Source organism: Arachis ipaensis, chromosome B6 (assembly GCF_059453495.1).
Source record: "Arachis ipaensis isolate K30076 ecotype BB chromosome B6, ASM5945349v1, whole genome shotgun sequence".
Taxonomy (NCBI): Eukaryota; Viridiplantae; Streptophyta; class Magnoliopsida; order Fabales; family Fabaceae; genus Arachis; species Arachis ipaensis.
This window is the reverse complement of record NC_142441.1, coordinates 141668747-141731057: the sequence shown is the minus strand read 5'-3', so window position 1 is coordinate 141731057 and position 62311 is coordinate 141668747. Positions and strand designations below refer to the sequence as shown.

General features: G+C 33.2%; 2 protein-coding genes and 1 long non-coding RNA gene across 6 annotated transcripts; all 3 read right to left on the bottom strand.

Moving 5' to 3' along the window:
• Nucleotides 1–16867: 16867 nt before the first annotated feature.
• Nucleotides 16868–29767, bottom strand: LOC107605257 (glutamate synthase [NADH], amyloplastic). Of its 4 annotated transcripts, XM_016307066.3 has the most exons (22): nucleotides 28959–29767; nucleotides 28740–28859; nucleotides 26764–26868; nucleotides 26346–26498; nucleotides 26042–26142; nucleotides 25845–25941; nucleotides 25268–25377; nucleotides 24827–24930; nucleotides 24535–24714; nucleotides 24095–24438; nucleotides 23940–24010; nucleotides 23393–23862; nucleotides 22428–23297; nucleotides 21938–22092; nucleotides 21489–21650; nucleotides 19815–21392; nucleotides 19243–19449; nucleotides 18869–19137; nucleotides 18444–18749; nucleotides 18034–18301; nucleotides 17593–17850; nucleotides 16868–17483 (listed from the first exon to the last, which is right to left on the bottom strand). In XM_016307066.3, exons 1-22 carry the CDS (start codon nucleotides 29325–29327, stop codon nucleotides 17187–17189), a joined length of 6594 nt encoding a protein of 2197 aa, XP_016162552.1. In that variant the 5' UTR covers nucleotides 29328–29767; the 3' UTR covers nucleotides 16868–17186. The 4 variants fall into 4 exon arrangements, with proteins under 4 accessions (XP_016162552.1, XP_088346242.1, XP_088346241.1 ...); XM_088490116.1 differs by lacking the exons at nucleotides 26042–26142; nucleotides 26346–26498; nucleotides 26764–26868; nucleotides 28740–28859; nucleotides 28959–29767 and adding an exon at nucleotides 25723–25783 and having other exon boundaries at nucleotides 25867–25936; XM_088490115.1 differs by lacking the exons at nucleotides 25845–25941; nucleotides 26042–26142; nucleotides 26346–26498; ... (1 more) ...; nucleotides 28740–28859; nucleotides 28959–29767 and adding an exon at nucleotides 25640–25792.
• A 23483-nt stretch (nucleotides 29768–53250) lies between these two features.
• LOC107648483 (uncharacterized) lies at nucleotides 53251–53885 on the bottom strand. The gene is made up of 2 exons (XR_001621945.3): nucleotides 53785–53885; nucleotides 53251–53655 (listed from the first exon to the last, which is right to left on the bottom strand). It is a non-coding gene; the product is annotated as an uncharacterized LOC107648483 (long non-coding RNA).
• Nucleotides 53886–59552: 5667 nt separating this feature from the next.
• On the bottom strand, nucleotides 59553–61889 carry LOC107648484 (histone-lysine N-methyltransferase ATX5). Its single transcript, XM_088491904.1, has 6 exons — nucleotides 61743–61889; nucleotides 60970–61652; nucleotides 60723–60827; nucleotides 60480–60544; nucleotides 60089–60302; nucleotides 59553–59781 (listed from the first exon to the last, which is right to left on the bottom strand). Exons 2-6 carry the CDS (start codon nucleotides 61135–61137, stop codon nucleotides 59587–59589), a joined length of 747 nt encoding a protein of 248 aa, XP_088348030.1. The 5' UTR covers nucleotides 61138–61652; nucleotides 61743–61889; the 3' UTR covers nucleotides 59553–59586.
• Nucleotides 61890–62311: the final 422 nt, after the last annotated feature.

Genomic DNA, 62311 nt, shown 5'->3' with positions numbered 1-62311 from the left:
TGATTATTAGTGTTACATTGTCCTATCAAGTTATGTTTTTGGGATGAGTGGTTTCAGGACATGGTATTAGAGTTCTAGATCCGGAATGTCAAGAGTTTGAACCTTGGTGAACTAAAAATTAACTTTTTATAACATGAGATGTTTATTATTCCTGGTATTCGGATGTTTATTCTGGATAGTATAGGTGATATTCATTTTATTCATAAACCAAAGATTTAGCCCATCCCTAGCACTACTCATATTCTTCTTACCAGGAGGATGGAATACTCCAATTTTTTTTCGATAATGGAAAGTTAATAATTAAAAGATGTCAGATAATAATTTAATTAAAATTATTAAATTATTTAATAATTTTTAATTATTAATTTTTTGAATTTTCATTCTTGAAAACAGATAATCTGCCTGGAGAATAATTAAGAAAGAGTGAAAATATATTTATTGAATCTACTCTTTTTTTTATAATTATTTAATGACACAGATAATTATTTAAAGGTAAAAACTCAGGTAAAGTCGACTTCACGCGAAGTTGATATCTGAAAGCCGTTAAATGAATTATTTATTTAACGGCTTTCAGATATCAACTTCGCGTGAAGTCGACTGCACCTGAGTTTCCACCTTATTTAAATCTACTTTATTATACTATCTACTCTTTTTTTTTTAATCTTAATCATATCAATAGACAATAATTATCTGTGTCATTTTGTTAATATATTTATTGGTCTCTTAGGTGTAATTTTCAAATTGTTGTGGTTGAGATTGATCAAATTCTGAGACCCGAAAGTATGTTTATTGTTCGAGACACTGCTAAAGTAATTAATGAGCTTGAGAGCATGGTGAAGTTTATGAATTAGGAGGTTGTATGACTTATACTAAAAAAATGAGGGCTTTTTAGGTGTTCGAAAGTCTACGTAACGGCCTACAGAGGTTGTAACGCTCGAATATGTTGTTTGATTGATAGAATGGATAGGTGAATTTTGAATTATGGCTTAGAAAAATTCTTGTGTAATTGTATTTTAACATTTATCTATGTATCATAGTAGTTAGACATTCATGTATTTAGCTTTTTTCTTTTTTTTTTTTTCATTTGGTTATTGATTTCGATCTCCATTTAGAGGTTGGTATATTTTGTTATAAGATGGTGATATAGATAAAGAAATTTCATCAAATTCTTGAAAATATAGAGGTCCTCGCCTTAGAAGTCAAATAATTAAGATTCTGGACTGTTATATAATAAAGTAGATAGTATTTATGTAATTGAATATTTCTAAAGGAACAATAGATTGGAAACATAGACGAAAAAAGTTAGAAGAATTAATATTATTAGTATAGAAATTGAAAAAAATTATTAAATTATACAATTTAAAAATAAGGCCATTTAAATTTATAGTTAAATTTTTTAATTTATATTTATAATCCAAACTTATCAATAGTTTATAATATGATTTCACAAGTTATAAAATGTGATATTAGTCATTGTTATATATATGAAAAATATGACTCATTTAATATTTAAATATTTTATTTTTTATTAATATTATTATAATAAGATACATGTAATTTTATGAGAATGATATAATGTGGACTTTGGTTATCTAAGAATTGACTAAGTGGCTGGTATAATTCCACGTTACGAACCGACGAATGCTAGCAATTAGAATGATAAAAAAAAAATAGCCAAATAGATGTTCGTAGAGATTAATCGCGATTTGGGACTTAATAGAGATATGTTAAATGTTCATGGGTGGGATTGTGGGAATCTATCCATATGAAATGGATGGGGACGGGGACATAGTTACCCTCTCCATAAGACCTGTTAAAACAACGCGAATATAAAATTACCGATTTTTTCTAATATATATATATATATATATATATATATATATATATATATATATATATATATATATATATATATATATATATTTGAATTTAGTAACCTTAATTCTTGCCTCTAATTCAAACACTTTTTTTTAGACACATCTTTAGTCTTGATTTTGCATCTCTCTCTAACTCACTTTCTCTGTCTCTTAAATTTGTCACTATACCGCTCAATTTCGTTCCAAAAAATTATGTTATGTAATTTGTTGAAAGATATTTTATATTTTTTTTGAAATGTTATTTATTATAATGAATATATTATGAATTGTGTTGAATTATATTGAATTAATTATTTTATGATTATTATATTATGATTTTTTTTTATTTAAAAGAAAATTAAAAAATATCTATAAATAACTGTGGATATCTGCATTTCTTAAGGGGATAATTAAAGAGGGACTTGCGACGAAAATGGAGAGGGGAGGAGGGTATTTTTTTTAAATAGAAGCAAAGGATAGGAATGAAAGTCTGCCGCGTCCACACGAGCATCTATTACTATCTCTAACTAACAACTGAAATTCAATTTGAGTCGATTTGAGATGGGACACGTGGACTTCATCTGCATTGAGTCCCAAGATAATGAACATAATTCGGATTTAGAATTCAGACAATGGACCTAGGTTGATCTTGCTCACTTGAGTTAATATTTTGAGTTATTGTTGCAAAACATACTATACTATTAAACATTATTACATTTAATATATATAAAAGTTAGATATGCTTACAAGAAAATTTTTAATTAAACTAAAAAATTTTAATTATATTTTTTCTCTTTTAGTCTAAATATTATTTACTAACGCAATAAAATAAATAATAATAATAATAATAATAATAATAATAATAATAATAATAATAATAATAATTACTCACATAATAATTAAAATGACATCGTAATATATACATGATACTATATATATTAAAGATGATTATATATAAAAAATTTTTATTTTTAATAAAGTTAGTTTATGTGTAAATTAACTAATTTTTATAACATATGGTTTATTACATAATTTTTCTCTATTTATATCATTAATATACGAAATAAACAACTTAAGTTAGGACAATAAATATAATATAAATATCCACTTATTTATTAATATTAAAAAAATATATAAATAGTAGAAATATAATTTTTTTTGGTAGAAAAATAATAATAAAGATTATTAATTAAGTTAATTAAGTAATAAAAAAAAATTATGAATAATTTTTTAAATAATAATAGAAGAATAAGACCACTATTTTTACATAGTACAATGTTTATAAAAAAAATTGGATAATAAATCAATTCTCAATAAATTATACATTAATTCTATCAAATAAATAAATAAATTATATATTAATTCTGTCAAAAAATAAATAAATTATACATTAGATATTATTATTTGTGTACTAATATATATATTATCAATTGATGAGTTTGGAAAACTCTAAATTAAAAATGTGATGACCAAACATTATTAATAGTATTAATTTGATTAATTGCAAAAATATTAATATGTTGATTAAATTAATTTTTGCAATGCAGATTTTAATTGGGCCGAAAATAAAATTCTGGTGCAAGCCTCATTATACTCAGCCTTGAATTAATGCAAGAATACATGATGAGTATGGCTGAATTGATTTGGGCCAAAATGAAAGAAAATTGGCAAGCCCAAATGTGTTACTTATAGCTCAGTCTTGAAACAAATGTTTAAATTAATTTGGCTGAAGCACGTTGGGCCAGAATGAGTCTTAATGCTACAAGCCCATGATTGGTTCTCATGCATGATCCGAAACCAATTCATCAGGAAAGCAAATATTATCATTTGCCTTATATCTTCCAACGGATCTCAATTCTAACCATGTGATGAATTTCAAAATTCATTCAATTATCATTTATTGCATGGGAACTATGAGAGAGAAATTGACAAATTGATTTGATGGTGATTATTAATACTACACGCTACTTCACCTAAGGGAAGTAAAAGCAACTCACTTTAATTAATTTATTCAAACACACTTGATTGCTTTTATTCATATTTTCTTCTCTCTCATCTCTTTCCTTCTCTTCTTCGGTCCTTACACAACAAACCATGGAGACTTTGAGCTATCAAAGAGAAGGGAAGGCAAGCTACAAGACCATCTCAATGATGGCAAGAAAACATAAAAAATGTAGTGGCTGAGATTCTTATCACTTGTAGTAAGATTCTGTGATGAGATCTTAACTTCTCCATACCAAAAATGGATGAAGAAGATTCAGCCAGCAAGGAAGAGATTCTTGGAGGCATGGCTTATCTTCGATTCTGCTCAACCACCACAGGAAGTAGCTAGAGTGGCGAAGTGATGGAATAGGCAGAGATTGGAGCAGATGAAGCCATCATCATCATGAAGCATCAAGGGCCAAAAATCCATCTTGGAGAGCAAGTCAAGGATGGAGCGCTCGGATTGATGAAGGGTGATGACCAAGGAAGGACTAGAGGTAATTGCATGTTGGGTTTTGCATGGTTATCTCTTCTCTCTCTCTGTGGCCGAACCGGATCTATTTCTTGGAGAAGAAGAAGTTGGCTTGGTTTTTGGCTTCAAAAGTGGAGGCTTCCCTCTTCTATAAAAAGGGAGAATAGCCACTGTTTGGAGCAAGGAGAAAGTTTGAGAGTGCAAGGCACATAATTCTCAGAGCTACCTGAGCTAATAGTTTTTCCTTCTCCTTCAATGTATTCTGTTTAGTATTTTTCTGTTTAATTTTGTCATGTCTTGAGTCTCATGGAAAAAGGCAAATAGTGAGGTTTGTATGAAAAAGCCATAGAGCGGAAAAAGGCAGAGAGTGCAAAATTAAAAGAAAAAGCCATAAATGTCCTTAGAGTTCCTTTGTTCATCTATGTTGTGTTTCATGATTCTGTGGGAATCCCCTTGTAAGTTGGGTTAGCACTTTACAGATTGTAATCAGGAAGATTATAGTGAAATTCCATCATGTTTGTGATGGAGACTGGATGTAGGCTGCACTGCACTTAGCAACTGAACCAGGATATATCTGGGTGTAATTTTCTCTCTTCTCTACTCCCTTTCTGTTTCTGCTGCACAGGAGCTAAAACCGAAAATATCTCGTGTCAAGTGACGAGACAAAAAGAAAAGTCTCGTGGCTGGGGACGAGACAAAAGAAAAAGTCTCGTAGCTAGTCACGAGATAAAAAGACAAAAAGTTTCCAAAGTTGGTTTCAAAGATCAGTAAGTATTTTCAAGCAAAAAGGGGGCTAAGATTCAACCCCCCTTCTCTTAGCCACTGATAACCATCAATTGGTATCAGAGCTTGGTCTCAAAGAGATCAAGCTTTGCAGCTTGGAGTAAAGATCATCATGGCAGAAAACAGTGGCTCAAATGTGGTGTCCTACATACAATAGGACCGAAGGACAATCAAGCAACAGACCTCCCCTTTTCAATGGGAAAAATTATACCTATTGGAAGGAGAGGATGAAGATATTTGTACAAGCAGTGGATTACAGACTTTGGAAGATCATCCTGGAAGGGCCTCAATATCCAACTATTACAAGTGCCGAAGGAGTTGTTTCTCTTAAACCTGAAGCAAGTTGGACGGATGAAGATAGAAAAAAGGTGGAATCTCAACCAAAAGGTCATTAGAGATGTTACATATTGATCTTTTTGGACTAACAAGAACTCAAAGTTTAGGAGGTAAACACTATGGTCTTGTGGTGGTAGATGATTACTCTAGATTTTGTTGGGTACTTTTCCTTGCTCATAAAAATGATGCTTTTCATACCTTCTCCACTCTTTGCAAGAAAATTCAAAATGAAAAGGATTTAAATATTGCCCATTTAAGAAGTGATCACGGAAGAGAATTTGAAAACCAAGATTTTGAAAAATTCTGTGATGACTTAGGAATTTCTCATAACTTTCCATGTCCTAAAACCCCCCAACAAAATGGGGTGGTTGAAAGAAGGAATAGGAGCCTTCAAGAGATGACTAGGGCTATGCTTTGTGAAAATGAGATTCCTAAATTTTTATGGGCTGAAGCTGTGAATACAGCTTGTTACATTTTGAATAGGATAATCATTAGAAAAGGGTTGAAGAAAACCCCTTATGAGCTATGGAAAGGAACCCATCCAAATCTTAAGTACTTTCATGTTTTTGGATGCAAATGCTTTGTACTTAATAATAAAGAAAACCTTGAAAAATTTGATCCAAAATCTTATGAAGGAATGTTTGTTGGATATTCCACCACAAGCAAGGCCTATAGAGTTTATCTCAAGGAACATAGAACTATAGAGGAATCCATACATATTACTTTTTGTGATTCTAACTTAATTCCCAGTGCTGTGATAGATAATGATTCAGATGGTGAAGAGGCTGGAACAAGTGAAGAAAATCCCAAATCTGCTCAAAACGAAGAATCTGCCAGTCCAGTTTTTCTCTCGTCAGATTGGAGGAGATATTTTCATTTTATCTCCTGAGCAGACACGAGAAACTGAAACAGTGAGACCACCAGAAACTCATCAAAGCTCAACACCACTTCGGAAGCCTAGAGAATGGAAGTCTATGAGGGGTTATCCTCATGACTTCATAATTGGTGATCCCTCTCAAGGAGTAACAACAAGATCCTCCGCCAAAAGGCAATCCGAACCAAGAAATTTTGCTCTCTTGTCTCAAATGGAGTCCAACAATGTCAAACAAGCTCTTGAAGATCCATCTTGGGTCAAAGAAATGCAAGAAGAGCTTGCTCAATTCGACAAGAATGAGGTTTGGACACTAGTACCTCATCCGGATGGTAAGAAAGCTACAGGTACTAAGTGGATGTTTAAAAATAAACTTGGTGAGGATGGACAAGTTGTTCGTAACAAGGCTAGATTAGTGGCCCAAGGTTATGATCAAAAAGAGGGTATAGATTTTAATGAGTCTTTTGCTCCGGTAGCTAGAATGGAAGCAATTAGGTTGCTTCTTGCCTATGCTGCCCATAAAGGTTTCAAAATGTTTCAAATGGATGTTAAATATGTTTTCCTTAATGGCTTTATTGATAGAGAAGTGTATGTGGCTCAACCCCCCGGTTTTGAACATAAAGATTTCCCAAATCATGTTTTCAAACTATCTAAGGCTCTTTATGGTCTTAGACAAGCTTCAAGAGCTTGGTATGAAAGGCTTAGTGCCTTCTTGTTGGAAAATCAATTTCAAAGGGGTACCACCGACACTACTTTATTTATTAAAGTATCTAATGATGATATACTCCTTGTTCAAGTTTATGTTGATGACATTGTTTTTGGATCGGCCAATGTATCCTTGTGTGAAGAGTTTGGAAAACTTATGACTAGTGAGTTTGAAATGAGTTTAATGGGAGAGCTAACTTTCTTTCTTGGCCTCCAAATCAAACAAACTCCTAGTGGTACTTTTATTCACCAAGGAAAGTATGCAAAAGAACTTATAAAAAAGTTTGGCCTAGAAAATTCCAAACCAATGGGTACACCAATGCATCCTAACACAAAACTTGAAAATGATGATGATGGTCAAGATGTGGATGAAACAAGGTATAGAGGAATGATAGGTTCACTTATGTACCTTACCTCCTCTAGATTGGATATTGTCCAAAGTGTGGGTGTATGCTCAAGGTTTCAATCTCACCCAAAAGAATCCCATCTAACGGTTGTTAAACGCATCATTAGATACATTAAGGGGACTTGTAATTTTGGATTATGGTATCCTAAATCTGATGATTTTTGTGCAGTAGGGTTTTGTGATGCAGATTATGCGGGAGATAGAGTGGATAAACGGAGCACATCCGGCATGTGTTGCTTCCTTGGAAGCTCACTCAACATGTGGTCAAGCAAGAAGCAAGCCACAATGGCTTTATCCACGGCTGAAGCAGAATACATTTCCGTATCTGCTTGTTGCTCTCAATTAATTTAGTTAAAAACACAATTGGAATATTACAAATTAAAAATCAATAGTATACCCTTATTTTGTGATAATATGAGTGCTATAAATATTTCTAAAAATCCTGTTCTGCACTCAAGAACCAAGCACATTGAGATAAAATATCATTTTATTAGAGAGCATGTGCAAAAGGGTATTATTGATATTCAATTTGTAGAATCTGAAGACCAAATTGCTGATATTTTTACAAAACCCCTCTGTGAAGACAGATTCTGCACCTTGAGAAAAAGTTTGGGAATGTTTGATTTAAGTTCTATTGATAACTTATGAATATTTGACTCTGTTCAGTTTTATCTCGTAGGTTTGGACGAGATAAAAATAAGGGCATGTTAGAAGAGCTATAATCAAGGGGGAGGCAACGCCAAATTCAATTTTCATGGGTCCCACAAAAAATTTCTTGACCCCACCATGACAGTTTTGTTAGTTCCTCATTTTTGTTTGAAAAATAAATTCACAAAATCTCTTGGTGTCTTATCAAATCTTGTTGGAAGAAGCATGTTGTCAAATCAAATCTTTCCTTCCAACTAATCCCTTGATTCAAGGAAACTCCCTTTTCAGTTTTTGAAACCTCCTTGGTTAATAACCGCGCCCTTAATGGTTAATAACTCCCTCCACTATCTCTTTCCAATCAAGCATTTAATGCCCCTCTAACCTCCCTCCACTCACCTCACCCTTTGGCCACCTCTCTCTCTCCAACTTCCATCACCATTCATCTTCCTCATAATGAAAAAGAAAACAGCACCAAGGAAGAGTGAAAGAATTTGTCTCTCTCAAAAGCCTTCCACTCCCCAAACACATACACACATACACATTCACTCCACTTCTTCATCTTCTCCTTCACCTCCCACCAAGAAAACCGAATCCATGAGGCGCAAGGTTATAGCCCAGAAATCATCTGGAAGGAGAAAAAGTGACAAGAACAAGGAACCAAGCATGGAGGAAGAGGAAGAGGAATCGCATACATCACCTCCTCCATCACCATTGAAGAAGTCCACCCCTCATGCGTTTGGGAAAAGCTCTCAGAAAACCAAAGGTTTCGTGCTTCATGAAACCCGTGAACCCGCAAACCTTGGCTCAATGGATTTCAAGAACAAATTTCATAAGCCACATTCTCACTTTGATCCCTCAAGGTTTTCTACATGTGCTTTCTATGAATTCCACAAAGAGATTTTGGAAAAGAGGCATCTGTGCCCCTCCTACTTGGTGAATCTCGAGTCTCTGGCCTCCAAAGGAATCAATCTACAAGCCCTATTTGATAGTCTCAAATGGTCACCATTGCTCCTTATTCACAAAATGGTTTACCCAGGGTTGGTGAGACAGTTTTATGCGAATCTGAGATTTATTGATGGCAGCCTTCACTCCTACGTGAAACGTGTGCATATCACTCTGAATACTGAGACCATTGCTTCTGCCCTTGGTTACATTGATGAAGGGCCGAAGGTTTACATGAGTGATAAATGGGATTCACACGTTGGGGTTGCATACAAGCAAGTTCTTCATCAAATCTGTGAAAATCTGTCTGGACTGGACGGAACCATTCCTACTCACAAGGCTTTGGGACCAACCAACTCCCTGCTGCACCGCATCATAACTCACATTCTCACCCCACAGAGTGGCTCTCATAACAGGGTAACCGTAACTGATTGTCTCATTATATTTGCTCTCATTACTTCATCTTCCATTTCATTTAGTTATCTCATGATTAGACATATGTGGGAGTCTGTAAAGAGTACAAAAAAGGCTAATTTACCTTATGGAATATTTCTCACGTGCATCTTTGAGTACTTTAAGGTAGATTTAACAAATGAGGATGTAGAGAACAAAGTCTCTATGATCAAAGGAGGCGGGGCTGTTAAAAGGGGAAAGAAATCTATGGCTTCTGATGATGACTTTGAGAGCCGGCCAGAATCCTCAAAGGCGACCGATTCCCTAAGAGACATTCTCACAGAATTCTCAAACATGTCCGATCTCATGGTTCAATTTCACAAATCTGCTCGCAAACTTGCATATGAAAATGAGTCGGCTTGGAAGAAATGCCAAGAAAGGGTCGGTCTAATGCTTGAAAGCCTTGATGATAAAGTTGGTAGTGAAGTAGGGGTTGAGAGATCTGACTTTAATCTTTCTGATGATTAAACTTATGTTTACTGTTTGATATTGGCACATTTAGGCTCAATTTGATACTTTGTTTTGGCTTGTTTCTATTGGAACAATAACTCTGTGATACTTTGTAGACACTTTTTAGTTATATTTTGCATATTATGCTTCCATGTTATATCTTCTTGCAGGTGCCCCTTTGATGACAAAAGGGGGAGAAAGTGCTGAAAATTGAAATGAAAAACAGGGGGATGAACAAGGAAAACAGGGGATGAAATTTTCGTTTGAAAATTCATGATCACCCTTGTTAAAATGATACATGTTGATAATATTTGATTTGATTCACTGTGATTACTGCTGCTGAAAATGCATTTGGCATTTGGTTTATGATGATGTTTGACAATGCATTTGTTTTGATTATATAAATGCCTAGTTGTTGAGTTATCTTGATGAATATGCATGCCTGTATTAAAATAAGAATATTTTGATTCATCTTGGTAAACATGCTGACTTGATAACTTATTTTTGGCAGTTCCTTTAAACTTTGATATGTATATGCTACCATGTTTGATGTGATCATGTGTGTTTCAAAAATATTTTCCTAACCATAATCATATTGCTCTGATATCTTGATTGGAAAATATTTGAAAATCTTTTGAACAATTTTTGTACTAAATTGATATGTATAATAGTTGAGCAGAAAATCAGTTTATGATATCAAATGAATTTTGATTATCATCCAATTTTGCTCATAAATCAAGCATTTAGCATCATGTAATGAATATGCTAAATAACATTGTTATTTGAAGCTTGATTAAAATGTTACAGGTTAGTGCTTCCCTTGGTAAAAATGGCATATATTAAGGGGGAGTCTTGTGATAATTGGAAAGGGGGAGAAATTCAAATCTTCAAAGGGAGTACTCTATACTCTAACTCTTAAATTTCTTTCCATTTTAATTTTAATAATGTTTATCATCAAGGGGGAGATTGATGAGTTTGGAAAACTCTAAATTAAAAATGTGATGACCAAACATTATTAATAGTATTAATTTGATTAATTGCAAAAATATTAATATGTTGATTAAATTAATTTTTGCAATGCAGATTTTAATTGGGCCGAAAATAAAATTCTGGTGCAAGCCTCATTATACTCAGCCTTAAATTAATGCAAGAATACATGATGAGTATGGCTGAATTGATTTGGGCCAAAATGAAAGAAAATTGGCAAGCCCAAATGTGTTACTTATAGCTCAGTCTTGAAACAAATGTTTAAATTAATTTGGCTGAAGCACGTTGGGCCAGAATGAGTCTTAATGCTACAAGCCCATGATTGGTTCTCATGCATGATCCGAAACCAATTCATCAGGAAAGCAAATGTTATCATTTGCCTTATATCTTCCAACGGATCTCAATTCTAACCATGTGATGGATTTCAAAATTCATTCAATTATCATTTGTTGCATGGGAACTATGAGAGAGAAATTGACAAATTGATTTGATGGTGATTATCAATACTACACGCTACTCCACCTAAGGGAAGTAAAAGCAACTCACTTTAATTAATTTATTCAAACACACTTGATTGCTTTTATTCATATTTTCTTCTCTCTCATCTCTTTCCTTCTCTTCTTCGGTCCTTACACAGCAAACCATGGAGACTTTGAGCTATCAAAGAGAAGGGAAGGCAAGCTACAAGACCATCTCAATGATGGCAAGAAAATATAAAAAATGTAGTGGCTGAGATTCTTATCACTTGTAGTAAGATTCTGTGATGAGATCTTAGCTTCTCCATACCAAAAATGGATGAAGAAGATTCGGCCAGCAAGGAAGAGATTCTTGGAGGCATGGCTTATCTTCGATTCTGCTCAACCACCACAGGAAGTAGCTAGAGTGGCGAAGTGATGGAAGAGGCAGAGATTGGAGCAGATGAAGCCATCATCATCATGAAGCATCAAGGGTCAGAAATCCATCTTGGAGAGCAAGCCAAGGATGGAGCGCTCGGATTGATGAAGGGTGATGACCAAGGTGTTAGTGTTGCAAGTGTGAGGAGTGTTGAAGTTAGTCCCACATCAAAGAAAGCATGGAAAAGTGAGGAGTTTATAAGATGAGAGACCCATTAACTTGACACCTTAAGGTTTTTGAGTTGGATGTGGTGTCTTCTCATCTTATGTTCTCTCACTTGATTCCTCCCCGAATTCTCCCCAGTTGTCAAGAGCTCCCCACGGTTGGCCCAACAAGTGGTATCAGAGCCGATGGTTTAATCGGTCTAGTTTTAAGGAGTATTCAAGGTGAAGCATCGAAAGTCTTCCCGGCAAAGGTGGTCCGGGCGGCGTGTCCCGCGGTGTTTTGCGGCGGTGTGATGGACGAATACTCGTGGTGGTGGAGGAGCTAGAAAGAGGGGGAGTTGATGCTTGATGTGGAGGCTCACACTTGAGGGGGAGATTGTTAGTGTTGCAAGTGTGAGGAGTGTTGAAGTTAGTCCCACATCAAAGAAAGCATGGAAAAGTGAGGAGTTTATAAGATGAGAGACCCATTAACTTGACACCTTAAGGTTTTTGAGTTGGATGTGGTGTCTTCTCATCTTATGTTCTCTCACTTGATTCCTCTCCGAATTCTCCCCAGTTGTCAAGAGCTCCCCACGGTTGGCCCAACACAAGGAAGGACTAGAGGTAATTGCATGTTGGGTTTTGCATGGTTATCTCTTCTCTCTCTGTGTGGCTGAACCGGATCTGTTTCTTGGAGAAGAAGAAATTGGCTTGGTTTTTGGCTTCAAAAGTGGAGGCTTCCCTCTTCTATAAAAAGAGAGAACAGCCACTGTTTGGAGCAAGGAGAAAGTTTGAGAGTGCAAGACACAGAATTCTCAGAGCTACCTGAGCTAACAGTTTTCTCTTCTCCTTCAATGTATTCTGTTTAGTATTTTTCTGTTTAATTTTTTCATATCTTGAGTCTCATGAAAAAAGGCAAACAATGAGGTTTGTATGAAAAAGCCATAGAGCGGAAAAAGGCAGAGAGTGCAAAATTAAAAGAAAAAGCCATAGATGTCCTTAGAGTTCCTTTGTTCATCTATGTTGTGTTTCATGATTCTGTGGGAATCCCCTTGTAAGTTGGGTTAGCACTTTACAGATTGTAATCAGAAAGATTATAGTGAAATTCCATTATGTTTGTGATGGAGACTGGATGTAGGCTGCACTGCACTTAGCAGCTGAACCAGGATATATCTGGGTGTAATTTTCTCTCTTCTCTACTCCATTTCTGTTTCTGCTGCACAGGAGCTAAAACCGAAAATATCTCGTGTCAAGTGACGAGACAAAAAGAAAAGTCTCGTGGCTGGGGACGAGACAAAAGAAAAAGTCTCGTAGCTAGTTACGAGATAAAAAGACAAAAAGTTTCCAAAGTTGGTTTCAAAGATCAGCAAGTATTTTCAAGCAAAAAGGGGGCTAAGATTCAACCCCCCTTCTCTTAGCCACTGATAACCATCATCAATTATTAAATTATAATTAATTTCTAACCTAATTTTTGTTAATTAAAATTTAAATAATTGAAATTATTAAATACCGAATATTTTGCACTTAACTAATTTTGTTTTTGTTATTAAAATTTAAAACAGGTGAGTTGTTAATCAATTTTAAAGTCAAATTTAAATTTGTGTAAAAAATTATTTTTAATTTTATTTTATTGACCAAAATTAATTTTAAAATAAAAAATTATTTTATACATCATATTATAAGATAGTATAGTCATTTATTTTTTTAACGATAATTATTGCCAAATAAACTGGTATAAAAATGGGAGAAAAATACATTTACCAATCTAAAAATAATAATTTTTTTGAATAAATTATATATATATATATATATATATATATATATATATATATATTGAATACCAAAGTTATTATGATTTTTTTCCACACAAATTAATACTCAACGATAGTGTTTTAGTAATATTACTAAGGAATATTAATCAATCTAATAGCTTTTGTAAAAAAATAAGTTTATATATAAGTTTGAAAACTTGAAAATCATGTCATAAAATGTGAAATATTAACCGATAATAATGTTGATCATATTGTTTTAACTTCATAAATGAATATGATACCAATAAATAAAGTTGTCACATTTAAATTTTAACAAAGACAAATCTCCACAAGTATTGCTATCAATGATAATTGTTCTACTTTCAAGACAAATAATATTTTTTCCCCGTATTTTTCAACTCGGCAAGCCGAGAACTAATCCACCACGGATTGAAACTCCATTTATCAAGAGTCTGTCGCTAGCCAATGAGTTGTTATATACATAAGCGAGATTCAAAAATACTTCCGTAAATAGACGAGTGAGATAACTACTCAACCAACTCAAATTGATTAAAATAAATACTAATTATTTTTAACATTTTTAACATTAAAAACCGTTAACCTTTGATTTTAATTATAACTTTATAAAATATTTATAGTAATAATTGTTATATGTTTTTTTTGTTTAATTTTTTAATAAAAACTTCATATATTTTTATTAATTATTCCGTGCACTACATGAGAACATTGCCAAATAAAATGGTATAAGAAATTAAAAGAAAATGTATTTAACAATTTAGTAAAATAATAATTCATTTTACAATAGAATAAATTATATATCGAATAACAAAAATTGTTATTAGTTTCTCTTCCCATAAATTGATACTCAACAATGGTGTTCCAGTAATGTTATTAAGGAATATTAACTAACTTAATAGCTTTTGTAATGTCTGAGTTTGAAAACTTAAAAATCATATCATAAAATGTGAAAATAATATTGATGATATTGTTTTGACTTCAAGAATGAATATGATGCTAACAAATAAAATTGTCGCAGGTAAATTCCAACAAAAACAAATCTCCATAAATATTGTTATCAATGAGAAATTATTCTACTTAAAAAAATCTATTTTTTTCTATGGTGTTTTTTTAATTGGACAGATCGAGAACTAATCCACTACGTATAGGGTTGGCAGTGAGGCGGGTTTTTGCCTTACCCGACCCTGCCCGCCATCCTTAAACTTCTCAACTACTCGCTCCACCTATGCCTGTGGGTAGTAAAATATTGTACCCTAACCCTTTTATGTGGGTAGTAAAATGTTGTACCCTAACCCTTTCCTGCGAGTACCTTCCCCACTTTTACGCATCCTATAATAATTAAATAATACTTTAAGATTTACATATTCATACGTAAATTAAGATTAAAAAATTAAAATTTATACATAAATTAAACTGCAAACATAAAATTCATATAATGTCAAATAACATGAAATTAAAAAAAATTAATGTCTGATCACTACAAATTTAACATTAAATGTATTAGCATTACTCTAAATGTCAATCTCAATATCGTTAGGAGCAACACTGTTGTTTTGTGCGTCCTCTCTAACATTACTAGCCATGAAATAATCTTAAAGCACCTATATTGAAAAAATTGAAAAATCTAAACAAACCATATATAAAGTACTTATTGAAAAAACTGAGCAAATCATTACAATATCAGTAATTAGATCCATTGCATATATATAAATCAACCAAAATCATAAAAGCTCTAATTCTCGATCAACATATATAAACTATTGCAACATGCCAACATCAGTAATTAGAACCCAAAATTAATAACGATTTAAAATGAAAAATACAAAATGAACTTTATGTAATGAGAACATTCACACTTCAATGAAGAATTAATCATGAAACATATTTATTTTTATATAAAATAATCTTAGAATCAAAGATGAAAAATATTAGTATATAATATGGACAGAAATCATTGAAATGTAGATTAGATCCACTGCACATATATAAACAAAATTGCAACACAAATTCACAACTTCACCAATAAAATTACAACACAAACTCACAACTTCACCAAGTAGAGATTCAATGAAATACAGATTCAGTCATTCATAATGTGTGAGAGAGAGATGGAAACTTATCTGCGGACAGATAAATAGAGGAGGAAGACAGCGACACGCTCAGGAGAAAGAGGCTCTAGTAACAGATCACACAAAGCTGCAACGACGACCAAGTGATGAGACTGTAGAAGAAGAAAAGAAGAACTTAACAGACTCACAATGTGATGGGAGAGAGCGGGGGGGGAGAAATTTACCTAGAGAAAAGGGTCTCAATAGGAGGAAGGCGGCAACAGGCTCAAGGAATTTACCTAGAGAAAAAGGGGCTCAGCAAGAAGGTAGCGATGGACTCAACAACGACGGTGATGGGTTCAGCAGCGGCGACGACGAGAGCTATGAAGGTAGGCAGTGACGGGATCAGTAGCTGTGACGATGATGAGAGCTGTGAGGTTTTCTATAGAGAAGCCGAGAAGAAGAAGACTCTGGGTGAGGATGACTAAGTCTCTCTGGCGTGGCTATGGAGTATGGACTCGGACTAATCATTGAATCTGTGATGTGAGGCAAATTCTAATCAATAAAAGGTGTTTATATGTATATACCTTGGGACGGGTACACCTTAAACTCGACCCGTCCTGCCCCACTCGAACACTCGTCCTGAACGAAACCTGCCTCGCCTCGAGTCGAGTTATTATTCGTCTTGATACTCCATTTATTAAGGGTCAATCGCTTGCCAATGGATTACACATAAAGCGAGATTCGAACATCCTAATACTTTCTTAAGCGGATAAATGAGATGATCACTCAACAAACTCAAATTAATTAAGACAAATATTAATTATTTTTAATATTAAAAATCCTTAAATTTTGATTTTAATTATAACTTTATATAATTTTATATATTATTCCGTACAGGATACGGAACATACACTAGTTAAATCCTTAAAAGTGTTTTGATTTTCTCTATGTTTGGCTTGATATTACCACACCCTTAGTAGTTATACACAATTTTAAGTAACATCATTTTAAGGTAATTTAACCATATCAACTGTCATGCTTTAATCGATGGATTGAAATTGAAGAACCAAATGGAGGACGACGGATCCAGCCTAACATAAGTTAATACTACTATACTAGATCATTTTCTCTTATCAAGTTTCGTAGCCCCGTGAACTCATTTGGACTAGTTTAAAACTTTATACTGTACATTCCATTTATATAACCGTCATCTTTATCAGTTATAAACGAGCTAACCTTCCCAATAATAACACCCTCAAAAGAAAAGTGCCAAGACAAAATTTTTCCTTTCTACATACTACACTCCTTTATTTTTCTCATTGTTTTTCCACTTTGGATCACCAACTTGCCACACAAGAAATTGCCCAAGGTAAACAACCTTCCTTTTCTTTTTATTCTATGCGCTTTTATTGAGTCTTAGGTAATCACTGTGTGTTTGCTACTGTCCTGGTGCTTCTTGTTGAGGTCTCGTTGCCTCTTGACTAGTTCATCCTTACTCCCCACAACTTTGTGCTCTTTTTCCTCTTTAATGAGGTACTTGTCAACTTGTGCCGCGGCTTGTCGTCCCTCTGAAATAGCCCATACCACCAGGGATTGACCCCGGCGACAATCGCCAGCTGCAAACACTCCTTTGACACTGGTTGAGAAGCGACCATAATCAGCCTTGAAATTTGACCGGTTGTCTCGCTCCATACCCAACTTCTTTGCAATTGTCTGAAAAGCAAACAAACACCAAACAAGGTATGATCAGCTACTGAAAGATCAGCATAAAAAGTTCATAACTAATTCACTCCAGAGTAACCAAGCTACTAAGAATACTTACATATTCAGGGCCAAGAAAGCCCATGGCTAGTAAAACTAGGTCAGCTTGAATGATCTCCTCAGTGCCTTCAATTTCTTTAAATTGAAACTTGCCAGTTTGATCCTTCTCCCAACAGACACGTACCACTTCAAGTCCTTTCACCACTCCATTTTCATCTCCAACAAAACGCTTGGTCAGTACCTCATATGATCTTGGATCTTTCCCGAATTTAGCAGCAGCTTCTTGGTGCCCGTAATCTACACGGAATATGCGAGGCCACTGCAATGTGGAAACATTGTGATCAAACTCAGTTCATGCACAGATCCATTAAAATATCAACCACTCATTTAGCTATTTAGTAATGACAAATGAAGTTTAAGTAAAAGAACATTGTCCAATTCCTCATGTCTACAAAGTAAGAAACATAACAGATATTTGGAAAATCAATGGATCTAATTTAACCTGAGGCCAAGGGTTTCCTGGGGCTCTTGTGCGAGGTGGCTCAGGAAGAAGTTCGAGATTTATAATGCTACTGCAACCATGACGAATGGATGTCCCTATGCAATCGGTACCAGTGTCACCCCCACCTATGACAACAACTTTCTTGCCCTTGGCAGAAATGTAATTACCATCCTGAAGATTGCTATCAAGCAAGCTCTTAGTGTTCGCATGAAGAAACTCCATGGCAAAATGAACTCCTGAGAGCTCACGTCCAGGCACCGGAAGATCTCTGCATGAAAAAGTAAACTCTTTGAAGCATCCTTCTATAACAAAATTCTGAAGCATCCTTCTATAATAAAATTCCTGGTAAACTTCAACCGCAAAAGAAATTGAACTAAAACAAGATATAGAGGACTCCCACTGTGTCTCACCTTGGTTCTGTGGCTCCAACAGCCAAGACAATAGCATCGTTCTCCTCTCGAATCCGATCAAGAGAGTACAAAGGATCACGTCCAACGTTAGCATTCACAACAAAAGTTACTCCTTCCTCAGCCATAAGGTTGACTCGCCGTTGAACTATATCAACTTTGTCAGTTTTCATGTTGGGAACCCCATACATCATAAGCCCTCCAATCCTATCAGCTCGTTCATACACTGTTATTGTATGGCCCATTTTGTTTAGTTGATCAGCAGCTGCTAGACCAGCTGGTCCACTTCCAATAATGACAACCCTTTTCCTGAAACAGCAGTGGTAACAAGTAACTAGTAGTTCAATATTACTAATCATTCCAATGGGGTTGCAGTTACAACAAAAATGAAACTGAAAAAGTGTCCAAAAAATACAAACATAGCATACCCAGTTCTCCTAAGTGGAGGTCGTGGCACCATCCAACCTTCCTCAAAAGCCTTATCTATGATGGCACATTCAATGCTTTTAATAGATACCGGATTTTCGATAATACCAAGGACACAAGAACCTTCACAAGGTGCAGGGCACACCCGACCAGTAAATTCAGGAAAGTTATTTGTTTCAAGAAGCCTTTCTAATGCATCCCGCCATCTATTTTGGTACACTAATTCGTTAAACTCTGGTATTTTATTTCCAAGAGGACATCCAGAATTCTCCTGAAATTTTATGCAAATATCTTAGTTTTACAAGCAGCCGAAAGACTTAAAGGAAAGTTTTAACTTGTAAGTACAACAATGAAAATATTGAATGGCAGACCACACCTGATGACAGAAAGGAGTACCACAGTCCATGCATCGGGCAGACTGTGTTTTCAAAAGGGGACCAGGCTTTGTCTTTTCCATCACCTCCTTCCAATCATTCATCCGAAGATTAGGATCCCTATACTGAACACCCTCACGCTCATATGCAACAAAACCTCGATGTTTAACGGCATCAGCAACTTGAGTTGGCCTCTTGGGCGATACAGCCTGAACATATCAGAGACATTAGCAGAAAATAATGTGCAAAAAGAGATCTAGGAAGACATTAAAGAGATGTATTCTATTCGTATAGGAACAATAGCAGTATCCCATCTCAGCCCAATGACTATGGACGACTAAGACTTCTAGGCAACCTACTGTAACAGATGAAGTTAAGACCCCAATTTCATCTCACCACATTTTAATCTAATATTACAAGGAGGATTTGCACTTCGTTTCAAAGATCACCAATTCAAACTTAATTTGTTTTGTTCAGGAAAAAAGGAAAAATAACAAAAGGTATACAAGCATTACAAATGAAACATCATAAAGGATAAAAGAAAAAAGAAAAAAGAAAAAAAGCTTGCAGTTACCTGACTTGGCTTCTCATTCACAGATGAAGTTGCCAGTTTCTTAAGCTCTTCAAATGCATCCCTCTCAACAGCCTGCGCTTCATCATCATCTACTGTATCGTTGGAGGTCTGCTCAGACTTCATATTTGCAAGAGCGCGCTTGTACTCCCTAGGGAACACCTTGATGAATTTAGGAAGTAGATTCTCAAAATCAGCAAGAACTTCTTTGGCAAGCATGCTATTTGTGTGCCGTTGATGTTGCTGTATCAACATTCTTAGGGTAATAATATCCTCTTCCTCTTCAACCTTATCCAAATCTACAAGCTCGGGGTTGCATCGAGATTTGAATTTTCCATCCACATCAAGAACATAAGCAATCCCACCACTCATACCAGCAGCAAAATTTCTACCAGTTTTCCCAAGCACAACGACAGTCCCGCCAGTCATGTATTCACATCCATGATCACCAACCCCTTCCACAACTGCCTCAGCCCCTGAGTTACGCACACAAAATCTTTCTGCTGCCATCCCATTGAAATATGCTTCACCACAGGTTGCACCATACAGCGCCACATTACCAATTACAATGTTCTCCTTAGGGTCAAAGTTGCTTCCTTTTGGAGGATACACTACAATTTTTCCTCCTGACAATCCTTTACCGACATAGTCGTTGCCATCACCTTCAAGTTCCAAAGTGATGCCAGGACAGAGGAATGCACCAAAGCTCTGGCCAGCACTGCCAGTAAATCTGATATGGATGGTGCCAGTTGGAAGACCAGCAAAGTGGTATCGTTTAGTAACCTCATGGCTAAGCATAGTTCCCACAGCACGGTTTACATTCTGGATTGGAGTTTCAATGTATACTGGGAGACCCTTTTCCAAAGAAGCATTGGACAAACTGATGAGCTTATTATCCAAGGCCATGTCCAAACCATGATCTTGTTTTTGCATACAGCACTGTGCGGCTCCCGGTCTTAGTTCAGCTGCAGGTCTAAGCAATAGAGAGAGGTCAAGGTTTTCCAGTTTCTCATTGCTCTTAACAATTTCCTTATCAACTTCAAGCATATCTGAACGGCCAACCATCTCATCAACAGTTTTAAAGCCAAGGTTGGACATAATTTCTCTCATCTCTTCAGCTACCATGAAAAAGAAGTTAATAACATGCTCAGGTTCTCCGGCAAACTTCTCTCTAAGTACTGGATCTTGGGTAGCAATGCCAACAGGACAGGTGTTCTTGTGACACTTCCGCATCATGATACAGCCAAGAGTAATGAGTGGAGCAGTACTGAAACCGAACTCTTCTGCTCCAAGAAGAGCAGCTATGGCCACATCTCTTCCCGTTTTGAGTTGGCCATCAGTTTGAAGAACTGTGCGACCACGTAGGTCATTTGCAACCAATGTCTGGTGAGTCTCAGCTAGGCCAAGTTCCCAAGGCAGCCCAGCATTCTTTATGCCGGTCCATCTAGATGCCCCTGTACCTCCATCATGACCTGAGATCAAGACATGGTCCGCATGACCTTTAACAACTCCGCTAGCAATTATCCCCACTCCAGCTTCAGAAACTAACTTCACGCTAATTCGAGCAGATGGGTTGGCATTCTACAGATTAAGAAAAGCAATTAAAGAGCAAGAACTAATAGCAGAAACATTCAGCCTGACTTTACCGTCCGTAAGAGAATCTATATACAAACATACCTTTAGATCATAAATCAGTTGCGCAAGGTCTTCGATTGAATAAATATCATGATGGGGAGGTGGACTGATAAGTCCTACTCCAGCAGTTGAATTTCTAGTGATGGCAATGTCTCCTATAACTTTGTGGCCAGGAAGTTCACCTCCCTCACCAGGTTTTGCACCCTGAGGATAAGAATTCGGATGTTAAAACAATACGACCCTACATTAAGTGAAAAAACTACACTTTTATTTAACCTCACCAAAGGTCATATGTAGGTATCAACTAAAGCAGCAAGAGCACCAGGAGGTGCCTTGAAGTCACAGCGTCATCTGCCATGAATATAAATTCATAAACAATAGAGCCATAACTCCAACAGGATTGTAGTGGCTAGAGACCAGTCGATGAAATTGAGATATAAGGCAAGAATGGACAATAACCTTAATACAAATGAACAGATTTCAACAATTACCTGGGCCATCTTTATCTGTAGTTCATCAGCATTAGTAAGGTAGTAACTTGAGACTCCAAATCTTCCACTAGCAACTTGTTTGATGGCACTCCTTTTGGGATTCATTGAACCATCAGGAAGAGGCTCCATACGAGATGGTTGTTCACCGCCCTCACCTATGGCAAATTTGCAGAAACAAATCATCAGATAAAAAATTACTAATTTTGAGGATGCTAATCTTCACATGGAGGTGAAAAAACGGGTAACCCCCCAAAACTTTTCATTAAAAAATTAAGCTAGAAAGCATGTTCATGTGTAGACACCCTGTGTCGACATCAAGCTGGCCCTAGCCACTGATGCTTCTTATGTGCCTTGAACATGAAAAAACTACACTGAACCACACCTCATGATTTATCAAAATAAACTAAACTTGGTAAGATGAGAATTGTTGCCTTTTTTAAATGGAGAAAATAAATCAGAGGAAACTTTTTTAAAAAGAAGTCTAGCAAACCTGTATTTGATTTCCCTCCAAGTTTATTCATAGCCATTGCTAATGTTGTGTGTGCCTCCAATGATATTGACCCGTAACTCATGGCCCCAGTGCAAAACCGTTTAACTATTTCACTGGATGGTTCCACTTGATCAATGGGAATCTTTGTGGATATCTCTTTGAATTTCAGAATTCCCCGCAAATTGCAAGCTTTATTCAACTCGTGAATGAGCTTAGAATACTGTTTATATGCATCTATACTGTTAGTTCTGGCAGCTTCCTGAAGCTTTGCTATTGCAAGCGGATCATTCAGATGAATTTCACCACCTTTCCTCCAATGATAATCCCCGGGATTGGGCAATGCAACAGCTTCAGCACTTCCAGGAGAGAAAACCCGAGTAGGAAATGCCAATGCATGCAGTTGTAGAGCATCCCGAGCAAGCATCTCAAATGTAGCACCCTCAACTCGACTAGGTGTTCCAGCAAAGCACTTTTCAATCACCTCTGAAGAAAGACCCAGAGCTTCAAAAATCTGAGCACCTTTGTAGGAGGCCAAAGTTGATATTCCCATCTTTGCAAGAACCTTCATCATGCCATAGTTGCTTGCTTTAAAGTACTTCTTGACCAACTCATCTTTTGAGTAGAATTCACCACTTGCTTTAGGTGGGATCCTTCCATCAACTTGGAGTCTCCATATTGCCTCCACAGCCAAATAAGGGCATATAGCATCAGCACCAAAACCGACAAGTGTGCAGAAATGGTGCACTTCACGTGGTTCAGCAGACTCAACTATTAAGGCAACTCTAGTGCGCTCAAGACTTTTAACAAGATGTTGATGGACAGCACCAACGGCCAGGAGGGAGCTCACAGCAACACGTTTCCTCGAGAAAGCTACAGATTAAATCCCACAAAAATACAAATTATAGACAGATAAGTACATGTATAGTAACTCTACACAGTGCGAGGAAAACACGGCAGTATAATACCTCTATCAGAAAGAACAAGGGTTGTGTAGCCTTCACTAATTGCACCATGTGCTTCTGCACATATCCTGTCCAATGCTTCTTCCAATCCTCTCTTACCACATTCCTTTGAGTAAGTTATGTCTATAACTTTGCTCCGCCATCCTCTATAATTCATCTTTTTAATCGCTTCCATTTGTTCAATGGTCAAAAGGGGACTTTTTAGTGAAAGGCGGTGACATTGTTCCTCTGTTGTTTGTGTCAGATCACCTTCTGGACCAACCATACATTCCATTGAAGTAACTATTTTCTCACGAATAGGATCAATTGGAGGATTTGTCACTTGAGCAAACATTTGCTTGAAGTACTCGAAAGTGAGCTTTTCTCTATTGGACATGACAGCTAATGGAGTATCATTTCCCATTGACCCTAGGGCTTCTACACCATCTTTTGCCATAGGAAGTAATAGCATTTCCAATGATTCAACCGTATATCTGCATTAACAGAGCAGAATATAACTTCAAACAAAGTGGAAAAAATGCAGAAAATATTCACAAAGGACGTTGCATACCCAAAAGCTTTCAATGGAGCCAGTAGACCATGAATTCCCATATTTTCCATATCCACATCATCACTAGAGAGCTGTAGTTTATTGTAGATGCAATAGTTAGTCATGCAACACGAAATTTAGGAAAAGCTAACATTGGTTGCTCTTTTAAAACTTACCGGAGCCACTCCTGCGATTGTTGGTGGAACTCTTTCAGATTCATCAACAGAATCTACTATGTCTTTGAGTTCAATCTTCTGTCTTTTGAGCCACTCCCCATAGGGCCTTGCCAACGAATACTGTTCCTTTAAGGCATCATCATCAACAACAATGTGCTTCTCAAAATCTACCAGAAGCATCATGCCAGGATTTAATCTTCCTTTCCTACACACATCTTTAGGAGGAATGTCTACGACTCCAACTTCACTTGCCATTATAACTCGTCCACTGTGAGTAACATAGAAGCGGCCAGGTCGCAGTCCATTCCTATCCAGTGTGGCTCCAAGATAGTGACCATCAGTAACTGTAATGATGTTAGATCAAATTAGTGCCAAATTGTAAAGCCAGTGTCGAGAGGACATGCACATGATATAGAATCAGAGTCCAACAAACAATTTACATGATATAAGAGCTGGTCCATCCCATGGCTCCATGAGAGCTGAATAGTATTCATAAAATGCTTTACGTTGAGGATCCATGTTTTTATCGTTTTGCCATGCCTCAGGAATCATCATCATAACAGCTTCAGGAAGACTTTTTCCAGATTGAACCAAAAACTCAAGAACGCCATCAAAAGCTCCTGGAAAAGAATAACTACCCATTAGATTCAGTATGTAAATATAACCTAGTCGAAAAAATAAAAATACAAATTTAAAATAAAATCAAAAAAATAAAAAGGGAAAATTTTTCACCTGAATCAGATGAATTTGCATTGACAATGGGCAAAAGCTTCTTTAATTCATCCTCTGATAAACCAAGTGCCTTGCACTTCAGTAACCCCTCACGCGCCTTCATCCTACAAAATATACCATATTAGCTGATACAATATAGATCAATCAGAACATGATGAGAACATCCAACACAATACTCAATGCTGCTATGCCCACCCACAACTAGCATCAAGCTTATTGCACACCATAATGAAACAAAGTATCCTCTTATTTAAAAAATAAGATTGAGAAAAGAAAAAAGTAAGCTAGGTATCCATTAACTCTAACAAACAATACTGAATGGTCAGATCAGCAGCACTGGGACAATACTGCTAGCCAGTTTAAAATCGCAGTGCAACATATTATTCATTCATATTTGTCATACCGTTAACTAGCATAGTGCAAAAATTATTCAAGGCATACCAGTTGACATTGCCTCTTAGAGTGTTGATCTCTCCATTGTGTCCCAATATTTGCATAGGCTGAGCACGATCCCAGCTAGGGAAGGTATTTGTAGAAAACCGTGAATGTATCTACAGATACGCACAATAAACTTCAGTCTTCATGCAGTGCATACTAGAAACCAAAGTAGAAATTCAAAAATGTTTTCCTCCAGGAACTTCAATACAAGCATATATTGAAGTGCCAGGAAAAATTTCAGAGGCACTATCCACTTTCACCAAAATTATTTTTTCCTCCATCACTTTGAAGATATTGTCTCCAGACCAATTAACGACAGAAAGCATCAGCAGAAACTTTTGCAAACATCATAATCTTGATAATGAACTTTCTTACCAACTCAACCATTGCATTCAATCCAAGTATCCAAACTCAAATAGTAATCAAGGAAGCGGAAGAACTTAAGAGATCATTCAAACCTCAATGCCTCAGAAGTCATTCCCCAACCTTGCATCTCTTCAGTTACTGGTTGTTCCCTTGCTGTTTGTTGGAGTATAGAGTTAGTGGAGAAAGAAGATAGGTTAATGGATAATATATTTACCAGGGCCATGTAGCTCGTAAACCTTTCATTGCCTAGGTCCGCAAAATAATATTCCCTCAGTTGAGCTGGTGTTAGCTGACCTTTGTAAACAACAGTCCTGTACCAAATTTGATAAAACATGAGAATTTTACTTAGAAAACCTTATGTAATAACAATAATTTGGATCTCAAGAAAATGATGTCGCCTCTTAAACATACCTTGACGAAAGTGAACAGATATAGAAATCAGCAATGCCGTCATTTTGGAGGTTCAAGGCGGATGTAATAGCGGCCATGCTAAGCTTCCTTAATATGTACATCTATAAGGAAAGAGCCAACTATCAGTAACAAAGACCAAAATCTATTCAAATCTTAAAATACACCATTTATGTATAAATCATTATATTCGCTGGAAATAATTTATCTATCAATTCATTTCCTGGGGAACAACTGCAGTTCAATCAAAATGTTAACAAATTAATGCAAATTTCTTGCTGCCAATTTCCGCATGTAGGCAAGGTACCTGTCTTTCCAAATCAACTTTTGATTGAGCACTTGGAGTAAGAAACACTTGCTCAATCACCGGTTCAGTCTGTACAGCTGATTTGCCCAATCCTGTGTTGTCTGTGGGAACGGAGCGCCAACCAATAACTGAGTGCCCCAGACTCTCCGCAACCTGAACACAAAAACAAAGCACAGATACAAACAACTGTCAATAAGATATAAAATCATGAAAATGCTACTGCTGAAACTCAAAAACACATAATACAAAATATCACAAAAACACTTCTTGAGTCATTGTTAGCTCGGATTACAGCATGCAGCTACACAGTGAAGGCTGGAAACAGTATATTGTGTGCTGAATCGAAACTAGACAGAACTCTACAACCACTATCCATCATGAAAATTTTCAGACAAAGATATTTCAGAATTAGATTTACCTTTTGAAATATATTTTTGCTTTCTTTCCTACGAATATCAGATTTAGGCAAGAAAAGCATGCCAACTGCATAATTTCCTTGGGGGGGAAGCTCAAACTCCACAACCTGCATTGAAGCAAAAACATCTTTGAATTGACAAGAACTGCAAAGTCTGAATCCCAGATTTTTCCTAATTGTAGTCCTTTAACCAATAAATAAAACTTTGATAATGGAGTGAGAGCATTATTTCTTGTATGCACTGACATTTTAAAATATTTTACACTATTCTCCAACCAAATAATTCTATTAATCTATAGTGGATGTAAAAAACAGCTACAGTGGCCTAGTCGCCAATGTGATACTGCATATATTAGATGACAGTACAGGAAAAGTATACGCCGTCAGTAGATCTATACAAATTCCTTCTGCTTAACAAAAAAGCTATTGAAAGTATTAATCTCAAACTAACTTAAGGAAAAAAGGAGTTCAGAAAAGTGCTAGCAAAAACAGGACATAAAGAAATATATTTCATTTTCAATGATTCTTTGATAGAGGAAAAAGACAATTTATTCTCCTCTTTATTAATATTATATTTTCAATTTTAGACATATGCATCACTGAATCATTTCAAAATATTCCATTTGAGCAAAACTGAAAGAAAGTCCTCTTCCACTTGTATTTTTCAACATGATGATGATACCTAAGAATTTTATGCTTTTCTGTTCAAACCAACACAAGAATAATGTTTATAAACCAGAATCTAATGCAAACATTAAAAAATTAGATATATCTGAGATTAGTTTTTGTGCAGCTTTATACCATCGTTCAAATCATTCGTTTCAGATTGTAATTGACTCGAACAAAATTTTGTAGCAGCACAATATTTATGATTAAATATATATACAGAACTTTTTTAAATAACAGTTCTCTCATATTAAATTTATTATTCTCCATTACATATTTAAATATATTATTATATGTACAAAAACTATTCTGGTGTCCAAAAACCTTTTTATAAAAGTTTAGATTTAGATTTAGATACTAAAGTTGACATACAGGACAGTGGCAGTTTAAAAAGATATGAATTTAAATTTCTTTAGATCTAAACATAAATGAGTTAGCTCTAGATGTGATTAATGACATAATACAATGGCATCATTTGATTCATATAGCGATCATACCAAGTAAAATAAGGCTTTATGGTTTTTTTATGGAATTTAAATTTCTGTTGAAATAACTATCCACTTTAATTCTATTTATGTAATGATTGAACCAAATTCAATAGTCTTTAGAAAAAAAGCTAATAAAGGCAGCAGTTGTCGACTTGTCGTGTCATCACAAAAAAAAAAAAAAAATTCTAAACTTATACACATTTTTCAAATTATTTATATGTTTTTACTGTGTTACCTAATTACTGTGTCTATCTTATTTGCAAAGACAACAAAATAAGTAATAGAGTACAAAAATATAATTAATCCAATGCAAATATATAAATAATTGAACAATACATATAATTGGAAATATGAAATTTAATTTATTTATTTAAAAAATCCCATAAAAAAAACAAAACCAAAAGCATACTCCTTCACACACTCCCTCATACCACACGCACATAAATGTTGGTCCCGAATAATTTTTGCTTTCATTAAATTAATTAAACAAAAATAAATTAACAATTAGCTCCTAATAAAACAAAAGATTAAATTAACCCATATCTTTTAGAATTTCAGAAAATTTAATTCATATACCAAATTATTTTTAAAGAGTCACCAAAAAAACAGGAAGTCACCAAAAAAAAAAAAATATTTTTAAAGAAAATTAGAAATAAAACAATTCAGGACTGAATTATTTTTTGACTAAAAAAACTCATTTTCCGTACAAAGTGCAAAATTTAGCAAGGACTAGGAGTTTACGGTTACACTTACACATACACCTAATAATAATAATAATAATAATAATAATAATAATAATAATAATAATTTAAAAACAAAAAGTACCTCCTTGTAAAAATCATGAGGCAGAGCCACAAGAATCCCTGCTCCATCACCAGTGTTGGCCTCGCACCCGCAAGCACCTCTATGCGTCATTCTCACCAACATCTCTAACGCATCTGTTACCTGCACACCACACAACACACAATCAAATAAAAAAAAGTTAGTTACATTTTTATCCAAAATCAGAAACCGTAACCGAAACACGCAAATCAACTTTCTCACAGTTTTGCGGCTACTTTGACCAGACAATTCAGCAACGAACCCAACCCCGCACGAGTCCTTATCCATTTTGGGATCATAGAGCCCCAACGGCTTCTCTGGCACTGCCGAGAATGCGGACCGGACTGCCACCTTCGGTAACCAGCCCGGCCCACCAAACTGCCACAAGAGGAACCTCTCGGACCCGCTTGATCGCAGCCGCGGGCCGAAGAACCTCTTCTTGTCCCCCGGAGCAGAGCATAGTGTGAATGCTTTGCTCCGATTGACGGAGAGGCTCACCAGCCGACCCTGTGGGGAATTGTTGAGTTTTCGGAAACCATTCAGCTGAGGGTTGTTGAGAGACGAGGACGTTAGCGAGAGTGACTTTGACATTTGATTCAATTTCTTTTTTTTTTTTTATTGAAGACTTAGATAGTTATCAAGTGGAGTGTTCAACTGTTCACTTTTGTTGGAAGAGTTTTAAATATTTAACTATGTATGGAACTCTTGTTGCTTATGGCAGAAAATATACAATAAAATAAGTAAAAAGGAAGGATTGGATTGGATCGGATTAGAGTTTTTTCGCAATATATGTGACAGATTACAGATCTGGGATTAAAGGACCAGATTTAATCGAAGATGAAAATGGTACTTGTATGCGTGAACCAAAAGGAGGGAAGTTGTTAATTGAAGGCTTAATTTAATTCTGGACACTACAGAAGTGAGAAGACCGCTTTGGAAAGAGGGTGAATCGGAAGAAACAGACAGAAAGAAGAAAGGGGAGAAAACAGCGCCGCTTCAAGGAGCTGTTTAGTATCGTGTGAGGGTTCTTTGGTGGAGAGAGGCACAGAGGATGGTTTTATAGAGGGAGCGCGTGGTTTTTTAATTTTTAAATTGGGGTCAATGCTGAATAGTGAATAGTGAGAGTATGTCTGAGAGTGTAGGTGTTGATACTTGAATGGAGAAGTGAACGGGGTGGGAAGACTGGGGAGTGTGGATCCACCGATCCACCAAGTTCTTGTGACTTTGGATTGAATAAAATATCAAAATAATTCACTAAATTTTCATCGGAAAAAAATAGTAATATTGGGAAGAAAATAGGCTAATTTTTTATATGAAAAAAATATTGGTATTTTTGTTGAAAATATAATTATTTGGTATAATTATAACTAGATGAATTTTATCGATGGAGAATCAATATGTACGGTGCGTGATAGATATGTATCATTATTTTGACAGCATGTAGGGTGCGTGTTGAACACGTATCAATATTTTAGGTAATATATAAAATGTGTGTTAATATTTTTTTTGTATATTTATAATACTTTAATACACTTTAAATATCATCTTTATCTCCATATTAAAAATAATTTCAAAAGAAAATAACATTCATTACGTTTCTAAGTCTTTTTCATAATTCAATCTAATTAAATTAGTCTACGCCCAATAAAAAAATCAGTTTATTAGTGAAAGTATATTAGACACGCTTTAGCTTCCCATTAATACGAACATATACAGTCTTATTTAATATGAATATCTTATTCTTTTTTTTATGTATTTTTTTTTTATTGTTGTTCTTTTGTCGTTGTATTTTTTTTTTATAATGATGATAAAAAAAAAGTAGGAGGAATTTTAAATTATACAGAATTAATTAAAAAATAACAATAAAATTTTTTAACTATGACACAGAAGTTTTTTCATTTTGACACCAAAATTTTTTCAATCGTGACATATTTAAAAGGGTAAAATAAGAATTATAAAAATGTAGAAGAAGAAGAAGGAGTGTTTTGAATTATACTGAATTTATAAAAAAAATAGCACTAAAATTTTTTAACTGTAACACATAAATTTTTTAATTTTAACACCAAAATTTTTTAACTGTGTCATTTATAACTAAATGATGTATTTTTCTTCTTATTGAACTAATTGGATGATATTGAATTAATATATAATAAGTTTAGCCAATTCTGAGTCATTTATAATAAATTGATGTATTTTTTATTTTAAAATATATTTGAATGTATTTTGTTGGTCGAGTGAATTAAGGTTTTAGATTTGTGATTCTTTAAATTTTTTTTGTGTCATTTAATAAAAATTTTCGTGTCATTTTTAACTAAATGATGTATTTTTTTAGTTATACTAGGTGTACACTAGTATAAAATACATGCTAGAATATGAATACACATTGAAAATAAATTAAACTATACATATATTTATACACAAATATATTGGTGATTAATTTTAGTAGCTGATTTTGGTATACAAATAACATTTTTCATTTTTTTTTATTATTGAATTGATTGCATGGTATTAAACTGAAGGAAAAAGAGGAGGATGAGGAGAAAAAATTTTGAGATATAGAGAATTTAACAAAAAATAGTACCAAAATTTTTTAATCGTAATACAAAAAATTTTTTAATTTTAACACTAAAATTTTTTAACCGTAATTTTTAAATTTTAATACTAAAATTTTTAACGTGTGATTTATAACTAAATGAATTATTAAACTAATTAAAAAAAGCACGTAGATATAAAATAATATTTATTTATTATATTTATATCGATAATTCATATTTAATAGTAAATTAATTTTTATTTCTCTCTACTTTTTTTCAAATTGTATTAGCATCTGTCACTTATTTATAGATATTAACGTTTTTATTTATTTATCTTTTTATAAAGTAAATGATTCCATTAGCACCCAATTAAATTACACATTCAACTGACGAAGTAGAAGTTTTTGAATCTCCAGGTTAAGATATCTCTTCCTTGAGAAGGAAGCTTAAAGTTTTGAAGGAGGAAGATGCTTAATGATCGCTGGAAAATGTTATCGATATATATATATATATATATTATAATTTTTTTTAAATGAAAAAAACTTATCTCAATGAAAAGTTTTAATTTCTTTAATAACAACACTAGAGTCATGTTAATTATGACATATCAATTTCAGCTGATTTGGGAACCACTGTGTGTGAAAATAATTTAGAATATTTGGTGAAATTAAAAATAATTTATTAAGTAAAAATAATAATTATTATATGTAATAAAATATTTTAAAATTTAAATAGACTATAATAAATATAAATATAATAATAAATTAAAATATTTATTAATATATAAGATTATATTAAATTTGTTAATTTTAATAAATATAAATCATCTTTTAAAAATATTTATTTAATTATTTTTAAGGTATTTTTAATTTTTAAATAACATATAATTTTTTAATTTACTAAATAGAAAATGAAATGCTTGTACTTCAGAAAAATAGATGTAGTTTTTCAGGAAATCCTTTTTTTCGACTAAAGCTTAGTTTGGTAAAGCTTTTACTTTTTAAAAGTAGTTTATAAAAGTTAACCTTTAAAAGATAGCTTTTTAAAAGTGGTAGCATTTATGTTTGGTAAATTAAATTAAAAATTGCTTTTAATAATCACAAGCAACAACAATTGTATTTGGTAAAATAGCTTTTAAAATTTAAAAATACTATAATAAACATAAATGCAAGCATTAAATTTGAAAATTAGTTAACATATAAGGTTATATTAGACTTTTAAATTTTGAAAAGTACAAGCCAACTTTAAAAAGCTCTATCTTAGGTGCTTTCAAAAGTACCTCGATCTTTTAAAAGTTGCAAACACAAGCACATGATCTTTTTTATTTACCAAACATAAAATGAGAAACTTAAACTTTAAAAAAGCACAAACACCTCTTCGAAAAGCTTTATCAAACCAAGTCTAAGTACCATTGCAATACGGTTGATTCTGTTGGCACTTAGTAAAATGGTATTTATTGTTATCACTTCTTCTATTGGCCGCGTCTTTTGTCTGATTATATTTAGAATTAAAGGTAATAAAATAAATTTTTATTAATTTGCATATAAAAAACACTACCAATGTAATTATTATATGTGTTTGTTGAGCTGTTAGTTTATATAATTATTTTAATAAAAAAAATTTATATAATCGATTTAATTTTTGGTAATGTTAGTGAGACTTAAAACAATCAATTTAAAAAATTTAAATTTATTTTATTTAATAATAATAATATTAAAATAACAAAAAATAATCAGTGTAAATAATTAAAATTTATTTCATTTAATATTTATTTATTATAAAATACATTAATAAAAATACTTAAATAAAAAATCTATTATTTATGATTTATTTTATTTTTATTTGTTTGGTTTTTATTTTTTTTTATTTTTTTATTTTTACAAAACCCTGGCATGGTCATAAATATAAACAGAAACAACACATGCATAGTTACGTGATGAACTCCGATCCGTTAGCCAATGCAGACGAATTTAATATATGAACAAAATAGAAAAATATTAGATAAATTAATTACTTTTATAAATAAGTTTAGTCAATTTTTTTATGTGACTTTTCTTTTTCTTCTTTTTTTATTTAATTTTTTAGTTATCCAATAAACTATATACTAATTTAATTATCAAAATAACTTAATCATACAGTATTATCGAACAAAATATGTACTTAAAACATGTAATCAACAGCTATCACAATTAAAGAAAGAAATAAGCAACTTTCGAAAAGAGCATAAAATTTTGCACATTATTGGGGTTCTATTGAATAATAAGCAATTTAAAATTGCCAATTAAGCGCCTAAATCTGAATAATTCCCAAAAAAAAGGAAAGAAATCCATCACAAATCTTATTCTCATGTATAGAATTTCTTCGGGCCCCATTATCCAACTATATAATAACAAAACATAAATCGACTTATTTTAGTAAAAACAATAATAAACTTTTATTTTTTATTTTCATCTCTTATTTTTTATAAAATATTATAAAAATATAAAATAAAAATATAAACAAACACAATCTAAACCTTTATATTTTCATAGTGTTTATTTATAATAAAAAAAATAAAATGATTATATTTTAAGAGAACAAAATCAAAGAATGAAAACATATTTAGAAATACAGTTTTATTAATTAACTGAGCACCTTCAATATTTAATTAATGAAGGGACACGATTTTTGCCTGTTTTTATTTTGGAACGTAAAAAAATTTATATATTTATTTTTATGTAAAATTATTAGTTAAAAATTATTAAATAATTTTATATATTTGACTTATCTAATAGTTTTTAATTATTAATTTTAGATAAAGACAATTGTAGGTTATCACTTTATATATGGAACACGATTTTTTTTTCTCATTATAATCCAATAAGTAAATGTTTTTTATCCCTTTATATCCATGTTTCCACAAAGTTGTAGACATTAACCAAACATAGCAAAGTCTCACACGTGGTCCTCCATACTTCTAAACTCCATCTCCATTTCATAAGAATAACACCAAATAATACTAATCCCCACTCCCACTTATATAAATCTATGAAAATTCCAGAAGAATAAAGTAGACACAACCATAATGTACAAATAAATTATTTATGACAATAAAATATGTAGCAGCATAGAACCCATGTGCTATAAATCATACCGAAGGAAGAATTCATCCTTAAAGATGTGTTGTTCCTGTAGTTAAATCAAATATTGAATTATATATAAGAGTAAAGTATTATTTTTATCTCTAATGTTTGGGATAAATTTTAAAGTTATCTCTAATATTTGAATTGTTCTATTTAAGTCTCTAACGTTTTAAAATTTACTTAATGTTGTCCTGCTGTTAGGAATATGTTAATAAAATTGATGGCGGGATAAAATTAAGACAATTTTGAAACATTATGAACTTAAATAGGACGGACACGTTGGGACAAAAACGATACATAGAAATAAATTTTAATTTTATCATTCAATAATATCATTTTTTACGGTACATAATTATTCAATTATTTTTCAATCACATCTAAGTAAATTATACTTAATCACATTAATTTTATTCTAAATAAATTTATTTTTTTATAAGTTTACTCTTAAAAATTTTTACTCATCATAAAATGTTTGTAGAAGGACTAGTACATAAACTTATGGGAAAAAAATGATACATATACAATAAAGTAATGTGATTTTAATCATTTTATAAACATTTCATGAGAGTAAAAATATTTAAGAGTAAAATTATAAAAAAAAAAAACTTTATTTAGAATCAAAGTAACATGATTAAGTATAATTTATTTAAATGTGATTAAAAAATAATTGAATAACTATGCACCGTAAAATATTGATATTAGTGAAGGATAAAATTAAAATTTATTTCTATGTATTGTTTTTGTCCCCAATATTTTCGTCATATTTAAGTTCTTAACGTTTCAAAATTGTCTCAATTTTGTCCTGCCGTCAATTTCGTTAACAGATTCCTAACGACAAAACAACATTGAGTCAATTTTGAAACGTTAGGATTTAAATAGGACGATTCAAATGTTAGGGACAACTTTGAAACTTACCCAAAATATTAGGACAAAAACGATACTTTACCCTATATATAATAAAAGAATATATATATAATTTATATTAAAAAAAAATTTGTTACTTTAAGTCGATTAACGATTAAAAAGTAATTAGTTTAACTTATTAATTATTCTTTATCGATTTCTTTGTAACTTGTAACTCATTTTTGTTTTAAATTAGACTGTTATTTATTTTTCTCTTCAAAGTTGTTATGTTATTTACAAAAATCACTTTTAGAGCATTTTTAATGTTTAGTTTTAAATTTAATTTTATTTTGGTTTAATAAAATGAAACATTAGTATTTATGAGGTTATATATTATATATTATATATAATAATTTAAAATTAAAAGTGAGATTTATTATTTTAATATTTAATCTCAATTCAATTAAAATTTTATATTATTAGATTTTTTTATTATTTTTAATTATTTTATTAAAATAATTATACAAATAATAAAATTTTTAATTTTTAATTAAGATGATACTTTTTTTTTAAAGTGAGATTAATTTTATTTTATTTATCAATTTTAATATAAATTTTAATTTTAATTAGTTTATTTTTTTAAAATATTAAAAATATACTCTAAAAGCATTTTATTGAAAATGACAACAAATATTGTTTGTGAAGTAAATACTCTTAAGTACTTTATTGGTCCAATAAATTTAGTTCATTTTGACCTTTCTATAAGTTGATAAGCTTATATATCCACGTATAATTAGTATAAATAGGTGATTTGATTAGTTTAGTTTAGTACGATAAAAGCAACAATAATGTAGTGAGTATTGAGAGAAAATTGTAAAATTTTTTTGAGGATTGTGTTTTTATATTTGTTTTATATATCACAAGTCATTAGTCATTCCTTTAATTAGAGAATTTTTTTTTAAGTATCATCTTTTTGTATTTATATTAGATTAAATGTTTACATTATTTAGTTTGATATTTTAGATGTAATTGAGACTTAATTTTAGATAGAATATTATAAATTATTATTTTGTATCTGGTTAGAGATTTAATTAGTATAAAATAGTTACGCATATTTATATAATTTTGTTGTATTTTAATTTTTTTAATAAAATAAATAGTATTTTTTTATGTCAATGGTGTAAATCTCGTATTTCTGTTTCGGTTACTCCGTTTTCGAACATATATTTCAAGATAAATATAAAAGAAAAGTATTATAAGAGGGTCTCGTAGCATTTCAGAGGAAGAATATCAAATTTGCCAAATGTCAACATTAACCAACGTGGAATTCATAAAAATATTAAGTTTTTATACAAATGCTAGTAATTTAGTTATTGTCGGAAAAATAGACATGAATAAAATAAGAGAGTAAACTTTGTTAAATTCTGTGGGTTGATGTCATGAAATGTGGCATGTCGAAGCCGCCCATGCGTGTTCATGTTATAAACTAACGACTTCGATGAATACTTTTGGCTCTATTATTTGTCTGGCTTGGACTTTTGGAGTGATGAAAATAACATTGAACTAATTAATCGACCATGAATCCGAATGCGAATGCGAATGCGAATGCGAATGCATCATCATCTGGTTGCATCGTATACGACACGACATCGTTGGTTGGCAAATCGCAATTATTTAAGTTAAAAAACAATTTGTTAATCGGCGTTCGTTAATCGTCAATCGTTGTCAATCGTCACCATTCCGGCTGCATGTTGCTATATGTATAGTATATTGCAAGGAAAAAAAATGTTATATAATTAATAAAATTTATTATATTTTATTAATTTTTTTATTTTAAATATTAAATTTTAAATTTTAATAATATAAAAATAAATTTTAATTATTCTATTAATTTTTATAATTTTATCAAATTTTTAATTAAGTATTTATACTTTTTTTTTAATTAAGTCTCTATGTCAATATATATATTTTTTTAATTTGGTCCATATTCACAACATTAAATAAAACATTTACATGTGTTTAATTGACCAAAATATCCATGTCTATAACCCTACATAATCGTTATAATCTCCTGAATTCCATTCTATTCACCTTTTTTCTCTTCTCTTTTTCCTCTTATTTGTTTTTGAAATTATCTCATTTTGCATGGATTGCACCCAACTCTCATCGAAAATTTCAAGTTCAAGAAATCTCAACAAGAGAAGATATTTGTGTTATTTTGAGAAGGTAGTTGTTCTGTCTTCTTTAAAAGTGTCAAGTCATAAAAATAGGTATGTAGCTTGTGGAAGAGTGCTAAGATACAGATTCTTTGAGTAGATTGACAATGAGTGTTAGAAACAAGAGACTGAGAGAGTAATCTAAAAAGTGTATTATTGAGTTGTGATGAAAAGTACAATATACAAGGCGTATTTATAGGTGCTAAATGAATTAAAGTAATAAAGACATAGAGTCCTACAATTAATGTATAGATATACTATATAAATATAGACGATACTAATTGATCTAAATTGATTCTAATGATTCTCTAACATGATTCTCTAACATCCCCCCCCCCTCAAACTCAAGTGGGAGCTAAGGAGACCAACTTGAGTTTGGATAACAAAGTCCGGAAACGAGTCGGGTGATGAGCTTTCGTGAAGATATCAGCAGTCTGATCCAGTGTTCCAACAGTAAGGAGACGAACAGCATCAATAAGAATACGTTGCCGAATAAAATGACAATCAATCTCAATGTGTTTATTGCGTTCATGAAACACATCATTATGGGCAATCTGAATAGCACTGCGGTTATCACAAAAAACATCAGTAGGGGACGACTGAGGAGCACCCAGATCTTTGAGAAGCCAACGAATCGAGATAACCTCAGCAGTGGTGTCAGCAAAGGCACGGTATTCAGCTTCTGTGCTTGAGCGAGAAGTGAACATTTACTTCTTAGCACGCCAAGAAATGAGAGCGTCGCCAAGGAACAAATAGTAACCAGTAGTAGAACGACGATCAGTGGGATCACCAGCCCAATCAGCATCGGAGTATGCCTGAAGGATCAAAGAGGAATGGGCAGAAAAATAAAGGCCATGAAATAGAGTGCCTTTGACGTAGCGAAGAATGCGAAGAACTGCCGCATAGTGAGTAGTACGAGGAGCAGACAAGAACTGGCTGAGGACATGTACTGGATAGGCAATGTCTGGTCGGGTGACAGTCAAATAGACGAGACCGCCAACTAACTGTCGATAGAGAGTCGGATTATCCAAAACAGTGCCATCCATAGGGATAAATCGAACATTAGGCTCAATAGGAGTAGACTCAGTGCGACTATCTGTAATCCCAGCGCGAGCAAGAAGATATGAAGCATACTTAGCCTGAGAGAGATAGATGCCATCATCTATGGAGATGACCTCGAGACCAAGAAAATAGCTGAGAGAACCAAGATCTTTCATCTCAAAGGTACGGTGAAATGAGGCCTTGAGATCAGAGATACCATCAACATCATCTCCAGTAATGATCATGTCATCAACATACAAAAGTAGAAGGACAACTCCACGTTCGCTTTTACGAATGAAGAGGGCATTCTCATGAGGACTAGAAGTAAAACCAAGACTGCATATGGTAGTGCTGAACTTGTCGAACCATTCACGAGAAGGAGACAAACCTTACGAGAAGGACAAGGATATCCCGGAGGTGGTTTCATATAGACTTTCTTTTTCAAGTCCCCATTAAGAAATGCATTTTTCACATCCATCTGACTGAGAGACCATTTTTTAACCGCAACAATGGCAAGGAGAGTTCTAACAGATGTAAGGCGAGCGACAGGAGCAAAAGTCTCTTCATAATCAATACCATACTCTTGCGTGCAACCTTGAGCAACCAAGCGTGCCTTATAACCAAGGTTGTGAGAACCGGACCGATCATTGAACCGGTCAAGTGACTGGTTCAAAGGTTCAATGGTTCAATCGGAATCGAACCGTAGTTGAACCGGTTTAGTTAAATATAGAATAAAATTAATAAAAAATTCAATATATAACAACAATAAACTGAGTTGACCAAACATTTGTTCCTTGGTCTTATTCATAAGCTCATCTTAATCTTAGATTCATTGAAGTATACATTGCCAGTTACAGCTTCCATATGCAGCAATCATAAGGAGGGAGAACCATTAAACTGAGGATGTCCCTGTCTCTAATAGAATTGTGTCAAATATTATCACAATCATCGTTTCTTGTCGTTTCTTTTAATCAAGAGAGGCAGTAAGAATTAAAAAATAAATAAATAAAGTATCAGAAACTCAAATTCAGAAAGGAATTTATGTTGGATCACCAAATTATCATGAGCCAACAACAATATTAGCCCCTTTCCAACCTAACCAAAGACTTCCAAAATTTGATTAAGCAAAGAAATAAAAAATAATAATAAAATTTATTTATTTCCAATTGTAGTTATATAACAAACAGTACTTACACATATCAATAAAATCTCTGCCATTACCGTAATTACAGTAAAATTGAGAATTACAGCCGTTCAGAATCTAAAATTATATTAAAATTCTATTGAGCATTCAAAATTCAAAATCTAAAATTGAAAAATCAGTACAGCAGCCATTACATATAATTAACCAAATAATTAATTAAATAAATAATCCAAAATTGAATTACATATAGTAGCCATTACATACAGAACTCTACATCAATCCATATCATTAACCAAATAAAGAACTCTGCATCAATTCATATAGTTCATTAACAAAATAAAAAAAATAGTTGAAAAACCAGCACAACTCACCGCAACAGAGAGCAAAGTCGGCGTCTAGGTCATGGCGGTAGAACAGATCCACAACAGCATTGACAGAGAAGCTTACCAGACGAGTAGACAACGCCGACCATGGAAGCTTCGGAGTTCAGATTCCGAGACGACCAAACGATGCCGACGCCGTCGCCCGTTTGATGTCCTTCTGCCCGGTGATAGCAGCTCTGATGTGGTGTCGATTGTGGTAGACTGGGAGGGACGATGGCCTTCGTTGGATTTGGATGAATTGATGAAAATAGGACTTGGAAGTGAAATTAAGGTTGTGGGGTGTGGCTGATAACAGGTATGTGAGAGAACTGAGGTGTCACAGTTTGTATAAAGGGTTGGGTAATTGGGTTACTGGGTCAGTTTTGCGGGTAAGCGGGTTGGGCTTGTTTAGATTTTTTTTTTGCGTCAAAACGACACCGTTTTGAATCTATAGTAAAAAACTGGTACTGATAAAAACCTAGCCGGTTCGGCCGGTTCACCGGTTAACCACTGGTTCAACTGGTTTTTTTACCGATTTTTTGCAGAACGGTTTTAGAGGGCGACCGAACCGGCTTAGTGACCGGTTTCTGGTTAATTCGGTTGAACCAGCCGGTCCGGTCCAATTTTCAGAACATTGCTTATAACGGTCAATAGAGCCATCAGAGCGAGTCTTGATCTTGTATACCCATCTACTGCCCACAACTTCCTGATCAGAAGGAGGATCAACCAACTCCCAAGTATGTGCTTTTTTAAGTGCCTATATTTCTTCCTACATTGCTTTTTGCCAATTTGGATTTGTGGAGGCTTCTCTGAATGACTTAGGTTCATGTTGATTAAGAAGAGTAGAAAAGCAATGATAATCAAGAAGATGAGGAGGTGGATTCCTTACCCGAGAAGAACGAGTGGGAGGAGGAGGTATGACGGTAGGAGCGGGATCGCCGTCCGGACTGGAATCAGCGGGAGATGGGGAAGGCGGAGGGGCAAGAGCCTCGAGGGGTGGCCTTGGGATAGACCCTGTAGTATCATCACTAGGAAAGAGATCAACATTTGGGTTAGTAAAAAACGGTGACGGAGTAGAAGGAATGGACTCAAAAGAGGAAATACTAGAGAACATGTGATGCTCCCGGAAGACAACATGACGAGATATACAAATACGGCGAGAGATAGGATCTCAACAACGATAACCCTTATGTTCAGAAGCATAACCAAGAAAACAACACATGTGAGCCCGAGGTTCAAGCTTATTATGTTCATGAGGCTGAAGAAGGACAAAGCAGACACAACCAAAAACACGGAGGGAACTGTAATCGGGAGAAGTACGATAAAGACGCTCAAAGGGGGTAGTGTTACCAAGAACAGAAGAAGGGAGTCTATTGATAGCATGAACAGCAGTGAGAACAGCTTCACCCCAAGCACACTCAGGACAGGAAGAGGAAATAAGCATCGCACAGACAGAGTCAAAAATATGACGGTGTTTACGCTCAGCTCTGCCATTTTGTTGAGAGGTACCAGGACAAGAAAACTCGGACAAAGTACCATGTTCAGCGAGGAAATTTAAAAGTTTGGAGTCACGATATTCCATAGTATTATCACGTCTGAAAATTTTAATGACCTTTGAAAACTGAGTTCGAACCATAGTAGCAAAGTTAAAGTAAATCTGAGGCAACTCACAATGATTAGTCATCAAATAAACCGAAGTAAAACGTGAATGATCATCAATAAAGACGACAAAATATCGAGCCCCTCCCATAGAAGCGGTGGGAGCAGGGCCCCAAACATCAGAATGAATAAGATCAAAAGGAGAACATGCAATAGAGGAATTATTATTAAAGGATAAGGCAGGTTGTTTTGCAGTGCGACAAGAAATGCAATCTAAAGACTCATTTTGAACATGACCTAAAACACCTGTAGATATAAGAGGACGCAATTTTCCTAAGGAGCTATGGGCAAGACGACGGTGCCACAAGTGAAGAGTAGATGGAGAGGAAGCAGCACAGAGATTTATAGAGGGAACATGAAGGTTCTCGAGCTCAAATAAGCGTCCGACCTTATAGCCAGTCCTGATGATCTTTCCCGTCCGACAATCCTGCACACGACAACCAGAAATAGAAAAAATGACATCAAACCCGAGTTCAACAAGCTGACCGACAGAGATAAGATTAAAATTCAATTTTGGAATAAAATAAGCATCAGAGAGATGAATATTGGACTGAGAAATAATCCCGTGATGTGTTGCATGCAAGAGGGAACCATTAGCAGTGATGACAGAAGGTGCATTTGTAGTGGGAGACAACGACGAAAAAAGATGACGCAGAGAAGACATATGATTGAAACAACTAGAGTCAAAATACTATTTAGAGTTACCTGGAGGGGTGGAAAGAGTAGCGGGGGTATTACTAGAAAAAGAGAGAAGTTGCTTAAGAAGGTTTTCAATATCTGATGGAGATACCGAAGGTGTGTTGGGAGATGTGGAAGAGGTAGACTCAGTAGCAATAGCAACAGTAGAGGCAGACACATGCGGAGAGTTGTTGGGATGAGGTTGATACTTGTTCTTATCTGAACGTGGTGGTCGAGTAGGACAGGTAGCAATCAAATGACCCGAGAGCTTACAATAATGGCAGAATAGTTTCGGGAAGTTTGAGCCAATGTGGCCTTTTTGTTTGCACGTACGGCATTCAATAGAAGGACAGTCAGAGAAGGAATGTCCAGGCCGGTTACAGTTGCAACAGATTTTATCCTTTCTTTCGGTGGCAGCAAAGACAGTTTCACTTCTAGAACGAAGCAATCCCAAGCGCGTTTCTTCAGACTTGAGACAAGGAAGAGCATCTTCAAGACTAGGCAAGGGATTCTGATGAAGAAGTGAAGCCCTGACCGGCTCATAGTCATCAGTAAGTGCCATCAAAAATTGGATGAGACGTGTCCGGTTTCGATAATCCTCATATGCCTTAGCATCAGTGGGATCTTTAAGAACAGGCTCACAAGAGGTCAACTGATCTCAAATAATCTCCATCTGAGCAAGAAAATAAAAAACTGCTTGGCCACGTTCTTGCTTAAGGCTATGAAGTTCCTTAAGCAGTTGGTACTGATAAGAGAGATCAGAAATAGTGTAACGTTTTGCCAAATGATCCCATACCTCTTTAGCAGTTTCAAAACACCCAAACTGTAAATGAATGCCAGGAGTAGAAGTGTTGCGGAACCAAGTGATAATCTGATGATTTTTACTATCCCAATCCTCCAATTTCTCTGCATAGTCCTTCTCCTTCTCAGCATCCTCCTTGGATTTGGAGGCACCATCTTTGGATTTGTCAGTCACAGTTGGCTTAACAGGACAGGCAATATCACCAGTCACATATCGCCATAATTTTCGCCCTTTAAGAAATCCTCGCATAGCTTCAACCCAATGTGCATAGTTGGAGCCATTAAGGATAACAGGGATAGGCTGAAAGACATCTGATTTTTCCATAGTAATAGAAGAAATAGCAAAGGGAAGAAGAAAACTACAAATTCGGGGCAGAAAACGAGAAAATAGAGCGCGGAATCGAAAACAGCTCACCAAAAAATCTTAGGGAGGGTCCCACTTGTCCGCCACGTCAACGAGACAATGACACGTGGCGGCACCTGAGAGGAGGGAGAGAGACACGCTGGCAGCCAGGTGGAAGCACGGGTCAAAGGCGGGTCGGGCCGGGCGTGCGCGGGTCAGAGCGGGTGTGCGCGGGTCGGACAAGGATAGCTTCGTTGCGACACGTGGCAGCGCAAGGATCGTCCGATGGGAGCCGAGATCCAACGGCTGCTGAACCTTCTGAAAGAGAAACAATGGTGGTGGGCAGCAGGATTCTGGCGGCGCGTGACGGCGCGTTCGGTGGTTGATGGCGGCGATTTCGGCGGCTTTCAAAAGCTTGTCGTGGCAGCGTCTTTCGGCGGCGCGTGGCGGCGCGTCTGGCGGCGGATGGCGGTGGTTCTGGTTGCGTTGGAATCACGGCGACAAGACGAACAAGATGGTTACGGGGTGACGAACCAAAGCGTCGAAAAGAGAACGAAAAAAGAGGCCAAAGAACACTGTCGGAAAGGAAAAAACAATGGGGTTATGAACTAATATTCATTGAAAAAAAAAGAACTAAGCTCTTGATACCATGTTAGAAACAAGAGACTGAGAGAGTAATCTGAAAAGTGTATTATTGAGTTGTGATGAAAGGTACAATATACAAGGCGTATTTATAGGTGTTAGATGAATCAAAGTAATAAAGACATAGAATCCTACAATTAATGTACAGATATACTATATAAATATAGACGATACTAATTTATCTAAATTTATTCTAATGATTCTCTAACAATGAGGATGATATGAAAAGTGAGTGGTTGAAGCACAAGGAGAGGAAAATTCGTTACTTCTGTGGAGACACTCTGATTCTCAGAAGTTCTGGTACACCCAAAGATCTAAATAGAAGATTCATTTCTTGTCCAAGTAGGAGATGCAAATTTTTTGAGTGGGTTGATGAAGAAAGAAAGGTTGGCGATATTTGTTTGTTGGCTTCACAACATCATTTTGGTGAGATAGAGGGTGAAATAAGGGATGCTAATGCACAAAAAAGAATGATAGATAAACTAAGTGTTGACACAGAGAGGTTAAATGTGGAGATTGGAGAAGTGGATGCTTGTGTAGAAAGAATCTACATTGAGTTAAATTCGGTCCAAGAATAATTTCGAAGATTTAAAGAAAATATGAAGAAACAGACCAAGATGCAAATGATGATTTTCCTTTTCTTTGCAATCTTAATAGTTGCAGTACTTTATGAAAATGTTTATTAATGAAATGATCACTGTTGGTTTTAAATAGAGTGCAATTATAAAAAGTGTATTTTATGTTGTTTAAATTGAATGAAACGAAGTGTGTTTTTTGTTTCCTACTATTAATACAATGTTGTGATCTTTAATAACAATATGTACAATGAAAATAACTAATACAAGAAATTCATGCTTAGAATAATATAATGCATCAAAGTGGCCCTTAATATGTTCCAAACCTTACAAAAGATAAGTAGTCTAACTTATATAGTCACAAAATAAATGCTCCACCTAAAATGTATCATTAAAAGTGGTCCACCACAAAGCAACATAAACATAAAAAGTGATCTTTTCAACACCAAAATACTTCCATACTAGAATAAAATACACAAAAGATTATACATAAATTCACAGTATATAAACCTACATAACCCTAAATGCTTCAATCATTTGTGAGATCTATGTGTTCAACAGATTTGATTGTTGCCTTTCTTGCTTTCATCTTCATTTTTTCACTTCTTCTCCCCCCAAAAATCTTAGTCTTAGGCAAAGGCTGTGTTACTGGTGGAGTTGGTTGAATGAGTGGTCCAATGAAAGGAGTTGGTTGAGTTGCTGATGTATGAAGGAGAGCATGAGAAGTTGTTGGTTGTGCAGAAAAGAGATTTGGTGTAGTTGAAGGAGTAATGTTAGTTTCAATTGGATTGGATGGAAGAGGATTTGGGCGAGTTGGCTGGTGTGGTGGTGTTGCTCTTCCTCTATCCGGTCCCTTACCCCTTCCTATGCCTCTCCCACTTGCAACAGCTCTAATAGTAGGTGCACCAGATTCAGCAGCAGGTGAGCCATTTATAGCACCAGATCCAGCAGCAACAGTAGTTGGTTCAGGAGATGATGCAATATCAACTAAAACTAAACAACATTTCATAAAACAACAGTTGCAATCATCTATTATGAAACAACAAAAATTAAAAGTATTTGTCACAATAGGATTTAGACACTGTCTCCTAGTGTGTCCATATTGGCCACATTTGCTACAAGTCACAGAGGTACCCGTCTTTCTATATTTGGTTTGAGATCTATTTTTATCAAGTTCTCTAATCCTCACCATTCTTGGTCAACCAAGTTTAACCCTGAATATTTGAGGTATAATAGTATCACAGTTGACTTTGGGCCACATATTTTCTCCATTAATTGGAGCAATTGGCTTTCCATATGTTGCAAGGTATGCTGCTGGGTTATAGTAGTTGTTGCGATACTCTTCAGGGTTATCTCCTTTTTCCAAGATGGTGCTGCATGCATGTGGGCATGGCATACTACTCAAGCTCCAAAATCTATAGTTACAAGTTCTAACTAGCAGATTCACCACAAACCTCTCCATAATCATCTTATTTTTGTGATGAACTTCAAATTTCATCTCACCTGCCTCATCTAGCTTGCCATTCCATAGCTCTAGTTGCAATAACATCCAACATTTTCTTTGGTTTGGGCAGAATCGATCCTTCATACTTCTCAGTCTTCTTCTTTTTCTCTGTAAATCTTGACATCCAGTAGTATCTGATCCATTTAAACAGTCAAAATGGGTTTGTCTTTTGCCTCAAGAATCCTACCATTAAAAGCCTATGATATGTTATTCATTAACATATCACTCTTTGCCATAAAAGTGAAATGTCTCTTTGTCCATAACTTTTGGTCCAATCCCATCAGTTTATCATAGCATTCTTTGTGTTTTTTTTCCTTCAGCAGATTCATTCTTCTCTCTCACTCTTTCACATAGATAGCTTTAGCAATAGAGAGGATTAAATCCCTCAAAATTGTCCCTCCTCCATATGCCTTCTTACAGTTAGCATACAAATGTCTTAAACATAATCTATATTCAACAAAAGGTAACATCTCAAGAAAAACTTGCATCAATCCTTGTAGCAACAAAAACAATAGTTTTATAACTATCATCTAATCAACAAAAAGTATGCAACTAGAATAAAATAGTTAGAATTAGATGTCATATAACTCTTACTTTTTGTTGATCCGACATAAAAACGTATTTTCTTGATTCACAATATCATCCATCAATAAATCAAGGAACCATCCCCAACTGTCCTTTATTTCTGCCTCCACTGCCATAACGGCAATTGAAAAATAGTTGTCATTAGGATCTCTCCCTACTGCAACTAGCAGCTGTTGGCCATGGTCCCCTTTCAAGTGATATCCATCCACTCCTATAATCGGCCTACAAACCAGCCAAGAAGCCTTGCTTCACCGAATCGAGACACATGTACATCCTCATAAATTTTGCTTGGTGTGTTAAAGATGGCCTATCCACAATAATACTCAGCTTGGACCCCCGATTTGTCCTTAAAATTTTTGCACAATAATCCCTTAGTTTGGCATACTGTAGTATAGCCCTTCCATGCACTTCTTTCCTTGCTTTTCTCCTTGCCCAATAAGCCTTTCTTATACTAATGTTTGCCATATACTTATCCTGAATGGTTTGAATAACAGTGGCCAATCGCATCTCTTCCCCACAACTAATGTTGTTGACAATCTTTTTTTATATCCAGTCGCTTGATGCAAGCCTACCACTATAATTCCTCCCATAGGTATGCTTGCCGTTCAAGGTCTTTATCCGAAAATAGTCAGATCCTCCTACCTTGCAAAGCACATCCATTTGCACTTTCCTTTTGTCCCTTACAAATCACTCTGCTCCTCAACTTGTCATTCTTCTTGTACTTGATATCTCTCCCATTCAATAAGGCATGCTCCTTAATTTCATCTTTAAACTGGAAAAGTAATTTGAACTCCAAGCCCACCTTAAACTCATACTCTCTACACATTTCTACCTCATTATACTTAGAAAACCTTTTTTTCTTAATCATGTCATCAAAATCTCCCTCATAAATATCAATATCTTCAGTTTCATAACCATCAGAAATGCCTCCAACTTGTTCATCCATCTCCCCAGAAGCTTGATTATCCTTAGCAACCTTCTTTGTAGTCCCTTCTTGATTAAGCGGGCCGTTGAAACCATCAAATACATTTGATTGTCCACCATCAGCACCATCCTCTACATCAAACCTAAAGTAATCCTCATGTTCACCATCATCCGCATTATCATCAAATCTATCCTCCTCGGTAGAGGGCTCTGACTTAGTATCCACATCTACTTCTATCAGCCCACTATTTTCACCTTCATATGGGACATAATCTAGATCAATTGATGTGCTTTCAATCCCATTATCTTCTCTGTAACTATCAATAGCAAACATTACACCATATTTCACAAAATTCATTACTAAAGCCCTAGCCATTCTAATGGCATCCTTGTCTGACTTTAACTTTTTGAGATCTAACTTCAAGTCCACTCCAGGTTCGTTCCATCATAGCTTCGCATATCCCTTGTAGTTGTCAAAATCGAACTGGTGATTGAACCGATAAGGCTACTGGTTTACTGATTCATTAATTCAACCGGAGGGTCACTGGTTGAACCGATGACTCGGTCCCACGTAAATAAAAAATATAAAATATTAAATGACTTAATATTAAAATTTGAATTAGTCAGCTACAATGGTATCTTAATTTAGCAATAATCAAGTCTCAATTGGTTAGTACTACAATAGTATCTTAATTTAACACACAAGAGTAACAATTCATGAATTATATCTAAAGGAATAATTCAGCAATTCATAAACTAATTCAGAACTGATTCAAAACCAATCCAAAACTAATTCAACTAATTCAGCAATTTAAAACCAATTCAACATTTCAATTCTGCCAAGAAGCCAACACTAAATAAAGAACTATGCAATATCTTGAAGAACAAATAACAGAAAAAGAACCCTTCAAGAAAATAGAAGGAAAACCAGTAACCTATTGTAATCTGAATATACCTCTTTATTAGTGTAAGAAAAAAAGTGTATACAAAATCAATGATTTATATCTCTCTCTTTAGAACCTGATGACTCATAGCTATTTATACATGTACTGCAAAATTATTATGTAGACTAATAACCAATTTTAGAACACCAATCCTAACTAACCAATCTAATCTTCTTGACTTCTTTTTTTAATATCTCTGCTATCTTTATTTATACCTTCAACAAATTCAACCACTTTCATAGTTATTTCTAATTAGTTCATAAACTAGTCAACAATAAAATTCATAGTATAACACAAGAAGTTTCAGCAATACAGCAAATTCAGCAATTTAGCAATTTATAAACTAATTCAGAATTGATTCAAAACCAATTCAACTAATTCAGCAATTCAAAACCAATTCAATATTTCAATTCAACCCTGCCATATTTATTTCTAATCAGCTCATCAACTAATCAACAATAAAATCCACAGGAATAACACAAGAAATTTCATAGGAAAAAACTGAAAAAATAAGTAAATACTCACAGCAAGAAAGAGAGTATAGCAGTGGAGCAGTAGAGCAACGAAGCACTGGAGCACCCCACAAAGAGAGCTCACGGTAGGGAAGCAATGGAGCACACCAGGGAAGCACAACTCATGGCTGCAAGAAGCACATCTCGAGACAGAGACAGAGACAGAGATACGAGCGAGATGCAGGCGGCCAAAGGAGGAGACACGAGACAGGAGCGGAGGAGAGTTGGTGGATCCAGCGAGAGGCGCGGCGATGGAGGTGAGTGTGTGGTGGCGCTGTGGTGGTGAACCGAGGTGACAAAGATAAAGCTGGGGTGGTTGCCATTTTGGAAGGTGGATTCAGCTGTTTGGTTCTTCAAGAGGCCAGGAAGGACGAAGTCACGAAGGAGAATGGGGGAGAATAACAAGGTGAAGCTGAAGCTTAAAGGAGACAAAGATGGGAGAGAGTCTCAGTCTCTCTGAACTCATTAGGTAGCGTTTGGTGGAGAGACAGAGACAGAAAGACTGAGACTGAGAGACAGAGACTAAGAGACAGGGATTGAAATAAATTTCAGTATTCTGTTTGGTGCAAAATGGGAGACAGGAATTAAAACAAGAATAAAACTCTAATTTAATTTGCACAAAGGGTAAAATTAGAATTAATTAATTGAAATGAAAGTATTTTAGGTATAAAATGTTATTAAAGTTTCAATCTCCATCTCTAAAAATTTCAGTCCCCTGTGTCCCTACTTTTTGGAGGTACTGAAATACTGAAATTTTAGAGACAGAGACAGAAATTTTAGTACCAGTCTCTGAACTAACAAACACGATACTGAGTCTCAGTCTCAGTCTCTGTCTTAGTCTCTCAGTCTCTGTCTTAGCGTTTGTTTTGAGGTACTAAGACAGAGACTAAGAGACTGAGACTCAGTATCGTGTTTGTTAGTTCAGAGACTGGTACTAAAATTTCTGTCTCTGTCTCTAAAATTTCAGTATTTCAGTACCTCCAAAAAGTAGGGACACAGGGGACTGAAATTTTTAGAGATGGAGATTGAAACTTTAATAACATTTTATACCTAAAATACTTTCATTTCAATTAATTAATTCTAATTTTACCCTTTGTGCAAATTAAATTAGAGTTTCATTTTTGTTTCAATTCCTGTCTCCCATTTTGCACCAAACAGAATACTGAGATTTATTTCAATCCCTGTTTCTTAGTCTCTGTCTCTCAGTCTCAGTCTTTCTGTCTCTGTCTCTCCACCAAACGCTACCTAAAGGGAAGGAGAACGGAGGAGCTCACTTTTTTTAATTTTTTTCCAATTTGAACCGGTCCGGATTTTAAAATCCGACCGGTTCACCAATTTTCCACCAAACCGGCCAGTTTAAATCGGTTCCACCCGATTTTCTTTCTTATCTAGTCATATGCATCAGCATTACCCAGACCGATCACATGGCCGGTTCACTGTTTTTTGGTCCAACTGACCGGTTGAGTCTGATTTTGATAACACTGATCCCTTGTAGCCTAAACCCTTCAGCAAACTCATTATCTCTTGCAGAAACCATTCATCTAGTTCATAATGCAAATCTTCCACAACCACCCCATCTAAATATTCTAACCCATGTCTCGTGGCAAGGAATTTTTTGAAGATGGAACAGCTTCAGAAGTGTTGACTAAGGCTTAGTTTGGTAAAACTTTTACTTTTCAAAAGTAGCTTATAAAAGCTAACTTTTAAAGATGGCTTTTTAAAAGTTGTAGCATTTATGTTTGGTAAATCAAATTAAAAATTGCTTTTAATAATCACAAGCAACAACAATTACATTTGGTAAAATAGCTTTTAAAATTTAAAAATACTATAATAGACATAAATGCAAGCATTAAATTTGAAAATTAGTTAACATATGAGGTTATATTAGACTTTTAAATTTTGAAAAGCACAAGCCAACTTTGAAAAGCTCTATCTTAGATGCTTTGAAAAGTACCCCGATCTTTTAAAAGCTGCAAGTACAAGCTCATGATCTTTTTTATTTACCAAACACAAAATGAGGAGCTTGAGCTTTTAAAGAGTACAAGCACCTCTTTAAAAAGCTTTACCAAACCAAGCCTAACTCATCAGGTACTTCTATAAATATCCTAACACATTGAGATATTTTTCGAACCCTAACTCATAAAAATTTGTCTCAAACTTTTATTAACTTAAATATCGGAGTCCCTAGTATATATTACCCATCAACCTTGCCGAAAAACTCACGGTTTCACCTCGCTAGAAAAGATATCAAAACATCCCATAAAAAAGAGTTTAGATCTCATATTCAGACCCAAATGACATTGATTTCGGATAAATCTTGAAACACTATATAATTAGAGGCATATAATTTAGTTTAGGTGTTGACACTGAAAATGAATAATTAAAATAACAAAAAGAAAAAAAACTTGCAGATTAAATAGAAAAAGTTGCATTGAGCGAGCTTCAATGGGTTCACAGCATGAAATTTCTTGAATGGTTAATCTCACCTCACTTATGAACACAAACAAATAATAATCTAACTTCGCTAACTTGCTTAACACACTCATTGACTTGTTTAGCAAGCAACCAAAATTAGGGAGCTGTAAGCTTAATTCTAATAAGAAGTGTCCAACAATTCAAGTTTTTTTTAGTAAACGAGAAATAGGTTCCTGACATTTATTTTATGGACATTTTTATCTCTAATTATTGAAAAATACTTTTAAGTTTCTGATCTCTTTAAAAGTTAGACGGATCAGTCCCTCTGTCCAAATTTCTCCGTTAGACTCAACGGAAAAATCTGACGTGTTTCCCGTAATGCCTATCACGCGTCCCGACCGATTTTCCACTCACGTGTACGTGTTGCCTGACAGATTTTCCACTCACGCGTACGCGTCGCCATGAATTCAGCATACCCTCCCACCTTTATGAATTATCCACTTTGTATGCTTTTTTTCCATTTCTTTCAAACCATTCTTACCTTCAAAAACTTTAAATCACTCAAACAAACATATTAAGGTATTGAATGGGAGAAAAGTAAGAATGATACAACCTCTACATTAAAGAAAGTTACAATGATAAAATTGCTTTCAAAGTTAAAAGTCACGGATAGTTACATTTTTCGTCGGCTTTTTTTTTTTTCTTTTTTCTTTTATCATCGTAGCCTTACATTGTACATCAAAATATTAATTTAGTATTCTTTTACATTGTACTCTTATTCCAGTAATCTCAATAATTTTATTCTTAATATTATTTTGGAATCTAACGTTTATGATTATATTATTAGCTATGATTAATTTTTTATTTAATTTGTCTTTTTTAATGAGATCATGATTTATATTATAAAAAAATTACACTAAAATATAATACACGAGAATTACAATTATAAAAGAGAGTACTAAAGATAATAAAAATTAAATATTTATCTTGACAATGATGGAAATAAATCTAAAAGTTTTGTATGATATTTTTATATAGATATTTTTAGTACTCTTAGTACTCTTTTTTAATATGTTATAATTTTACTATTATTATTCTATACAAAAAAATAATAGGTAAAAAATGTATATAAACTAAAAAAAATAAGAATTCTATAAAGAATAATAATATTCATGAGAAAGTACTAGAAAAAAAATATTATAAAAAAAAACAACAAAATTAATCATATGAACAATGAAGTACAAAATTGGGAGATAGAAAATAAATTTTAATCTAACGTGAAAATATAAACGCAAAAACTATTATTTTTAGCTTTGGCTAAACATGGGTTGAAGAGCAGAATCACGTTTACGTTCATAAGAAGAAAAAATAGCCAAACTAAAAAGTTAAACTTAAAAAAAAAAACTAAACCTCGATATGTTTGTTTGAGTGATTTAAAGTTTTGAAAGTAAGAATGGCTTAAAGAAATGAAAAAAAAAAAAAAAACATGCAAAGTAAAAAATTAATAAAGGAAAGAGGATTTGTTGAATTCATGTCCGCAAAAAAAAATCAGGAACTTATTTATCATTTTTTTTTTGTAGTTTTATTTTTCACGTAAACGGTCTAACAATTTTCTTCTAACGATATAATCGAAGCTTTTCCTTGCAATTTGATTGGTAAGAGAAGATACATACGAAATATACTGAGGCTTGCACTAGCTTTTATAGAACGAAGCAATATTATAAGTCCCATTTACAAAACGCCAAGAGCCTAAAGCCACTACGGCTTTTATTCAGCGCCATAATTCCAAGAAAACCAAACACTAAGAAATTGGGGAAAAATTAAAAGAAAAATTTTTTTTTTCCACTTTTGTGTTTTCTTTCCTGTACCTATGGTTTGATTAAAATTACAGCTTAGGTTAACTATGAGGTTCCCACTAATGAAGGGGATGGGTTAGGCTCCTTGTGGAGAAACAATAATGTCATCCTGATCTGTGTATATAGTCCTAATTCATGAACTTGCGGCAGTTCGGAGCTTTGCATAAACATGGGACTTTAAATTCATCTGGCTCATCAGGATCAAACAAGTAGTCATACCTGCCAGATACATTCAAGATTAAGTTAATTTGAACAAACAAAATGTATGCTGTAGTTGCAACACAAGCACAAGCACATTGCATGAAAACATGCAAACATGAAAAGATCTAGAGAGAGAGAGAGAGATACGTTAGCTCATCGCCAGCCGTTACATCAGTCTTGGCAATGAGTGCGATCCGGCTCTCATCATCACCTACACTCATGATCCTTGCATAGCAATTTGGCATACACTGTGTTACATGAACGAAGATCCGGTAAGATGGGAGTATTAATAATCAATGGTAAGGGTACAGGGGGAACAATAATGTACAAAACCAATAAATATCAGCCATGATTGGCCTCTCCAACAGGTACATATTCAGCTTCAAGGATTTCATATTCATACACATTAAATGATATCACAATCACAGGTTTCAACAAAATAGGTTGACTAGTTTGATATTGTTTTAAGTTTGGTTGACTTACAGAATGATTAATACTTTTTATTCTTATATTCAGAATCTTTATTTTTATCTTTTTTTTTTTTCTTCTTCATCTCAACACCACCACAACTTATCTCCAATAATATAGTTATTATTATAGATATTAAATTTAAATGTTAAACTTTAAATATTAAATTTTTTATAAGTGAAAATTAAAAAAAAAAAATTAACAAAAACTAATTAATTTAAAATATTATATATACTAAAATTAGTTATAATATTTTTGTGTATAAATATATATAATTTTATTTATTTTTAATATATATTTTATATAAATAATTAATTTAATAGTAAATTTTGATTTACGTCTAGTGATATTTTCAATAAATATATAAACTATTAATCGATCATAAATTGTTATTAAAAATGATCAACAAAAGATTATTAAAAAATAAACTCTATATCCCTCCTTTGAATAAAAAAAACTTGGGCATAGTTGAGATAGCAGACAATTGAGTTAGATTTAGAGGCGAGTAAGCTTACTGTCTTCTTCATATTTTTTTCTTTCGATATTAAATTTTTAAATTATTTACATAGTCCATCCTATTTCAAAAAGCCAATCAGATAGAGAAAAGATTCCCATGTTATAAAGGAGTCAATTGAATAAATACTTTTGGAGTTGAAGAAAGTTTTCTTTTTTTTATGTTAAAGAGTAGTTAATACTTTTGGAAGTTTATCACATGTTTAGTTGTACTTGAGTGAAACATGTTATTTTATTTTTTTCAACTATCTATATTTAATTTAAAAAATGTAAACGGTGGAGATTTAATATAACTTTTTTTGTGGATTTATACTAAAAGTAGTGCACATTGGACATTCAAAAGGTTGAATCTGTCTTATTTGTCCAACTCCATTTAAAGCTGGCGCTATATTTTGGAATTTTGAATAGTTATTAGTTGGTGTTTAAAGCCTTTATTAAACTAACCATAGATCTAAACGTCTATATTAAAATGGATATTATAAAATAATTTTATAAATAAGATATTTTAAAATATAAGATATTTACCTCAAAAACTAGGGTTATTTTAGTCTTTTTCACATTGACTACAGGATAAATCTAAACTTAGTTACCTATTCGTACAAAGAATATCATGTTCCTGTTCTTATTGGTGGAATATGTGATAAATTTTTAATACTTTTTTATTTTTATATTCAGAGTCTTTATTTTTATCTCTTTTTTTCTTCTTCATCTCAACACCACTATAACTTATCTCCAATATAATTATTATTATTATAGATATTAAATTTAAATGTTAAACTTTAAATCTTAAATTTTTTATAAGTGAAAATTAAAAAAAAAAATAATTAATTTAAAATATTATATATACTAAAATTAGTTATAATATTTTTGTATATAAATATATATGATTTTATTTATTTTTAATATATATTTTATATAAATAATTAATTTAATAGTTAATTTTGATTTACGTCTAGTGATGTTTTCAATAAATATATAAACTATTAATCGATCATAAATTGTTATTAAAAATGATCAACAAGTGATTATTTAAAAATAAACTCTTTTAGCTACTAATTGAAACACTTACAAATTAAAGTGATTAATCACGATATATTATATCCCTCCTTTGAATAAAAAAAAACTTGGGCATAGTTGCGGTAACAGACAATTGAATTAGACTTAGACACAAGCGAGGTTACTGTCTTCTTCATATTTTTTTTATATTAAGTTTTCTAAACTATTTACTTATTGGGAACATAGTCCATCGCTATTTCAATAAAGTCAATTAGATTGGGAAAATATTTCCATGCTATAAAGGAACCAATTTAATAAATACTTTTGAAGTTGAAAATAACATTTTTTGTTTTTCATGTCAAAGAGTAGTTAATACTTTTTATTCTTATATTCAGAGTCTTTATTTTTATCTCTTTTTTTTTCTTCTTCATCTCAACACCATCACAACTTATCTTCAATGTAGTTATTATTATAGATATTAAATTTAAATGTTAAACTTTAATTCTTAAATTTTTTATAAGTGAAAATTAAAAAATAATTTTAACAAAAAATAATTAATTTAAAATATTATATATACTAAAATTAGTTATAATATTTTTGTGTATAAATATATATAATTTTATTTATTTTTAATATATATTTTATATAAATAATTAATTTAATAGTTAATTTTGATTTACGTCTAGTGATGTTTTCAATAAATATATAAACTATTAATGGATCATAAATTGTTATTAAAAATGATCAACAAAGGATTATTAAAAAATAAACTCTATATCCCTCCTTTGAATAAAAAAATTTGGGCATAGTTGAAGTAGCAGACAATTGAGTTAGACTTAGACACGAGCAAGATTATTGTCTTCTTCATATTTTTTTCTTTTGATATTAAATTTTTAAATTATTTACATAGTCCATCCTATTTCAAAAAGCCAATCAGATAGGGAAAAGATTCCCATGTTATAAAGGAGTCAATTAAATATATACTTTTGGAGTTGAAGTAATGTTTTCTCTTTTTATGTTAAAGAGTAGTTAATACTTTTGGAAGCTTATCACATGTTTTGTTGTACTTGAGTGGAATATGTTATTTTATTTTTTTCAATTATCTATATTTAATTTAAAAAATGTAAACCGTGGAGATTTAATATAACTTTTTTTGTGGATTTATACTAAAAGTAGTGCATATTGGACATTCAAAAGGCTGAATCTGTCTTATTTGTCCAACTCCATTCAAAGCTGGCACTATGTTTTGGAATTTTGGATAGTTATTAGTTGGTGTTTAAAGCCTTTATTAAACTAACCATAGATCTAAACGTCTATATTAAAATGGATATTATAAAATAATTTTATAAATAAGATATTTTAAAATATAAGATATTTACCTCAAAAATTAGGGTTATTATAGTCTTTTTCATATTGGCTACAGGATAATCTAAACTTGGTTACCTATTCGTACAAAGAATATCATGTTCCTGATCTTATTGGTGGAATATGTGATAATTTTTCAATACCTTTTATTTTTATATTCAGAGTCTTTATTATTATCTCTTTTTTTCTTCTTCTTTATCTCAACACCACCACAACTTATCTCCAATGTAATTATTATTATTATAGATATTAAATTTAAATGTTAAACTTTGAATCTTTAATTTTTTATAAGTGAAAATTAAAAAATAATTTTAACAAAAAATAATTAATTTAAAATATTATATATACTAAAATTAGTTATAATATTTTTGTGTATAAATATATAATTTTATTTATTTTTAATATATATTTTATATAAATAATTAATTTAATAGTTAATTTTGATTTTCGTCTAGTGATGTTTTCAATAAATATATAAACTATTAATCGATCATAAATTGTTATTAAAAATGATCAACAAGGGATTATTAAAAAATAAACTTTATATCCCTCCTTTAAATAAAAAAAACTTGAGCATAGTTGAGGTAGCAGACAATTGAGTTAGACTTAGACAAGAGCAAGGTTACTGTCTTTTTCATATTTTTTTTATATTAAATTTTTTAAATTATTTTCTTATTAGGAATATAGTCCATCCTATTTCAAAAAGCGAATCAGATACGGAAAAGATTCTTATGATATGGAAAAGATTCTTATGTTACAAAGGAGTCAATCAAATAAATACTTTTTGAACTTGAAGTAACGGTTTTCTTTTTTTATGTTAAAGAGTATTTAATACTTTTGGAAGCTTATCACGGCGAAAGCTAGTGCACTCTAGGTAAAGTAGAGAGTGCAGCACTCTTTAAAAGTTAATCTACTATCAAAGGTTATCAGGTAAATTAAATTTATTTATTATTGTTATTATTTTTTTGTGATGGGCTGAGTAAACAAATTGATACCGACAAAAAAAACTAATTCCCACGTTTAACACAGGTCCTTTACACCACAAAGGTACTCAGAAAAACTTGATCGAATTCTTCCATTACTTTGTTATTGTCGATGCAATGTCTTCAAATATCTTCACTGTTTTGTTTGCTGACGGTGCTTCCATTATCGTTCTGGCTAGCCACAGAACCCACTCCCTTCCACCTCTGCCATGAAGCCGAAAAATCGCTGCCATAGAAGAGGAATAAGTCTTTTTGTCGCCGCTGCTGGCTGGCTAACTCAAAACACAAAATCGATTCTGTAGAAGAACCCCGATCTCCATAAAGGTGTCATAATTCTCAGATGACGACGCAGTCAAAGCACAAAATACATAGCAGTTACAACAAGTCTATTATCTTTTATTTCAAATTATCCTCGACGTGTGCGTGATAGAATGAAAAATTAAAATACAATTCTATTTAAACAATTATTTGTATTACTTTTTATTAATTTATTCAAAAATAATTAAACTTTAAAGCTAATTGATATAAAATATTACAGATATAAAATTAAGAGAAATTTTTATTTGTATAAAAATGAGCTAATAAATAATTATTCTATTTAATATATAATTAAGAGTATTTTTTTCTTTGCCAACGAGTTATAATTCAAATGGTATAGTCTTCTTATACTCACTTAAAATGTTGCGGATTTGAGTCTTCCTATTTTGGGTAAAAAAAAAATGAGTACTTCTTTCTTTTATTAACTTATATAATATTTATTGAATAGTCGCAGTTACGTAAAAAAATTTTTGTTATAGTATTTGAACAAAAAAAAGAAAATATTATTTTAAAAAAAATTAATAATATATTTTTAATACAAAATAATAAATTTTAAATATAGTAAAATAACATATTTCAATAAAAAAATTGTTAATAAAAAAATTATATAAATATTTTTTTATATGAATTTTTGTTTCACACAAAATAAAATTATTATATATTTGTTTACTTCTTACGTTATATATATGTTTTTTAAATTAAATTTATATAATACAAAATATGTTATCATTCACTTCATATTTAATGTTATAATTTTGTTTCACATAAAATAAAATTATATATATGTATTAATTAAATTTATATAACACAAAATTTTTTATTATTGTGTTTATATTTAATATTATAATTTTGTTTTACACAAAATAAAATTTATTTAAATTTTAATATTATATACATAATATATATTTAATATTATTTTTTTTATGATTCTAATATATCTTTTTTTATGAATTTAGTACATAAATTTTCAATTTATTTTTCATATATTATTTATTTTAATTCTAAAATCCAGTAATTTTTTCTGTTGTACATACATGTTGTTTTTAATATTTATATACTTATTTTTTTTTTTGTTTGGACTTCAGCTCAATATCTGAAACTTAAAAAAAATCTAAAATTTATAAAAAAAAATGGTTAACCTGATTAACAGGTTACCTTTTTAAATTCAGACCATTCAAATAAGATATAATAAATGAAGAGTTCAGATTTAACGAATTAACAAGGTGTGCAGCACTCCATACTTAACAAGGAGCGTTTAAGGATGAGCCGCTTATCACATACTTAAGTGGAACATATTTTATTTTTTTCAACTATCTATATTTAATAAAGGTGTGCCTGATGTTGGGGGAGGGACGGTTATGAGTGAGGAGGCAGATTCTGAGAGGACAATTAGTTGTGCTCTTAATGGATGATGGTAGGGAGCATTCAAACTCTGTATTGCATCTAAAGGATGATGGTAGGGACCCCTCACATGATGAGGAACGGCATCAGCTGCTGATTTCTAGCAAGTGGAAATCCCAAAAATGAGTGAAGGGGCATAGTTTATGAGGAGAGATAACAGTGCCATGGACATACTAGAGAGATGAAGATAGTGTACAGAGAAGTGAACAGAGAAGTGAACAATTCAAAGAAAAGTTCATAAACCATGGTATTTCACTGGTAAATTCCATTAATTTATGATCTAAAAAACAATTTAACTTGAAGTATGAATTGCACCGAAAATGTAAAGAAGTATCAAGAGTAAATGTTACATTGACTAAGCATTATGTTACAGATTTTGCAAATGAAAATAAATCTCTGCATCTTACCTTTTTAGTGTAGTTTGTTCTTTGAAAGATTCGACATCTAGCGGCAGAGAATGGCTCATGTTCAGTATCTTCTGCTTGAGGGGTTTCTTCTACCTTTGTTCTTCTAGAGGAAATTAGCCTGGAACCCGTTTTTTTCTTAGTTTGTAGAAGACTTTTAGTTGATATGACCCCAAGGGGGGTTTGCATAATCAAAACAGTGTCTGGATTGGGAGCCCTGCAAGTAATATTAAAACAAAAAGCTGACAGTAAGATTCAAATGAATCTTAAATTCATACTTGAGGAATTCAAAAAAGAGTAAAAATTGTGTCAAAAGCAAACTCTGAAAAGGAAACCGTATAAATGGACAAAGAAGAAAGTATTGTCTCTTTTGTTGTAATTGAAGATTCTATACCTGTGATAAGCACAATAGGAAACCATTTTTGTTGTCTGTTTACCATTTTTCTCCGAAATGTGCAACTGCATTTAAGCAGGAAAATTTAGAGAAAAAAAAAGTCTCTAAATTATCTATAAGAAAATGCAACATGTAGTCATGATGCATAACTGAACTGAAATCCAAATTGTAAGAGGTTAACAACAATTCGCAAATGGAAGCCCGAAATAATAAATAAAAAATAAAAACCAGAGTTGATCCGACCTCCATTCGGTAGCCAGCCCTTGATGCACACATGGCATGGAAATAAGTAGAACACTTGCAACATTGTGTGCATGAACCATGAATTTGCTTACAAATAACACAAATCTGAAATTCAACAAACACAATTTAGATTAACATAGGCATAAAGAAGGAACAAGAGACGTCAAATGAAAACCATTTAGGAAACCTGTAGTCTATATCATTTTACAATTACGTTTTCTAAACAAACTGGGTATTGATATCTCACCTTAACAAAAGAACTTGACGGAATACTAAGAATACCCAAAGCAGGCTCCATCTTCTCATCACTAGCAAAAGCCACTTCAGGCCGAAACCAAGCACAAGTGACATGAACCCATAACGTGTCAATATCTGTTGGCTTTAGAGCACCACCTAAGGAACGATAAACTTCCATGCGAAAGCTTGGCCGTGGCAGTGGCCGTGGCCGTGGCCCAATAGCACAGCCATGATGATGCTAACCACTAGACCAAATGCAGAAACTACCATCAACCTCACGAGGACCAGCTACCATTCTGTCGACTGCTTTGTATACCAGAATTCCAGCAAGCAACCATATCAATTGGATGGAAACCAAAGCCCCAAGAATCTCTATTCTAAAATATCCATACGATTGGCGGGGGTTAGCTTCCCATCCAGCAGCCCATAGCGAAAATAAGGAAATGGCAAAGGCTGCAACATCCGAAAGCAAATGTGCCGCATCAATTAATATTGCAAGCTGTTGGCACATTTGCAATTTTGTTTTCATGACTGTTGAAGTAATTGAAGGGATCAAAGCCAACAGTCTTGCCATATTAACAGATGCGGCACATTTGCTTCACTACAGATCTTACTCCCTCCTGGATTCCTTGTTTCATCATGATCTCCACTTATTTCAATGACTTGTGCATCCTTAGAGCCATGTGCTTCCATCTACAATATATACCAAAAATACAATCTTTTAGAGTTGGAAAGAAAAGATAACAGAAGCATAAACTCCTCCTATCATTAAAGAAGCAATACCAATAATAGCAGGCATCAACAACTTAGGGAGTATGGACAATATGATGAAAAGGTGGTGCTCTATGTTAATGTGTTATTGTTCCTTAGGTGGTGCTCTAAAGCCAACAGATATTGACACATTATGGGTCCATGTCACTTGTGCTTAGTTTCGGCCTGAAGTGGCTTTTGCTAGTGATGAGAAGGTGGAGCCTGCTTTGGGTATTCTTAGTATTCCGTCAAGTTCTTTTGTTAAGGTGAGATATCAATACCCAGTTTGTTTAGAAAACGTAATTGTAAAACGGTTCATAATAATAGTAAGAGTAGTATTGATGGTACAATAAATGTGATAGATGCATATATATATATATGCAAATGCTATGGTGTCTATTATGTTGTACCTAAATTATTAAAAAGGGTAAATACATAATATTTAATAAATTTTACATGATTTATTTTTTACTTTAAATATTTTATTTTTTATTTTAAAAAGTAAGTTAAAAAATTTAAACATTATAACAAAGATACCATAAAGCTCACTAAAAGGAGTGCTAGCTACTATTGATGGTACAATAAATATGATACTTGCATTA

Bases quoted from the DNA above. Each gene is read 5' to 3' on its own strand.
- LOC107605257 (XM_016307066.3), bottom strand. From the start codon at position 29,327: ATGTCAAAGTCACTCTCGCTAACGTCCTCGTCTCTCAACAACCCTCAG. The intron at 28,860-28,958 runs GTGAGAAAGTTG...TGTGGTGTGCAG, and splicing joins GTCAAAGTAGCCGCAAAACT to GTAACAGATGCGTTAGAGAT. The intron at 26,499-26,763 runs GTAAATCTAATT...TTTTGTGTTCAG, and splicing joins GCAAAAATATATTTCAAAAG to GTTGCGGAGAGTCTGGGGCA.
- LOC107648484 (XM_088491904.1), bottom strand. From the start codon at position 61,137: ATGGAAGTTTATCGTTCCTTAGGTGGTGCTCTAAAGCCAACAGATATT. The intron at 60,828-60,969 runs GTGAGATATCAA...GTTGAATTTCAG, and splicing joins CGTCAAGTTCTTTTGTTAAG to ATTTGTGTTATTTGTAAGCA. The intron at 60,303-60,479 runs GTATAGAATCTT...TATTACTTGCAG, and splicing joins TCCTATTGTGCTTATCACAG to GGCTCCCAATCCAGACACTG.